We start from the raw sequence: 72,089 nt of genomic DNA on the forward strand, positions 1-72,089 counted from the left end.
GCTACCACAGAAACATCAGGGGGAAGATAGGGACTGAAATAGCCAGCTTCAGCATCCCAGTCTAAGCACCCCCAGCCTTCATCCTTGCGAAGCACGGTACACCTTGTCTTCCACCTGCTCGACCCTAGTGTCACTGATAAAATGAAGTAATAATACAGTTAAAATAGAGCGAGTGTCATCTCTATCATTTCATTTCCGATGTAGATAAAGAAAGCGCTTCTCTTTGTTAATGTATGTTTCATCAACTAGTCCCATTGTTAATGTTTAAGCATTTCTGCAAACTGGGGTGCTTAATTTTAGTTGATCTGCACAAAAATAGAGATTTGAATGTCTTAAGGACCCTCCTTGTACTGTCACTGTACACTGATGTTCATCACTAGCAGAAGGTGTAGCGGGGAGACTTGGGTCGATTTCCAGTATGATGTAATATTTTCTTCTGTTTATTAGTGTATGTTTCATCAACTAGTGCCACTATAATCTAATCACGCCTTTTCATTATCTGTGCAAACAGGGTTATTCAGCTGCATTTTGGTGGAACTGCACAAATGTACAGATGGAACTGGCATATATGCAGAGTGCGAGGTGCCAAGTAAAAATTACCGACACCAACCCTGCTCTATCTAAGCATTGGCATCCACCACCATTAGTGGGATGTGTGGCGCTCACTGTGGACGGATCTTTCTCGGCAGCAATTCCTCTAACCAAATACTAGTAGCTTAGACTTAAAAAAGACTAGTAGCTTATATAGGCAGTTTTCTAGGGGTGTACTCTTTTCTGAAAGAAGCACCAATCTATTTTTCTTTATTTGTACACAGTATCACAACTTTGACCCAAAGGTCCAGAGCTATTTTAGGGTGATTGGCGTAGTACTCAAAGACTGATTATAAGCATGATTTTTATTAGTTTTCACACTGATTGTAAGCATGAGCAGATGGAAGATTAGGTTAGTGCGAAGCTTACCTTAAACCCTACCGACACCGTTGAAATGAGGCGAGCGTCGAGGGAACCGTGGAGAACAGCGGGGAAGCGACGTCGCGCCATCCGGCCTCCTCTTGCGGTGGGAGAACGAATACTCCTGTGGCTCCGGCTGGCTCTGCACCCTGACGAACGGCACACCGTACTCGATCGATTCATTATCCTCTGGGTGCTCGACCTTCGACCTGTACGCCCACCACCTCCACCTAACTTTCGCCTCAGGCGAATCTGTCTGCTCCATCTCCCAGAGGAGATACTCGATGAACTCGAAGGACTGCGGCGTGACTACCACCGAGGAGTACATCACCACCCTCATCGCCATCGTCTCACTCTTTCGCATACATTGCCACATGGCCCTCACCGTTCTCGAAATCTCCCACTCATTGTAAAACCAAGTAAGGATCGCCTTCAACCTGGCTAACTTTGCCTGGTCGCCGCCGGCGATCTGCCAGATTCGCTGCTGGACCCCTCCATAGATGTCCTTCTGAGTGGTCCGGTGCTAGCTTTGGAAGATGGGAGGAGAGACGGTGGTCTTGCAATAGAGAAGAGGGAGAGGCGAGAAAGTGGTTTTAGAATGGAGATGATGGACAGGAGAGGTTCCCCTACCTTTCGGTCGCTGACAGGTGGGCCCCGCGCTTTGTGGGACCCATGTGTCAGTGTCTCAATGGCAGGATGGGCTACATCAGGGGATCCTCGTCCTAGGAGAGAAGAGGTGGTTTTGCAATGGAGAAGAGGGAGAGGCGAGACGGTGGTTTTGGAATGGAGATGATGAAGAGGAGAGGAGATGGTTTTGCAATGGAGAAGAGGGAGAGGAGCGTGCGGCAGCGATTTAGGATTGGACGAGAGGGTCGGCGCGTTGTGACTGGATCAAAATCAAAATCAATTTACCCTTCAATTAAGAAAGCGACCCCACATTAACTAGTCTCCCTTTTATTGGTCATAATTGACCATGATTTTCGCAAATAAAATATGTGTTATACGTTGCAAAAATAATATAATTTGAAAGTACATTCAGATACGAACCAAACGATACAATTTTTGGTGACATGCATTCATATTTTGCTTGTCAAATACAGTACATGGTCAAACTTTGACCCAAAATATGCAAAACAAAAAAATACTTCCAAGACCAGCGCCGCTCTTCCGCTCTTCTCCTCTTAAAGCACCGCCACTCCTCTCCTGTTCCAATCTAAATCCAGCGCTGCTCCTCTCCTCTTCCATTTCAAAACCACCGCCCCTCCTCTCCTGTTCCAATCCAAAACCAGTGTCGCTCCTCTCCCGTTCTAAACCAAAACCAGCGCTGCTCCTCCCCACTTCCATTCAAAAAACACCGCCGGCGAGTGAAGGTGCTGTGGAGAAGTAGATCGATGGAGGAGTACAACCGATACGTGAGGATCGCAGATGGCGACCCTGTGAAGCTAGCTAGGATGTTGGAGATACAGTCTTGGTTTGACAACAAGGACCAACTAGTGGCGACGGCGACATCCATGGCTAAATATCTGCAACAGAGTGAAAAGGCGGCGATACTCCCAGAGGGAGTCGCGTGGGAGTACATAGAGCTGCTCCTCTGGGCCATGGAGCAAACAGATTTACCGAATCCGATCGTGAGGGAGCGGTGGTGGGGGTATCGATCCCAGATGGAGCATCCACCAGAGATTGAAGGATCGAGCATCTACAGGGTGCCGTTTGTGAGGGTGACGTGCCAGAGTGAGCTGGTGGAGTCTTCGTCGATCGAACCCAACTGCAAGAGGAGAAAAATTGTTGGCCCGACGACGCTTCCCCGCCATCCTCTCCCTCGCCGTTCACATCGTCTCACGGGGCGGCTGTCTGTCGCCGAGGAATAGTCGGGCAGGTTGTGAATGGTCAGGAGGAGTTTAGGGTTTTTAGTATTTGCAGGTTGTGAATTGTGTTTTGTGTTGTGTATTTTAAGAGTACTTTCAGATATGAATGTCTTTTGAATTTCAGAGTTGCAGTATTGAGCATATGAAGTATTTTATGAATTCTAGAGATCTATTTTTAGCACTTAAAAAATGTAGTTTCATAGGAGTATAAAAATGCAGAGAATGTGATTCTCAGAGAAGAAACTACAAGTTTCAGTTTCAGATAAGAAACTCCAAATTCAGTTTCAGATAAGAAACTGCAACTTTCAGAGGCAGAGCATTTATATTAACACGGCCTTTTCAAACAGTGTTAACATCATGCTGAAAGTTTCATTCATGGTCGAAACTGGAACTACCAGTCAGTTAATATCATGTTGATCGACATTCATGCATAGCACATCTTCATATGATGCACAGTAAAAAAGATATGCTATCTTCAAAATGCCCACGAGTGTGCGAAAAACTGAGAAAATGAGGGACGAAGTTTTGGCAAGTGTAGGACGTGGTGTGCGTAGATGACAATTGGGACCCACATGTCAATAAAGGCAGAGGCGAAAAATTTGGAGATATTTTCTCTGCACAGGTGGAATCGAACCCGGGCGGAACAGCTGTCGGGTAGTGTCACTCGGCCACTGGGCTAGTTCAGTTGTTTCATTAGTAATAAGACACTTCCTCATGTTGTCGAATCTCCTCCTGCGACTTTGTGCGCTCGCCACGACGCCGCTGTCTGCCGTTGTGAACATGCTAAATAAATGAGAGGAATATGAAGAGGACTGTACGTGGAGAGGCGGACAGTCATGACCCACCAGGTCTATGGCCGTACGCAAGCAAGTGCCTCATCGAAAAAATACTTCCTCCTAATGATATACTGACGTTGGGGCCCACGGGTTTGTCAACATAGTTACATTTTTTAGGTGCTTCAACGTAGTTATTATAGAAGATAAATTCACAACGAAACCGGGAAGCTGGAAGGTATCATTTATTATCACTGGGGCAGCAAGTATCAGCTGGGTTTTGGGTTGCCCCGTCTAGGCTTTCTTTTTTAACATGCGCAGCCCACGACCTCGGATGGGAGGTCCATAAGGTTGTTTGTATTTTCTTGAGGGCCATCATGTATCAACCGGCCTATGGACCTCCCATCCGAGGTTTTATTTTTCTTGAAATATCGGCAGCCCAATTTATGTATTTTTTTGAAGAAAACGCAGAGGTTTGTTTTATTTTTCTATATAAGAATAGGAACGTCTGGTCCAACTTATGTTTCCCTTCTAAACTATATTATATATATTTAAATTATTTTATATGTTATTATATATTATTGTTATTTTCATCATATATTTAACAGATACGTACATATGAAAAAACAATATCCTACATCTTGTTAATTTATAAAAATAATTTCTTAACAATAAAATCATGGATTTTTTTGGCGATGAAAATCCTAGTGATTGTGTACAAAAGCTTGGTAAGATTTAAGGACCAATGTAATAATAAATCACTTATTATTTAAATATATATATATATAACAAAATGATCAGCCCTGTTTATTTTTTGATAACATTGTTGCGCCCACCCCAACATTATAATTAGAATCAGCCCAGCAAAATTGTGTATTTCGATAAAGTGCAAATGGCCTATAATTTTTTAGGAAAAACATAAATGGGCCGCATGGACGCTACATTATTTGTTCACCCAGCCCAGCTAATGGACTGTAATTCATAAAAAGAGATCAAATGGACTGTAAATTCTAACCCGCAAAAAAAAGACTGTAAATTCTGAAAAAATGGGTTGAATACGTGCCACATTTTTGGAGGTTGAAATGTGAGCCAATAGGCCGAAGCCAATGCAAGTTGTTGTCAACTTAGTCAACAAATGATTCTGACATCGTTAGCCGTTGGATTTACATCCAACGACCGGCATCCATCTTCAATCTCTCGTCTTCTTCCCCTAACGCCGTCGGGACCACCTGCTCCTGCCTCCTGCTGCTAGCAGCTCTGCTTAGCACGCTTCGCTGTGAAGCGCTACTCCACCGTTGGTCAGGCCATCCCTCCACCCTTCCACACCTCTTGTTCTTCTCCACCCACTGCCAAACCACACCGCACCAGAACCAGTTAACCCTCGTACACCTCTCCGTCTGCGACTCTACTCCCGCGTCTTCCCATCTACGGCTCGTTGCTGTCCGGAGCCTCGCCGTCGTCCACCACCTTGGATGCGCTCGGCGCGGAGTGGTCAATGTGGTCAACGAACGACACCATCGGAAGTAGACTGTGCGTGGAGACGCTGACAGCTGGGTCCATGGACGCACGCAAGAAAATGCCTCCTTATTATGCGCAAAACAATGATTCCTCCACCTGACAGCTGGGACCCACCGGAAGGGCCTCTGTATTTCGTGAAAAAAATGTTCCCACCGCTGACAGGCCGGACCCACCAGCTATATCTTCGCACGCAAGGAAGTGCCTCCTTATTACGCACAAAAAAATGAATACTCCCCCTGCTAGTTGGGACCCACCTTGGTGAGAGGCTGACTTGTGGGCCTACTAAGTTGACGGGGACGGAGTGCTTTGTCAACTTAGTCAATATGAACGATTCTAGCTCCAGTGACCGTACAATGTCCATCCAAAGGCCGTAGTGCTTTTTCAACCTCTGGTCTTGTTGCTCCAGCCGCTCAAAGTAGCGTCGGTCGTGCCGCATGCTCCTGCCTCCCATGGCCGGCTGTGCTGCTGCGGAGGCCTCACAGCCCCCTACTATTCCCACCGTTGGCCAGCCATCCCTCTACTCACCCACATCCCCTGTTATTCTGCAGCGACGGCAGCCTCACACCACAGCAAACCAGTGAACCCTCGTACTCCTCTACGTGTGGGCATCCATTACCGCATCTTCCCCGGCTCCGCATCATCCCCTTCCTAGGCGTCACCGTCGTCCACCGCCCTGGTGCTCTCAGCACAGCATGGTCAACATGGTCAAGGAACGGATTCCATCGGACGTGGACTGTACGTGGAGAGGTTGACATCTGGGTCCACGTCCGCAGCAAGGAAGTGCCTCCTTATTACGCGCAAAATAATTATTCCTCCACCTGACAACGGGGACCCACCGAACGGGCCACCGTATTTCGCGAAAAAAATGTTTCCCCCTGACTACTGGGACCCACCAGCTACATCTTCGCACGCAAGGAAGTGTGTCCGGGCAAAAAAACAATTCGCCCCCTAACTGCTGGGACCCACCAGCTACATCTTCGCACGCAAGGAAGTGCCTGACAGTCGGGACCCACCTGGTCGAAGCGTACGTAGCGTTGTCATTCTGGTCGCAAATGTGTACGTACATACTGGTTGATGTAGAGGCGCGCACATGTCATAGTAGAGGCGCACACGTAGCATGTACACGTACGTACAACGGCCAAGGTGCAAGAAAGTAAATACGGCCACGTACGTACATACGGGCGAGGTCTCGAACGCCTACTCGCGCGTACGTATGGCCAGGGCTCGTGTACATGGCTGGGTGGGAACCGAGAAACAGCATCGTCGTCCTGTTCATGGGGAGCCAACCGGCTGGGTCAGAACGGAATGCGTCGTCATGTTCATCGGGAGGGCTTGGATGGAATAGTCGATGGAAACGAGGCCTGGCGTACCGCGGAACGGAGGAAACGGCCTTGTGTTCGACCGGCCACGTTCGAAACAGGGTCCTGTTCATCGGGAGGGGTCTGGCATACCGCAAAACGGAGGAAACGAACCTCCTACGGTCGAAACGGGGTTCCTGTTGATCGGGAGGGGTGTGTTGTACCACAAAATGGAGGAAACGGACTTGTGTTGGAGCGCTACGGTCGAAATGGGGGTCCTGTTCATCGGAAGGGGTGTGGCGTACCGCAAAACGGGACTCCATGGGATACTGTTCATCTCCACCGTTGACCCCCTCCAGCCTCCACGGACTACTGTTCATCCACCGTCGACCTCCTCCAGCCTCCACCTGCGATTGTTCATCCACGGGGCTCCTGTTCATCCAGCCTCCACCACGTGCTACTCCACCGGCTACTGTTCAACCAGCCCTCTCCACGGGCTCCTGTTCAACCACCCATCCACTGGCTACTGTTCATCCTTCCCTCCACCGTCTACTGTTCATCCTGCCCTCCATGGGGTGGTCCTGTTCATCCTGCCCTCCACGGGGTCCAGTTCATCCATCCCCAACCGGCTCGATCGATCGGGGTACTGTTCATCCAGAGGCAACACCACGGGGTCCTGTTCATCCACCCCCATCGGGAACTGCTCAACCAACCCCCCCCCCCCCCGCAACGCTCACTGTTCATCCAGAGGCAGTATCGATCGGCTTCAGTTAGCAGCAGTAGCGAAGGAATCGCTCGATCAGGTTCAGTTAACAGCCATCGATCGATCGCTCGAGTTCAGTAACGCGTAGCCTGCAGTGCAATCGCTCGGGTTTAGTAACGCGTAGCCTGCAGTGCAATCGCTCGGGTTCAGTTAGAGCCCAACGCCTCGCTCGGGTTCAGTTAGAGCCCAACGCCTCGCACACACACGCGTACGTACGAGAGAAACGCGCATCGCTCGGCCCCCGACCACCCACCGTAACCGTGGAATCCCCGATATTTTTTGTGCCCTCGCTTCTACCACGATTTTTTCCGTCATGGACGGCCCAAAGAATGTCATGCAACTGCATCTCCGGCCCGCCCAGGACGAAAAGCCCATTTTCTGTCATGATTTTTTGTCGTAGAATTAGGACCCCACCACATCTATGATGATATCGTGTTTTGTCCTAATTATTGTCATAGAAGTGTCATAAGTATGACAGAAAAAATTTCGTTCGGCCCAAAATATCACGGATGTGTCTTTTTTTTAGTGTAACCTGAAGGTGGGGGCTTCCAACCCATCTGAACTTCCAAAGTAATTGGAGCACTTTGTAGACCACTCATGCTCATCAGGATTTTTCCTTTATTCTTTGAATCCTCCAATGGCCTTGAATGACTTGTGCCAAAGGACGCCCAATAATTTTCAATAAAATTGGTCTAATTTGTGACTGACTCCATGCCCTTGCCAAAAATCAAATCATTTCTCAAGTGCCAGGCTCTCCAGAAAATGAAAGTAATTTTGTCCTGCATAGACTATCCCACTTGACTTAGAAGAATAAGAAACCAATCCGACCTAGTATACCTGAATGCATCCTCAATCGGTAACTCCCAACTATCTCTCATGGCCATGCGCAACGCACGAGCCTTGGGGCACGTAACAAGCACATGAAACGTATTCTCGTCCTCCACTCCACATATTGAGCACGTACTGAGAGTCACTTGGTGGTGCGCCACTCTGTTTACTTGGACAGCCAAGCTATTGGTAGCGGCCCGCCACGCAAAAATCCGGATCTTCTGAGGAACATTGGCCTTCCAGATGATGTCCCAAATTTTCCTCTCCCCCAAAGTTGCATCGCTGTGTTGCCCTTCGTCTTCTTTTTGTTCCTTTAGCATGAGTGCAAGCTTGTACGTGCTTTTAACTAAGAACCTCCCCGTCTTCTCGAAGTGCCATGCAACAAAATCACCCTCCCCAGAAGATGGGATACGCAGCCAAAGGATCTCTTCTGCATCATGAGGGTAAAATAGGTGCCTAAGCAGATTCTCGTCCCATCTTTTTGGCCCAGTCAGAATCAATTCAGACACCCCTTTCATTCTCGTCCTACTCTTTCTTGCCGTAATTTTAAGTCCAGAGTACCTTGGGAGCCAGTTATCTCTCCAAATATTAATATTAGAGCCATCCCCCACCCTCCAAATAACTCTCGATTTCAGCAACTTCAATCCATGCATAGTACCTTGCCAAGGCAGTGAGGCCGACTGAGGAAATATAGTGTCAAGGATATGTCCCTGTGGATAATATTTTTCCTTGACCACTTTGGCGCACAAAGAATCAGGGTTGACCACCAACCTCCACGCCTGCTTCGCTAACAGCGCTTGATTAAAAAGTCTGAGATTTCGGAATCCCATCCCTCCCTCAGCTTTAGGCCTTGTCAATTTATCCCAAGCCAGCCAATGAGTCTTTCTCCTATCCACCTCATCACCCCACCAAAAATTCCTTATAATCTGTGATAATTCCTCACACAATGTAGCCGGAAACTTAAACATACCCATGGCATACACTGAGAGGGCCTGAAGCACATATTTAATCAAAGTTTCCTTTGCTCCACAAGAAGCATATTTTTCTAACCAATCTGATAAAATCTTGAGAGCTTTTTCTTTTGTTGATTGAAATTTACCAGCTTTCATTCTACCCTGAGGCACCGGAAGCCCAAGATATTTGTCCTCAAATCTCTCTGCAGTGATGCAAATGATTACCATAACGGCCACTTGAATTTCCACACTGCACTTTTTTCCAAACATGATAGAGCACTTATCTGGGCTCAGCACCTGACCAGTTCCCTTCTCATAAGTGGAAATAATATTCTTAATTGTCAAAGCTTGATTAATGGATCCCTTGAAGAAAAACAGATAGTCGTCAGCAAACAATAGATGTGATATACCCGGAGAATGCCTATTGATCTTAAAGTCCAGAAGCAATCCTCTAGTACAGGCATCCTGAAGCGTTCACATGATTTTTTTTACAAAAGTGGTCCGTATTTTTTAGATGCTAGTGTAAATAAAAATATGAGCACATACTATTTTAGAATGCACCATAAACTATTTGTAAAACACGATGATCGTTTGTGAAAAATTGATGAACATTTTGAAGTACACGACGGACACTCAAAAATACATGATAAACATTTTTAAGTACACAAGGAAAATTTTAATACACAAAGAACATTATTGAAAACACAATGAACATTTTTCAGAAAACATGATGACCATTTTTCAAATACACCCTGGGAATCTTTTGTGAAATACGCGGGTAACTACGTACATCAAATACACCCTAAGAGCAGTCCACGTCCACCTGGCCACGTACATCCTGGATTCGTACGTGTTGCCCTCGCACTTAACGCCAGAATCTCAGGGTATGAGGAGTATATGATGTGCACAAGGATGTTCCATTGCAAAAACAATAACGTCCATAAGAGCAATTCTAGCACACCCCGCATCCCGTCGGTCCACAAAACGCGTTTGCAGTTCGCGCAAAATGGCCTTTGCTGGCCAGCACGGACGGCCACAGATGCAGACCCCTCAAACGGACCCGCATAAAAATATATTCGTCGAATATGCTTTTTTTACGGGTCGGCTTTGCGGGGTTTGCTCTTTGCGCCGCTGCAACCCGCATCTCATCAGCCCGCAAATATCAAATCCAACATATTACAACAAAGGTAAGCAAAACTAAGTCATTTAAATCAAACATAATACAATAATCATCCACATTACAAATAATTATTCAAATCACCGTAGCAAACTTAAATAATGCAATACAAAACTTGTCATGAATACAAATACAAATGAATACAAAAATTAGTCACTGTCCAACCCTTTGCCAATGATGCTCAATGAGATCCTCCTAAAGTTGAAAGTGTGTGTTTGCATTTTCAATCTCCTTGTATGTCTGAAGAAAAGCTCTAATGCGATTAGGGTCTCTAGCTGGTTTGACACGGCTACCTAGATTGTCATAGAAGAATTCCAAATCCATTCCTCTCTCATCTTCAAGAATCATATTGTGCAGGATAACACAGCATGTCATGATATTTTTCAAGGTTTTCTTATCCCAAAAACGAGCAGGACCATGGACAATGGCAAACCTAGATTGCAAAACACCGAATGCTCTTTCAATGTCTTTTCGGGCTGCCTCTTGCACCCTTGCAAATTCACATTGTTTTTTAGTTTTGGTTTCTTGGATGCTCTTGACAAATGTGCACCAAGGAGCGTATATACCATCTGCAAGATAGTATCCCTTTGCGTATTCATGCCCATTGATAATGTAGTTGCAAGCAGGAGCACATCACCACTAACAAGCCTAGCAAACAAATGAGACCGTTGCAACACATTGATATCATTGAGAGTGCCCGGCATACCAAAAAAGCAATGCCAGCTCCATAAATCCTGGGATGCTACGACCTCTAGAACAATTGTTGCATCAGAGACTTGCCACAATACATTCCTTGCCATGCCTTGGGGCAATTTTTCCAAGTCCAATGCATATAATCAATGCTACCTAGCTTGCCAGGCCAACCTCTCCTCTGATTAGATGCCATCAATTTTTTTTTGTCATCTTCGTTGGGTGCCCGAAGATACTTAGGACCAAAGACACGGATGATCACTTTTGCAAATCTACGCACAGACTCAATTGTAGTATCTTCACCAATGCGAAGGTACTCATCAGCATAGTTAGCCGGGACGCCATATGCAATCACCCGCATAGCTGTGGAAATTTTTTGATATGCACTAAATCCCTTTAAGCCCGCACCATTTCTTCTTTGTGTGAAATACCGGCAATTTGCCTCGCAAGCTTGAACAGTTTTCAAAAAGAGGGATCGGCGCATTCGGTACCTTCTCCGGAAGAGGTGCGGTGGATATGTAGGATTCTCCGCAAAGTAGTCTTGCATCAACATCTCGTTCCCAAGATGAGATTTCGAGGAATGCAAAGACGCCCGACGGTCGATCCTTGTGTCCTCTTCCGGTTCTCGTCTTCGTGCTCCTTCATGGCAAGTGCCATGACTAATGTCTGCTGCCGAAAGTTCACAAGCATGGTCTCAACATCCGAGTCATCCGAATCGGACGAATCGGAGAGCAAGAACTTCTCGCACGGGCTCAACTCCATCTACATGCGTACCGGCGCGTCAATCAACTATACAGCTCGCAAAAATCACAAAAAATGGACTAACCGGTGGCGGGTGATCCCGGGCGGCGACGAGGGGGCGAGCTCGACGGCGGTCGATCCTCGACGGCGGCAGCGACGAGGGGCAGCTCTTCTCGCCGGATCCGGGGGGTCGGTGCAGCGGCTCGGTGCGGAAGGGTGCGGAGCGGCCCTGTGGTGCGATTCCGCCCATAGATATGGCCGGAATCGCCGACGGCGGTCGGGCGGAAGTAAGGACGGTCGGCGGCGGAAGGAGGGGGAAAGGCACACGGGCTGAAATGTCCCTCCCGCCAACTGCTTCTCCGTGATCCCGGGCACCGCAGCCGCGAGGGGGAAACCCGTGTTTCCCCGGGTTGGGTCGGGATTTTGCCATGCCCCTTAAAAAAATTTGCGGGCTGAGGCGGGATGCACGCTCTGATCGGGCAGGTTTTTCCGCCCCTGCCCGCATTTTGACGGTTATTATGCGGGTCGAAGGCGGGTGCGGGGTCTACTAGAGTTGCTCTAAGGCACTACCTGCATAACACCATGCATATGGCATTCCAAGGTGTTTGGCCGACAACCTTAGAGCATCTCCAGCCGTTGGCCCCCTAGGCGACGATTTTACATGGCCCCTGGGGGCGTGCCGGCGCTAAAATCAGCATGGGGGCGAGCGGGTTCCCAGCCGCTCGCACTAGGGTCGTCCCCAGACGCGTTTTATTTATTTTAAAAAATTTGATAAACTTGATATTTATATTAAACATGTTCGGCGTTTTACATAAATTATAAAAAAGCAATCTAAGGGGCAAAGAAGCCGATCAGCGTGGCGAAGTCGCCGACGTCGCCGCCGTCCTCGTCGGCGGCGGCGGCCTTCTCCTTCTTGATCGCGCGGCCTCCCGTGCTGGACCCCTCCCCGACGGCTCCATGGCGGACAGGCGGTGGCGGCGCGTCTTCATCGTCGTCGCTGTCGTCGAGGACTACGATGATTCCCTCGTCCCGACCACGGCGACGAGCTTTGAACCGCGCCAGGGCGACGCACTGGCGCTCCTTCTCCGCCTGCAGCCAGTCGTCGCGCGACCATTTGAGGACCGCCTCGTCGTCGAGCGCCTCCTCCTTGACGCCGCCGGCGAGCCTGGGCTCCGTCTTCACGACGGGGAGCCCTGGCTCTGTCTTCGGCTTGATGAGTCAGGGAGGGGCCGAGGACGAGGCGCGGCCGCCACCTTCGTTGATGACGATGCCGGCCGGGCAGGTGCGTCGGCCGAGCGAGGTCTCCGCTGCGGACTCGCCCTTTACGCCGAACACTGCCGGAGAACCGGAGGAGTGGGACGAGGAGTGGGAGGAGGAACGGGACGAGGACGACGAGCCGGAGATGAACCTCCTTGGCATCCATTGCCCGGCGCCGCGGCGGGGCACCGGAGCGGCAGCCAGGCCTCGAGGGTATGTGAGCGGCGGGTTGTTGCCGCCCTCGAGGTGCGCAAGAACCTCGCGGAGCGTCTGGCCGGGGACGGAGCACCACAGGCGTCGCCACTCGTTGTTCCACCGGCCGCCCGCCACCACCGGTGCCCCGTGGGTGGAGGCGAGGCGTTGCACCTGACGGCGCTGGAAGTACGCTGCCCACGCCTCGTGGTTGTCGGCGGCTTACTGCGGGGAGGCGCGCTGCTCCTCGGTCAGTGACGACCGAAGGCGGTCGACCTCGCCGACGAAGTGATCGGGCCGCGCGACGACGTCCGACAGGGGGGTGAGGACGCCTCCGGCGCTGAGCCTCCATCCTGTCGGCCCAGCGCGCATGTCTGGAGGCGCCGGAATGTTCGCCTCGAATAGCAGGTACGCCTCCCACGTCTGCGGCGAGCGGCGGCCGAAGCCGTTGGCCGCCGCTCCGTCGCCGGGGAACCGCTCGCACATTGTCGTGGATGGGGCTGGGAGAGAGGAGAGGTTCGTCGGTGGCGGAGAGAGAGAGACAGAAAGGTTCGGCGACGCTGGAGAGAGGCAGAGAGCACGACGTCTGTGACCAACAGCGGGGGTGGGGCGACGCTTTTTATAGCCGTCGGGGAGGCGTGTGTACGCGAGGCGGGGAGTAGGCGGCGGTGCGCCGCCCGTGAAGAGCCGTCCCATGAGGAATCAATGGAAGGCTGACCGGCGGCAGCCTTGGCATTGATTTCCCGCGGAAAACCAAGGCGTTCATGGGACGACGAGGCGAGTGTCGCTGACTCGGCGGGCCCGCGGCTCTTTCGCGTCAAAACCGTTTCGCCCGGCGCTCCCGAGCGCCCTCCAGCGCGCCGGGTTCGGCCTGGGTCTGCCGGCGCCAATTTCGACCCGAGCCGGTGAAAATTGGACTTTTGAGGACGCGACTGGGCCGATTTTTGTGCGTCGGCGTGAAAAAATCATCCTGAGGAGGGCGTGTTGGGGGCTCGGCTGGAGATGCTCTTACTCGCTGAAATTGCGTCAGCCATGCCGTCGTTCCCCATTCCATACGGCACTACCTGCTGCACAGCACCAACCGCCAATGGTGTAAGCTTATGTCCTCAAGAAGCTGAGTGTCAAAACTGAAGCACTAATGTTTGCTCAAATGAGTTGGCAGCAATGGCCCCTTCTATTGAACTGTAGATAATCAACAAGGAATTCATAACCAGATTTGTGTAGCACGATCTCCTTCTATTCGGAACCATAATTAGAGTTGGCCGGCCGTAGAGCATAAATCAAGCAGCTGCGCATTTGTTGAGGGAATCTCAAGCTCTTGGGTTGAGGGTAAGCATAGCTGAGTCCTTTCCAAAATCTGGCCTCCGTGTCCGTGATTAACCACAGGTTCCACCAAATGGCACCATCTGGCATTTCTTTTAGCAATAGTTGTTGCAGCTTGTCATCTTCTGATGACCTTGAATAGACATGCCAATTCAACTCTGCATACGCCATGATCGTGGGGCAAAGTAATTGGTGTTTTCAACACCTTTGAGGAGCTCCTGGCGACTACGCATGTCCAGCTCCAGGAGTAGTAACAAGCTGCCGAAATGAATTATCACATAATCAGCAAGCTCGTCAGTCCGCACCACGTCCATAGTCACTAAACAGCACATCAGCAGAATCCCCGGCCAGCTCTAAGAAAAATGGCAAGCCACAACCATAAGTGAGCACATCAACCGGGTTTTCGTTAATTAATTAGGCAACTATCATCCCCTTAATTCATTGATGAGTCGAATCTTTTATCTCCGTTTTAAAACAACCATAAGTGAACACATTACTAGCAATCTCATGTGTCACACCATCTTTCGGAGAAAGTTTAAACCAACACCATTTCTGTAGAATCTACACCCAACTCCAACAAAACTGATGATCCACTGAGGAGTGAGATCGGATTCCTCATTGCCATCCAATACACAAATGGTCTGGTGGGCACCACCACAACTTGTATCTGCGGCAGGCAATGTCTCTCCAGGATTCATAGGGGTTTGTATATACTGTTCCGTGTGGTGATACGATACAAAATTTTCTTTTTGTATATAAACTTAAAATGCATGGGGTGTGCCTCCTTTTCAAAAATAAAAAATATATAAACATAACAAATATATATATTTGGAGGGCGGGAGCTCTACTGCGCGAGGAGGGATCACTCTTGGTTAGGGTGGATAGATTGACGATTGGAGTAGTTGGCATGTCACGTGTTGGCTCCTAGAGCCGTGGGTAATATGTAACGAATGCTCTATGCCATCTTGCCTTTGTCCATCACTGATCTCGTATTCTCGATACTGCCTTCGTCTCGGTGAATAAGTCATTCACGTAATTCTAAATCATAAAAACACAACAATGTAACAAGAAGCATAATAAAGACATAAAAATAGATTCCCTTTACTGGGCCACGAGTCATGTAGCGCTGGTGTGAGCAGAGTGCTCCCTATACCTTACAATCGGCAAGGTATAAGGCCAATCCAAACGCATGATCCCAAATAATCCGGCCGCGCCCGTTTGGAACTAAACAGACATAAATTGCGGCCCAACAGGCAGGAGCAAACAGACAAGCACCCATTTTTTCTCCACAGCCAAACCATTTCCGGTCCAAATTTAAGCTATGTTTGCGTCGAAACAAACAGCATATGGACGGGTGGGACGCGCGCCCTTGTCCTCCCCTGGTCTGCCCGTCGGGGATACAACGCTCCCATTTCCCCCTCATTCCCCAAAACCCTCCCGCCCTCCCCTGAAGGAAATATGCCCTAAAAGCAATAATAAAGTTGTTATTTATATTTTCTTATATCATGATAAATGTTTATTATTCATGCTAGAATTGTATTAACCGGAAACTTGATACATGTGTGAATACATAGACAAAACAAAGTGTCCCTAGTATGCCTCTACTTGACTAGCTCGTTAATCAAAGATGGTTAAGTTTCCTGACCATAGACATATGTTGTCATTTGATGAACGCGGGATCACATCATTAGAAGAATGATGTGATGGACAAGACACATCCGTTAGATTAGCATAATGATCGTTAAGTTTTATTGCTATTGCTTTCGTCATGACTTATACATATTCCTTTGACTATGAGATTATGCAACTCCCGAATACCGGAGGAACACCTTGTGTGCTATCAAACGTCACAACGAAACTGAGTGATTATGAAGATGCTCTACAGGTGTCTCCGAAGGTGTTTGTTGGGTTGGCATAGACTGAGATTAGGATTTGTCACTCCGAGTAACGGAGAGGTGTCTCTGGGCCCTCTCGGTAATGCACATCACGATAAGCCTTCCAAACAATGTGACTAATGAGTTAATTGCGGGATGATGCATTACGGAACAAGTAAAGAGACTTGCCGGTAACGAGATTGAACTAGGTATGAAGATACCGACGATCGAATCTCGGGCAAGTAACATACCTATGACAAAGGGAATGACGTATGTTGTCATTGCGGTTTGTCCGATAAAAATCTTCGTAGAATATGTAGGAACCAATATGAGCATCCAGGTTCCGATGTTGGTTATTGATCAGAGATGTGCCTCGGTCATGTCTACATAGTTCTCGAACCCATAGGGTCCGCACGCTTAACGTTTGATGACGATTTATATTATGAGTTATGTGTTTTGGTGACCGAAGATTGTTCGGAGTCCCAGATGAGATCACAGACATGACGAGGAGTCTCAAAATGGTCAAGAGGTAAAGATTGATATTTGGACGATAGTATTCGGACGCCGGAATGGTTTCAGAGTGTTTCGAATATTTATCGAAGTACCGAGGGGTTACCGGAACCCCCCGGAGAAAGTAATGGGCCACCTGGGCCATAGGGGAGAGAGAGGGCAGCCCACAAGGGGTGGCGCCCCCCCCCCATGGGGAGTCTGAATTGGACAAGGGGAGGGGCGCGGCCCCCCTTTCCTTCTCCCTCTCCCTCTCCTTCCCCCTTTCCCCCTCCGAAAGAAGGAAGGGGGTGACTAGGACTAGGAGTCCTAGTGGGTTTCCCCCCACTTGGTGCGCCCCTAGTGCCGGCCTCCTCCCTTCTCCTCCTTTATATACGGTGGCAGGGGGCACCCCAAAGCACATCAATTGTTTTTTAGCCATGTGCGGTGCCCCCTCCACCATCTACTCCTCCGGTCGTATTGTCGTAGTGCTTAGGCAAAGCCTTGCGTAGATCACATCACCATCACCGTCACCACGCCGTCGTGCTGACGGAACACTCCCTCGACCCTTTGCTGGATCAAGAGTTCGAGGGACGTCATCGAGCTGAACGTGTGCAGAACTCGGAGGTGTCGTACGTTCGGTGCTTGATTGGTCGGAACGAGAAGAAGTTCGACTACATCAACTGCGTTGTTAAATGCTTCCGCTTTCGGTCTACAAGGGTGCGTGGACACACTCTCCCCTCTCGTTGCAATGCATCTCCTAGATAGATCTTGTGTGAGCGTGGGAAATTTTTTAAATTGCATGCTACGTTCCCCAACACCCCCACCCCTCCATAGCCGGCGCCTCGAAGAAACCCGCAGCCGCCGACCTGGCCGTCACCACCACCCATCCCGCGACGAAGAAGAAGAAGCTGCGGCCGGAGCTCACAGCGCCGGAGATCACATGGCTTGACATAGAATCGGCCATGAGAAGAGCCCGGTGGTCCGTTCAGGCGGAGAAATGCAATAAATGTGATGAAAGAGAGAGAAGATGAGAAAAAGTACTACTCTTATAGCCAACCTTATAGCTAACCTTATTGTATGAGTGACTATATGTGTTGACTATAGATGATATGCCAACATCTATAGCTAGTAGTTGACTGTATTATTAACCATTCTCTGAGCGAGGACCAAATATAGCCACTAGAGCAGATTTTGAGAAAGGCAAGGGGTAAAATTATAAACAAGGATATGATAGTTCACTGTTTTTGTCCCAAAACCTCAAATTGGTCTTCAAATATGAGTTATAGGGGATCGGCTAGCCCTAATGCATGTTAATCGGATTAGCATAGTAGCAACTACATGCACGCCTACCTTTTGATATGTTTTTTTGATCCTCTGTTTCCTTCCCTAACCCTAAGCGGTTAAGGCAAACCTTTTCCTCCGGACTTCACCGATGAGCCCGTGGATTCGCCTCTCCTCTGCCTGCCGCTTCGGCAGCTGGTGGCGGGGAGGAGAATCCATGTGCCTCTGCCCAGGTTAGTAGTTTAGGGTAGGGTTTTTTTATAGGTGCGACACTCGAGCAGATGGCGGCGCTTCTTCGAGTTTGTCTTTCGAACTTCGATCCTTCTCGAATTCTCCCGTTTGGACATAGTCGACGGAGCTCCAGCTATTCCTACCGTCTCCTTGGAGAGGTGAGGTTAGGGTTTCTCATCAAGTGGCGAGATTTGGTGTTAGGTGCTTCAGATCTGTGCAAGGATTCAACGACGACGACTATGGCTCCGGGGCATCGGTCCTTAGAGGTACGTGCACGAAGACTTTCCAACTATCATCGACAAGGTCAAGCCGGTTTCAGTAGGGAAGGGACAACAACGGCACGTCGACGGCTCGTTCTGGCGGTAGTAGTGATCGTTCGGTGGTCTTGAAATCTTGATGTAATTTTTATTATGTTTGAGATTTTTTTCGATAAAGGACATTTCATTGAATAAATATATCGAGGTGATACAATCGCATAGAAAGAAAGCCCGGCCTCTGCATAGCTAGATGCACACGGCCAAAAAAGTCCAGAGTACCCTAAAAGCACAAATAATTCAATACAATGCCAATCAAAAAAACATGTCCAGCCTAAGGAGTGGCAGATCCTATCCGTAGGTCACACCGCCATCCATGGGGATAGAAAACCTTCCTGGCCGTACGCTCCAGCCGTGTAGACACCATCATAAAAAGGTCACTATCCTCTGGCCTCTGCAGGATAGATCAAGTACGGAGCCATTGTGTACACACATGAATAACCTGCATAGGAGATGAGACACATTTGTTATTAAAAATCACATCATTCCTGGTAAGCCACAGTGCCCAGCATAAGGCCGCCGCTCCCACAAGAATATGTGCAGAAAATTGTTTATCAATACCCCGCAACCAGTTGCCGAACATGTTCCGTGCACTACGTGGTGGGTATAGATTCGAAACTACTTGAACTATGGCCCAAACTGCCCGAGCGAACTTGCACTCAAAAAATAAGTGTTTAATAGACTCGTCATGTCGGCAAAAGACACATGTCTTGGAACAGTGCCAGTTTCGTCGTGCCAGATTATCTCTAGTTAGAATGACTCCTCTGTGAAGAAACTAGAGGAAAATCTTCACTCTTAGAGGGATTTTGAGCTTCCACAATTTCCTGTTATCAACTGGAATATCACAATGAACCATTGCATCATACATGGATTTGATTGAAAATTTGCCATTTCGATGCAAGTTCCATCAAAAAATGTCCGGCTCACCTGACAGTTGAATGTCCTCCAGGCGAGTGAGTAATTCATTCCATGCTGTCAGGCGAGGGCCAAAAAGGTCCCTACGAAAAGAAATATCAGGGTTTTCTTGTTCTAAAACTTGTTTGATTGTGACGAATTTATGTCTAACAATCATGTACAAGCTCAGATATTGCACCATTAGTGGGTTATTCCCTAGCCAGCTATCTTCCCAGAATCGAACCTGAGAACCGTCCCTAGTTGAGAAGGTCCCAAATTGGAAAAAGAATTCCTTGGCCATCATCACACCACTCCAGAAATGTGAATCCCCATGTTTCCAATGAACTTGAGAAATGGCATTGGATCCCACATACTTGTTGTGAATGATTTCCTACCATACTCCATTCTCAGTGAGTAGTTTGTAAACCCACTTGCTGAGAAGAGCAATGTTTTTAATCTCAAGGTCTTGGATTCCCAGCCCCCCTTGACTTTTAGGTCTGCATAATACGCTCCACCTAACCAGTCGATATTTCTTGAATTCGTTATCGCATTGCCAAAAAAGTCTGGACCTAAAGTAGTCTAGTCGCTGGAGAACCCCTTTCGGTAGGTGGAAGAATGACAACATATATAAAACCATGTTTCTTAGAACTGAATTGATCAAGATCAGTCGTCCCCCGTAAGACAAGAGCTTGGCCTTCCAACTGGCTAAGCATTTCTCAAGTCTCTCTTCCACATACTTCCACTCAACGATAGTTAAGCGTCGATAGTGTATGGGAATATCCAGATATCGAATCAGAAATTGCCCGAGCCGACATCCAAAAATCTCAGCATACCCAGGTGCTAATTCTGCAGCATCGCCAAAGCAAAAAAAGTTCGCTCTTATGAAAATTAATTTTGAGACCAGAAAGTTCCTCGAAAGCACATAAAAGCAATTTGAGATTTCTTACCTTATCTAGATCATGATCCATGAATAGAATAGTGTCATCCGCATATTGTAGAATAGATAGGCCATCTTCTACCAAGTGTGGAATGACACCACTAATTTGACCGTCCAGCTTAGCCCGCTCAACAAGGGTACTAGCATGTCGGCCATAATGTTAAACAAAATAGGAGAAGCGGGGTCCCCTTGGCGAAGCCCCTTCCTTGTCTGAAAATAGTTGCCAATGTCATCATTAACTTTTATGGGCACACTTCCTCCAGAGACAAACTCTCTACCCAACGACACCATTTTTGTGAAAACCCCTTCATGCGCAAAATTTGCAACAGAAAGAGCCATTTAACCTTATCGTAGGCTTTTTCAAAATCTATTTTAAGAATGACACCATTCAACTTTTTTCGGTGAAGCTCATGTACAGTTTCGTGCAAGACGACCACTCCATCTAATATGTTGCGGCCTTGCATAAATGTTGTTTGAGTGGGTTTTACGACATGGTCAGCCACCCCGTTCAACCGATTAGTTGCGACCTTCGTAAAGATTTTAAAACTTACATTCAGAAGGCAAATCGGTCGATATTGTTGAATACAACTAGCCTCCTTAATCTTAGGAAATAGGATAATTTCCCCAAAGTTTAAACGAGAAATGTCAAGGTCTTCAGCATGCAGTTGGTTAAACAACTTAACCAAGTCTGCCTTAATGACGTCCCAAAAACATTGATAGAACTCTGCAGGAAAGCCATCCGAACCCAGAGCCTTGTTGTGTTCCATTTGAAATACCGCGGTTCGAATTTCCTCCTCAGAGAACGGGGAGGTTAGGAATTCATTTTCCACTTCCGTAACTTGAGGAATGTCATGAGTAATGGATTCATCCAGCTGAAAATTTGATTCAGCTGAAGGTCCAAAAAGCTCTTTGTAATACTTAGTAATAAAAGTTCTAAGTGGTACGTCCCCCTCAATTCGGCCTTCCTCATGATCAAGGGCGAATATGCGTTTCTTTCTAGGTCTTCCATTGACAAGCATTTGAAAGTATTTCGTATTATCATCACCTTGCACAAGTGAATCCGCCTTGCAACGTTGGTACCATTTAATCTCTTCCTCATGTAGTAGGTGGGCTATCTGCTCATTTAGATTGCTTTTTTGCTCAATCTCAACTGCAGACAGAGGCCTCACCTCCGCTATTTTATCAAGGGAATCAATTAAGGTAGATAGTCCCAGTTTTTATTTTTTGTAGATGCCAACAGTATGCTTGGCCCATCCATGAAGCAATCGATGCAATGCGCGAATTCAATTATTCCATCGTTGAATGGGTGTGTTACCGCGAGGCAGACGCGCCCACACTTTCTTAACCAGTTCATGAAATCCCTCTCTAGTGAGCCATCCCAATTCAAATTTAAATTGGTGACGGTTAGAACTTGGGATTGGTTGTCCAAAATCGGTGAGCAATGGAGCGTGATCCGATAAGGCCTCAATTCTTTCTAATGCCCGAACCGAGGCTAGGGAATATTTATATTTCAAGTCGGTGGTAACTAGCACCCGGTCAAGTTTTTCAAAGGTTGGCACCAACCGGTTATTGGCCCAGGTATACTGACGACCAGACATCGTGATCTCCCTCAGATCCAGACTGTCAATAACAACATTAAAGAGGAAAGGCCACCTTGTATCAAACCGGTCATTGTTTTTTTCCTGCTGATATCGAAGGATATTAAAAACCCCTTGATTAACATGGGGTGGGGATTGTCTCGACAGGTATTAACAAGTTCTTTTAGAAATGCAGACTTAAACTCCTCTTGAGCGGCGCCATATACAGCTACCAGGCTTCAAAGGAAATTTTCGGACTTGTTTTGAAGGTGGAATTTGATACCCCTTTGACGTGGACAATAGTTGCAAGTACGTAGAGTTAATACCTAGCAATATTCCGCCGGACCTCCCGATCGGCGGTAAGACGTGCCATTCGTAATCCAAACCACATGAGAAGTGGTCCAGATCACGTGTTGGAAAGTCACGTTTGCCCGCCTCAGTGATAGCCACGAAGTCCAACGCATGATCCTTTACACAATCGGCAATGTGTTTGTGTTTAGCCAAGTCACCTAGACCTCTGCTATTTCATAACATGTCTCTCATGCTGAACCAATTTTTTGTTTAGAGACCTTTGCCTTCTTAGAAGAGCGCCATCTTTTCTTTCCTGAGTTAGACTTATTCTTACGCACCGACGCGACAAGCTCACAAAGCGTAGTGTCGCGTACAGTATCATCAAGGTCTACTTCAGTCGTGTCTTTAACCAAATGAGAGAGAAGCTTGCCTTCATGATTGGCATCAGCATCCTCATCCTCCTCATATAACACGAGAGGGTCAACAAAGCTCGACAACTTAGGAGCTACCGTAAGCCGGTCGAACCCCACTTGTTTAAGGGCCCTAACCGAAAAGTCTACCTCTTTCTCATTACGTCCTAGTGACACTCCAAGTCTATTGATATTTGAAGATACTTTGGATTTATCAAAAGACATAAAAGATTTGCGAGAGGGTGTACCTTCGAAGTCGAGGTTGCGGGCAGCCGTCCTACGCATGGCCTTCACCATAGAGTCCTCGTTGGTGGCTGCTGAACCATCAGTCCCGACGTAATGACGCCCGCTGCGCCTCAGCGGCGAAGGAGTAATATCGTCTGCCGAGCCCGTCCCGTCTACTCCGAGAGGCGGAGTAGACTGTTGAGATACTTTGTACTTCGAATGAACATTTCTAATAGATATGATCCTTTTCACCAAAAAATATGATTCTTTTTCTGGTGTTGGTTTAGTGATCCTAAGAGCACCTTCAATATATGATGCATATGTCAAATTAGCTGAAATATACACCACGCCTAAAAGCGTTCCTTCAACAGATGACGTAGATGCAAAAAAATTACATCTGAGTTAACATCTGATGTAAAATGTAAAATGCATCACCAAGTGATGCAAATATATTTCACTTGGGTGCAGGCTTTACATCTATATGTGAAATGCAGCAGTGTCGTGCGAAGCCCAACTGCCACTGGAACCTTCCACTGCATGATCGCCCTTCCTTCCGCCGCACCCCGCCACCGGCCCGCCCGCCTGCCGGGCCCTACCACTCCACACCCCTGCCGCCGTCGGATCCACCGCTTTTCCGCCGCCCCATGCCTTGAAATCACCGGAATCAAAGCCGCTCAGCCGCTGCTGCGCCGTCCCTGATTTGAAGCATCTCCGTCCCTGTCGGCACCCGCACAACCTCCACCTCCATCTTCCGGTCGTCTCCATGCGACTCCGCTACTTCCCCGCCGCCGCACGCCTCAACTCCGGCCGACTCGAAGCCACTCAATTTGTAGAATATACGCCACCGCCGCCGCGCCGCACGGCCTCCGTGACTCCGCCGGTCGTCTCCTTGCGACTCCGACGCCCGATTCCAAGCCGCACCTGTGCCACTGGCATGCCACCGAAACACTAGTTTTACATCATCTATTGGAGCACTAGTTTTACATCATCTATTATACATCATCTGTTGGAATTGGCCCTTTTTCGGTGATATAACAATCATTTTTTGGTGATGTAAATTTTACGTCTACTACTTTTAGGTGATGTTAAATACATATATTGGAGATGCTCTAAATGTTGCAGATTTTTAACACTAAAAATATAACGATCAGAATTGCCCTGCGAAAACTGATAAAATCGCCATGCTTATGTATGCCACGTTCAAAACTGAAAAATTGTTATGTACTCCCTTCGTCCGGAGAAGCTTTTTCGGACGGAGGGAGTAGTGCAATTCTTTTTCAAAATAATTACCACGCTGCAGCGAGTAATTGCCATACGTTTGATGAGGATTCGATGTACCTGATGGTGTACTTTTGTGTACTGGCCTATTGTGTCATGGTCTAGACCGACTAACTCGACCGTATTTGTAGAGATACACGTGGCACGGCACCTACGTACGTACAGCACTGCTTTACCATATAGGAGCATATATGTGAGGTACTGTCTCGGCACCGAACCAATCAATCATCAACGTGCAACAACAAGCCCGTGACCAAAATTCGTAACAAAACCCGACAGTACATACAATGGAATCGATTGCATGAAATTAGCAAGCTGGATCCTTTTTCAACAGACTGGCCGCGTCGCGTTTTAATCCGTCCAGATGCGTGCGTGCGTGCATAGCAGCAGCTGGATTCCTGGAACCAGTAGTCTGGCCGCGTTTTAATCCGTCCAGATACGTAGCAAGCAGCAATGCTGATGTAAGTACAGTAATAGATGCCGGACTAATAACGAATTACCAGACAAACCAAATCCTGCATCGCAACGGCCAGCTACGAGCTGATTTGATTTCCATCTCTTTCCCTGCGAGAGATTTGATTTCCATCCAAACACAGCCGAAATCCGATATGGAAAACTTTCAATCTGCTGTCATATATATACGGATGCCTCGAGGAGGAATACCCGCAGAGCAGAGTACCACGTAGCAGTTCACAAGCGGCTTTGGTCGACCGATCTACGTACGTCGAGTAGCCGCCATGACGATGTCGAGGGCGGCGGCGGTCGTCCTCCTGCTGGCGGTCGCGCTCGTGTCCACGACGACGACCGTGGCGGCGGCGAGGCACCACAGCCACCACCACCACCACCACCACGGGTTTGCGGAGGTGTTCGACAGGCAGGAGGCGGACCTGGTGGAGGCGCTGCCGGGGCAGCCGGCGGGGCTGGGCGTCCGGCAGTTCGCCGGGTACGTGACGGTGAACGAGACGCACGGCCGCGCCCTCTTCTACTGGTTCTTCGAGGCCACCCACGACGTCGCCAAGAAGCCGCTCGTCCTCTGGCTCAACGGAGGTACGCACCACCATGAGCATCGACTCGACTCGACTGATCTGAGTCCTATCGTTGGTCGTTCTAGAGTCAAAAATGTTATTGCATGCATGCAGGGCCCGGATGCTCGTCGCTTGGGTACGGAGCGCTGGAGGAGATTGGCCCCTTGCTTATCCAGAAGGGCACCCCTGAGCTCCGGCTCAACCCCAACGCATGGAACAAAGGTACGTACTGCCAAACAGCTCGTTCACAAACTCACAGCGCCGTCAACTTTGGTAATTACAGTTAAATAGCTCATCTTTAGTTGTTAATTTTCTTGTATGTGTGCAACTGCAGAGGCAAATCTGCTCTTCTTGGAGCAGCCTGCCGGCGTCGGATTCTCCTACACGAACACCACCGCCGATCTCGAGAGATTCGGCGACGAGCTCGCTAGTACGTATCCATCCATGCATGACCCAAGTACCCAACCCATGCATACTTTTCTAGTTTCTCTCTGAGTGATTGACTTACTCGTTCGAGTGGATGCGTTTGTGAATGAATCAGCTCATGACGCGTACACGTTCCTCGTCAACTGGTTCGAGAGGTTCCCGCAGTTCAAGGGCCACGATTTCTACATCGCCGGAGAGAGCTATGCCGGTGAGTACTGCCACTACCCGTCGATCAATCTCGTGATTATGGTACCACATTAACTAGGTAATAGTAGGGAAAATCTAATCAATCTTCTATATTTGGTAGGGCACTACGTCCCCAATCTCGCCGAGAAGATCGTGGAGCAGAACAAGAAGGTGCACAAGAGCAGGCGCATCAATTTCAAGGGATTCATGGTGCGCAATCAATTCTGTTGATTTGCTGTTAGATGTTGCTATCTACCTTGTCGTCGATGATGTTAACCTCTAGTTGTCCCAGATCGGCAACGCGGCGATTGACGAGGCGTCGGACGACCGCGGCATGCTGGACTACGCGTGGGACCACGCCGTCATCTCCGACGAGCTCTACGACGACATCAACAAGCACTGCAGGTTCGACCAGGCCGGCAACAGCAGCGACTTCTCCTCGACGGGCCACAACCCCGCCAGCAACCCCGCCTGCGACCGCGCCTTGAACGGCTTCTACGGGGCCTTCGACCACATCGACCTCTACAGCCTCTACACCCCCGCCTGCACCGCCAACCCTGCCGGCACGGCGGGCCAGCTGCCGCGCCGCCTCCACCGGTCCGACAACGGCAGGCCCCTGCGGCCGCGCTACAACAGCTACGGCCCGTGCCTGGACAACTACGCCGCCGCGTACCTGAACCGCCGGGACGTGCAGCACGCGCTGCACGCCAACGCCACCGGGAGCATCCCCTACGCCTGGTCCGCGTGCAGCGACCCGCTGTTCCAGCACTGGCAGGACTCGCCGGCGTCCACGCTGCCGGTGATCAAGAGGATGGTCGACGCCGGCCTCCGCGTGTGGGTGTACAGCGGCGACACGGACGGCCGCGTGCCCGTTTCGTCCACCCGCCACGCGCTGCGCAAGCTCGGCCTCAGGACCCTCAAGCAGTGGAGGGCGTGGTTCACCAGCGACCAGGTCGGCGGCTTCCAGGTGGACTACGACGGCCTCACCTTCGTCACCGTCCGCGGCGCCGGCCACATGGTGCCCACCGTCACCCCCGTGCAGGCCAGCCAGCTCTTCGCGCACTTCCTCGCCGCCAAGGAGTTGCCGCCCAAACCCATCGTCGCTTAATTAAGCTTGGAAATAGTGCTTCGTTAAAGCCATTATATATGTTGGAGGTTGTTTGAATGAATTGTAGTCGATCGATCTAATAGGTTTGAACGAAAATCTAGTTTCATATGTCGTATGTAAATCAAAACTTTCGTACATTCAGGTGCAGACCTAATTCAGGCGCACTCTCAAAGCTTGGTACGGTCAGACCGAATTCAGCTGTTGCGGTCATGGTTTTCGGTACGATGCCCAGTTAAGAGCATCCCCAGCCGAAGAGTAAATTGCAAAAAAAGAAAAAGAAAAACATCACAATTGTGCAAAAGTCATCAAACACCCCAACCGAAATGCATGTTTTCTGGTGATTTTTTCATTAAGCATTGATAACTTCAGCCCAAATTGTGGTCTTTTCTGTAGTTTACTGCGAGACGGGTCGTTAGTCTTAACTCGAGCCACACCTAGTTGAACTCCTACTCGGTTTAGCTGCTCAAAATGTATGTAGCTCAATGATGACATTTCAGATTCTACGTATATATGATACCAAATGTCAACTACCTCTAGTACCACGTGACACATATGGTAAGCAATCGAGTAAATTGCAGGAAACCACCACTTTGAAAGCTAAGTTTGCAGAAAACACTATAATACATTTTTTTTTCAGAAAACACCATGTCTTCAGTAATGTTTTTGCAAAATTCACTGATCGGCGGATTTGGCTCTGTTGATCGCATTTATGACAGATGGGACCCATTTTTTGCCTACATGGCGTGATTTTTCATGCCTGTTCAATTTTAGTCTAAATTTACGAAGCAGTCCCCACTGTTTTACACATACACCCCTCCTGTTCTTTGTGTTCCTCTCTACCCCCCTTTTCGTCTTCTAGCTAATGACAGAGGGCAGCGGAGCGGCTGGCTGAGGTGAGCGCGTAGTCCGCACGAGGAGACGCAGCGGCCATGGGGGGCACGATGGTGGCGCGCTGCCGCATCTGAGGGAGGACGCGACGCTGCTCAAGAGAAGCTTCCGGCATCGTCACGGGCGGCCGAAGATGTCAGGGAGGCTTGCTCTGTTGCAGCGCCATGGGAGGATCCACCGGTCAACATTGGAAGGCGCGCTCGTAAATGGAGATGTGCTCGGCATCTCCTTCAGAGCGGCCCACTCGTGCAGGCAAGGCGGAGCTCCAGCAGCTACCAGGGCCGCCGATGCAGCGGGATGATGTGCACGGTGCAGGGGCTCACCTAGTCGTCGCTAAGATCTAGATCGGGCTCGGCCCAGTCGTCGTCCTCTCGCGTTGGTCCGACCACGGCTCTGACGGCCCCAGACGGATCCTACACCGGTGAGCATCAGAATGGCTGGATCTTGCTCACCGCAGAAGATGCCGGCGTTGAGCCGCCGTCGACCCTGCCTCGCCGATGCAAGGCACGTACCCGCATTCCGGCAGCAAGCACCACCAGTAGCAGCGAGCGGCGGCGTCCGGCGGTGGGATCCCGAGCGACGGCGGGCGGCCAAGTGCTTGAGGGCGGTTGGGAGTGCTGGGCGCTGGGGGAAGGCATGTGGCAGCGGGTGGCGGTGGGAGGCCAAGCTCTGTTCTGATTTTGCAGAGAGGGGAGAGAGTTGGAGAAGAAGTGAGGGAGGGCTGTATGTGTAAAATTGCATGGGCTACTTTATAAATTTAGATTAAATCAAACATGAACAAAAATTAACGCCACGTAGGCAAAAAAAAGCCCCATCTGTCATAATCGCACTTATCTGAGCCTAATCCGCCGATCAGTGCTTTCTGCAAAAAGATTACTGAAGACACGGTGTTTTCTGCAAAAAAAAAAATGTATTATGGTGGTTTTCACAAACCTTGCCCTCAAAGTGATGGTTTTGTGCAATTTACTCTAAGCAATCCAAACTATTCAAAAGAAAATTGTCAATTGCCTCTATGTAGGGCCGAGGGCAGTCAACATGTTCTTTCCTGTTAGCTGTTACATTCGCCCGGTCAAAATGCCCAATGGCGAAGTCAAGTAGCACCATCGAAATCAACCCAGATACTATAGTCTAGTCTCTCTGTCCCCCAATACCCGCTTGCTTCTTGGTGTTGTCCCAGTTGGTGAGACCATATGCCCGTGCCACAACTGCCAGTCTTAACACCTGCGCATCCTTCTTTCGGCAGGAAGGCGAGTTCACCGTCTCGCTCAACGATATCAACATGGACAGTCTCGGGCCAGTCGTGTAGTCTCGGAATGAAAATCTTGTTCTGCATGCACTTGAGGTCGGTCTTCTTCACCATCGTCGTGCGCGTGCCGGTGAACAAGGCTCTTCCCTCAAGGCTCTCAACCTTCTTCCACTCCATCGCGCGCTTGTCGAGCTTGACGACGTGGGCTGAACAGAACGGCCATTAGCTCGCCCCGGTCATCCTCGACGAGGTACTTTTCTTCGCGTTCGTCGGACCCGAAGCTCAGGGGCTTCTCGAGAACCTGGAAGCTTTGAACGTGCCCTTCCTCGTCGTACACGCCCAGCCGCCCGTCTTCTCCTAGGATGTACATGGCGCCGCCGTGGAGGACCGGGTTGCAGTCCGGGGAAGCCATGATCTGTGGCTCGTCGAGATAAAACTCCGTATTTGCCCAATCACCCCACCCGCCGACGTTGTTTTTGATTGCACGGGCGATCTGCACCTTGCCGTACTTGGGGTCAACGGCGTACATCGTCTGCTCGCCGTCGTAGACGAGGAAGTCGTACCTGGCATTGAACGCCTCGTCAATCGGCGGCAGCTCGTGGGCGGCGCCGCTCGTGAGTTGGAGGTCGAGGATTCGGTGGTCGTCCAGGAACAGCGCCAGGTGCTGCCCGGCGGCGCAGCCGATCTTGGCGCCCGGCAAGGCGTTGTCGGCAACCTCGAAATTCTTGTGATAATAGGGGCTGTAGTAGCGGACGTTGTTGGTTCCGACGTTGGAGGAGCTGAGCAGGAGCGGGGTTATCCACGCCGGGTAGAAGGGCGACACGGCGGAGCGCCATCGCTTGCACACCAGGGCGAAGCTGGGATGGCTCGACCACCGCAGACGTTTCAGAATCAGCACGAGCAGGTCCGCCGGGAGAGACGACCAGCAGTCCCCTTCTTGCGATGTCGCCGGCTCCATCTCGTACGTGGTTGATGATGATTGAGGTAAGCTGTGGACCAGAAAATCGCGCACCGTGGAACTAGCGGCGCGCTTGGCGCTTGCTACTTAATAATAGGTCTTTGTCGTGTCCTAGTCAAGATAGCGTCCGAGTAGTGTCCGATTTTTTTATCGTGACCTAGTCAAGATAGCGTCGGAGTAGGAGTACCAGTTTGAAATTAGATTAGCAAAGTAGAGTCCGTGTATGGCATGGTCTAGTTTGATCGGTTGGTTCGGCTGTGTATATATACAAAGATACGGCATCAGATTGTAACACGTACGAAGAGAAAAGAAAAAGGAGGGCACGACAAGGACCTTTTTTTGGCAACAAAAGCGCTTTTCGGAGCGACGCCGCGGCCATGGTGCGACGGGGTGCGGATGCGTTCACGGACCAGCTGGAGGACTCGCACTGCCACACGGCGAACAGCAGGGTACCCGGAGGTGACAACGATATGTCGCCGGTGCCGCTGGATCCAAGCCTTGCGCCGCTTCTGCTATTCGACCGCGGTGGTGGCCAGTCCGACGACGACGATGACACCATCTTCTTGTACAGCATACCCAAGAGGAAGCTGCTGAGCAGGTCCAGGAGAGCCGCCGGCCTCGCAGGCCACCGCTACTGGGTGACACCACAAGGCTGGCTGCTGATGCTGCATCTCGAATCGCGCGACACCTTCCTATGGAATCCGTCTAGCTTCAAGAGAATTCACCTCCACGTCGACCAAGACAGTCTCCTTGACGGCATAGGAGACGGCAGGTGCCTGCTCTCGCGGAGGCCGTCTGACGCAGACGCAGACTGCGTCGTGCTCCTACTAGACCGTGACAACAGCGTCTTCTACTACTGCCGTCCAGTACCAGGAGGCAGCCGATGGCTCAGGCACGCGCATGGTCACCATAGCTTGATGGACAATTGCCTTGCAACGGGCTGGTGAAAAATTCTGCTCATACAACGCCAACGGAATTGTGACGCTCGAGTTTTCTCCCAACCCAACGTTCACGACGCACGACCTGTTGGAACATAGTAGTAGAATAATAAAACCCACGGGGTATACCATGTGGTGTGATCTCGTCGTCGAGAGCAACGGCGAGCTCTTCAGCCTGATATTCTGCCACCCGGTACTGTCTGAACGAAGAGTGACGCAGATCGTGGTGCGCAAGCTGGATCTCTCGACGGGAGCTTGGCTGAGAGCGGACACGCTGGGCGGCGCCGTGTTCCTCGTCGATTGCACCCGCCGTTACGGGGCGTCGTTTGATGCCCGTCGGGTTGCTGGCCTGGGAAAGGGGAACCGCATATACTTTCTGACGTACGAGGACAAGGCGTTGTATGTGTATGACCTCGAGCGGGGAACTACTGCCATGCATGATCCTGGACTCGATCTACACGATTCTCATGTACCTGAATTTTTCATGCCTCTCGTTTAGGCTTACTGCTTTATACAGTAAGTTAGTACTCCCTCCGTCAAGAAATATAAAAGTACTTAGATCACTAAAGTACTGACATAAACGCTCTCAAATTTCTTTACAAAGGGAGTACAAAATATAGTCTCGCGAAATCGGAAGGGAAAAGTGAGGCGGGACGGCGTGCCCTCGTGAGATGTTTTGTTGTCTGCTAGTAAGCGACAAACAATAATGCCCAAACGTAAGGAAATGTAACGATGTAATTAATTCCCACAGTTCCATATTATTTGTGAAAAAATCTAAATAAATGTTTCACGCTAAGAGCAACAAATGAACAATGCCCAAACCAGTGGTGATTTTCCGGTAGCAAATGTGTACCCTCTAGAAGTTAGTCAAGAAATTTGTTCTATAGCCTGCTCATGTTTATGGTATAGTCCCGTTTGATTTTTTTTCGTGAATACGACAAAGCTTGCACATCATTTCATTGATAGGAGTTAGAGCGAGTACAAGGTGTGATACAACACATGACGCGGACGCAAGGGTATGAACATGGTGTCCAGAGCAGAGGGACATGGGATGCTCGATCTAAACAAGAGAAAACACAGCTAAACTCATCCCAAACCAATAAAACGACGACCAACATCTCCAGATCCAGAATCGATGTTGCCCGCTTGCCATGGAAGAGAGGGAGGCTCAGGAATGGAGCACGCAGAGCGCACGTCCGAGGAGGAAAGGGACGCCTAGGGATGTGCCATAGACGGCCAGGGTTAAAGTGGGACAAATCCGGAAGAGGACGCCGTAGATCTCTGCCCGTGGCAGCGCCGTCGATCAACTGCAGTAGTGCACATCGGCGGCGGCCTTGACTGGCGGTGGGCGACGGCACATGTTAGGATGGAGATGATAGGATAGTGCAGTGCGTGGAGCGGAGGAAGCACAGAAGACGGGTGGCAGTGCAATTCGACGAGAGGTGGGGTTGCCCTAGCGCAGTGCAAGGTTGGTCCAACTTGTAGGTGCGCGAGGGACAGACGAAGCGAAAGAAAGGAAAGAGGAACGTACAAACACCACCACGTACCATCACGATGGCAGGATACTGATAGATTTCATGTGTGGCACAAGTAGAATTTTCGTTGAAAAGCATTACATAGCCGATGGACATATGGTAGGATCAGAAATACCAGCAACCATTTTCCATATCTTGAATCTGAGAGCTTCTTTGGTCCGAAGCCAAGGACTCCAAATGCTGAGAGGTTCCATGTTGAGGTCTACTGTCGAAAAGCAGTACAACATGTCCAATTCAGTTCTATAATATCCTTTTTTTAATTAAAAGAAGCCTCTCAGAACAGGTTCAGCAAAATATCAAGTCCAGTTATTACAAAGCTGAGTTCAGCAAAAGGAGTACAATCCGCACTAGTTCTTCTGACCCAGGGGCGACGCAGGGAGACTGCCGGGCCCGTCGTTTTTGTGATTTCCTGAAGGGGCCCGGCCCGAGGCCCGCCGGGCTTTTATGTGTCCTGGCCGGGATTGGGCCTAAAAACCAGGCCTGATGGCTGGGCCGGGCTCGGGCCTGGGTTTTTTGCCTCGGGCTTGGCTAGGCCCGGCCCGGCCCGAGGTTTGGCCAGGTATACATTTTATGATCTTAAGACCGGAAAAACGAAACAAATGGTAAAGAAATAGTAAGTGCAAGCCCAGTGGTTAATTAATCAACAGGTGATCCCGTTGAAAAAGAAATATTTTATGATCATAAACCGGAAAAACGAAACAAATGGTAAAGAAACGTTGTGCCAGCATTACCTTTGCCAGATTAGTAAGTACTAATACATCATGAAATCTCGAACTTCAACTGAACACGGGTGAAAATTCTCTCATTCCTATAGAAAAGAAATGAGTGAAGTAGTTAGCCCAAGAAACATACATAAACCTAGATCCTAAGCGCTTCTTCACAGTTTACACTCCATAAAACGACCATTCATGGTCCAAACCAGTAAATCACAAGAATAAAAAATACAGTCAAGAAATAACATATCCTGAACAAAAAAGAGATAATGCAGGCCAATCTAAAATCTGCTCCAGCCCTAGAAGTTTAGCACTATAAAATATCTGAAGAGCACATATTCGTTAAGTGTGTTAATTAGACTCTAGGATCTAACACAGCAAATTTCCATGTACCAGATTATGTAAAGGCTCATATAATTAACATATGTCATTTCTGCACCTACGGCTTCAACCAAAACTACTCTGGAAAGAGATTTTCTCTCTGGACATTTTTTTTATCTAAACTCTGGAGAGGCAACTGGCTAAGTTTTTTATATTGGTGGTAAAATATTGCCACCGTAAGTTGGTGATTATGACATTTTCTTAACTTAACACTGTAAATGTTGTTATTTCTTTTGGTAGCCTGACTTACTTTTCCATCCATACTGGATGTGTATGCATATGACATTCGGAGGCCCAAAAATTCTACTTTAAATATTGTTGCACTTTAAATATCATGGTAAGGCGAACAATATAAATGCAAAATAAACCAATGCCAAAGAGGCAATCTAGCAAATTCTTGTCCTGAAACAATATACTTGCACTGATCAGACCTATATCCAAATTACAATACTATAAGAGAAAGGATCCATACTTCATCAATACTATGAGAGAATAAGCCTTGCACTGCACTAGGGTCAATAATGTGGCCATGGTAACAACTCTTATTATCTGAGCGCTTACCAATTCAGAGAAGCGGTTCAGATCAGGCATGGCTATTTTGGGAATCATGAACGGATGGCTGTCCAGAAAACTGGTAGGCAGCAGCAGCAGAAGGCCATGCGGTGACCGGTGAGTTTGGCAGAAGGCCAAGATGACCAGCCAGAGAGCAAAACAGGAGACCGGGTGACCACAATCGACCGGCAAGGTGGGAGGACAGGGGATGGAAGTTGACAGAATGAATATCAACGGTCCATCCTCTGAGAAAGACGAGAAAGGGGCACGAGCATGAGAAGGCAAAGGGAGGCACACTCGGACGGCCACAGTGACGAAGCAAGAAACAGGCAGACCCAAAACATGGAAGGGCAGACCGTCGCCGGCGCACCCACTCCAACTGCAGACACAAGAACCATCTGTGCGCATCAATCTGTACAAACCGTGACGGCCCGAGCCGATCCGGTTTCACCCTTAGACAAGCCAATCAAGTGGAATGATAGCCAAAACATTTCAGCACTCCCTCCTACCACGGCAACATACAGAACCACTATTCCAGGCTATAAGAAACTAAACATCTCTGAGTAGCATACGAACTTGAGCGTTTAATTTTCCATTCACCAGCGTGATGCTTCCAACAATTGAAAATTAGTGAACTGTTTTTGCAAGAAATCGCAACAATAACTGGTCATGGCCCTTCCTGCCTGCCTAAAGATGGTGAATGGAAAATGCCTTCTCCCCAGTAGATCACAGCGCCAAACACAAAGATTCCTTGACCTCAATGAGATAGTAGTGTCAGCACTCACCAGTTCTGAACTTCACTTAACCAACCAAAACAAAAATCCTTCACCCGAATTACGCACTGTCGATTTGAGAGACGTCATACAATGTTCAGACAGCACGGTATTCAACAAACAAGCTCAATTTCTGAACCAACACAGCACGTGATCGATACAAAGGTTTTCTTCAAAGAACAATACTGGAAGGACTACAATCTTATGGGAAAAGAGTGGAGGGACAAGTGCTCACTGTTGAACTCCACCTCAATCGGAGGTGCGGCAGAGGGAGAGGACCGGTGACGGCAGGTAGATCACGGTGGTGAGCGGGTGGAGGGATGGCGCTGCAGATCTAGCCGGCGACCGGAGCAGCTGCGACCGCTCGTTCCGTAAGATTGACGGCTCAGCAGATGAGAGATGGCGGGCGGGGGACGGGCGAGGCCGAGGCGTCGACGGCAGAGAGAGGCCGGAGAAGGAGGAGGCTCGCTGCCTCGCTGGGTGGGCAACTGTGGACAGCGGCCGGCGAAGTACGGACGTAGCGGGCGTGCCCCGCCGCGCTGTCGCCTGTGTGAGAGCTGAGTTGGGGATCGCTACAGTGGCTTTTTGAGGCGCTCCCACGGTGCCTAAAATCGCCGCCTGAGGACTAGCCGGCGAAAAAACGACCTGGGGTGAGTTGGTCCCCAGTCGCCGGTCTCAGGGCCGCTCCAGACATGTCTAAATTTTTTGGAAAAAATAACGATCGATGAAGTTCGGCTAAATACGTCCAAATTTCGGCAAACTTTGGCATATATTAGACATGTTTCGCGGTACATAGCAAAGAAAACTAAAAAAGAACTCGCTGAACGCGGAGTAGTCGCCGTCGTCGCCGCCATCCTCGTCGCCGTCGTCGGCGGCGGCCTTCTCCTCCTTAACACGACCGTCCCTGGTAGACCCCTGCCCGGCGTCGCCAAGGCGGATTGGTGGCGGCGGCGGCGCGTCGTCGTCGTCGCTGTCGTCGAGGACGACGACTCCTCCTTTGTCGCGGCCCCGACGGCGCTGCTCGAAGCGCCGCAGGGTGGCGCACTGGCGCTCCCCCTTCATCTTCAGGAATTTCTTGCGTGTCCATTCCAGGGCCGCCTCATCGTCGAGCTCCACGTCGTCGTGTTCCGTCTTCACGGCGGGGAGACCCGGCTCCGTTTTCACCGGCGCGAGCCCCGGCTCCGTCTTTGGCTTGACGAAGCGCGGAGGAGGCGCGCCGGCCGCCCTCGTTGATGATGATGCCGGCGCTGCGAGTGCGCCGGCCGAGCGGCGTCCCCTCCCCCCTCGCGGGCTCGGCCTTGATGCCAAGCAGCACCGGAGAGCCGGAGGAGTGGCAAGAAGGCCGTGAGGAGGAGTGCGAGGAGGAAGACGAGGAGGAGCCGGACCACCTGGGCATCCATTGCCCGGCGTGTCGGCGGTGGGCCGGGGCGGCCGCCGGGGGGTATGCCAGCGGCGGGTTGTTGCCGCCCTCAAGGTGCGTCAGCACGCCCTCGAGCGTGGGACCGGTGACGCCCCACCACACGCGGCGTCCCTTGCTGTTCTTCGTGTCGCCCACCACCGGCGCCCCGTTGGTGGACGCCAGCATCTGCTCTGACGGCGCTCGAAGTATGCCGCCCACGTCGCGTGGTTGTCGGCGGCGTACTGGCGGAGGGCGAGCTGCTCGTCGGTGAGGGAGGCGCGCACGAGCTCTACCTCGGCGGCGAAGTAGGGGGCGCGTGCCACGACGTCGGGCAACGGGGGAACGGGCACTCCCCCGTCGCTGAGCCCCCACCTCGTCGGCCCGACGCGCATGTCCGGTGGCGCCGGGATGTTGACCTTGAATAGGAGCCACGACTCCTGTTCGCGGAGCGAGCGGCGGCCGAAGCCGTTGGCCGCCGCCTCATCGCCGGGGAAACGTTCGGCCATCGGGGCTGTCAGAGTGAGGGAGGGCTCTGAAGGAAATATGCCCTAGAGGCAATAATAAAGTTATTATTTATTTTATTATTTCATGATAAATTTTTATTATTCATGCTAGAATTGTATTAACCGGAAACATAATACATGTGTGAATACATAGACAAACATAGTGTCACTAGTGTGCCTCTATTTGACTAGTTTATTGATCGAAGATGGTTAAGTTTCCTAACCATAGACATGAGTTGTTATTTTATCAATGGGATCACATCAGTAGGAGAATGATGTGATTGACTTGACCCATTCCGTTAGCTTAGCACTTGATCGTTTGTTTACTGCTATTGCTTTCTTCATGACTTATACATGTTCTTATGACTATGAGATTATGCAACTCCCGAATACCGGAGGAACACTTTGTGTGCTACCAAACGTCACAACGTAACTAGGTGATTATAAAGGTGATCTACAGGTGTCTCCGATGGTACTTGTTGAGTTGGCATAGATCAATATTATGATTTGTCACTCTGATTATCGGAGAGGTATCTCAAGGCCCTCTCGGTAAAGCACATCATTATAAGCCTTGCAAGCAATGCAACTCTAATGAGTTAGTTGCGGGATAGTGTGTTACAGAACGAGTAAAGAGACTTGCCGGTAACGAGATTGAACTAGGTATTGGGATACCCACGATCAAATCTCGGACAAAGAACATACCGATGACAAAAAGAACAACGTATAGTGTTATGCGGTTTGACCGATAAAGATCTTCGTAGAATATGTAGGAACCAATATGAGCATCCAGGTTCCGCTATTGGTTATTGACCGGAGACATGTCTCGGTCATGTCTACATAGTTCTCGAACCTGTAGGGTCCGCACACTTAAAGTTCTGTGACGATCGGTTTTATGAGTTTATATGTTTTGATGTACTGAAGGTAGTTCGGAGTCCCGGATATGATCACGGACATGATGAGGAGTCTCTAAATGATCGAGACATGAAGATTGATATATTGGAAGCCTACATTTGGACATCGAAAGTGTTACGGGTAGAATCAGGATTTTACCGGAGTACCGAAGGGGTTACCGAAACCCCCCCGAAGGCTATTGGGCCTTGTTGGGCCATAAGGGAAAGAGAGAGGGGCCGGACAAGGGCTGGCAGCGCGCCCCCTCTGGTCCAAATTGGACTAGGAGAGGGGGGCGCCCCCTTTCCTTCTCTTTCTCTCCCTGCCTTTCCCCCTCCTAGCACTACTAGGGAAAAGGCTACTAGTAGCGCGGGTAAAATGGCTACTAGCAGCGCGGGTACCCGTGCTACTAGTATCGCGCTACAGCTAATAGTTAGTAGTAGCGTGGGTTAAACCTACGCTACTACTAAATGATTAGTAGTAGCGCAGGTGCACCCGCGCTACTACTAAGCTAACACCCAGGCTACTACTAAGCTAACTAGTAGTAGCGCTCACTTTTACCCCACGCTACTACTAACAATTTATGAATTAAAAAAAAGTTAGATGTAGTATTCATGAATAGTAATACATCCACTGCAAACCAAAACAACGTCATAGAACCATCTCAAGATTCCATTTAACATCAGACACACAACCATCATCGAAGTACCTCCCGTAGTGGTCCACCACCAACCTAAACAGATCGCTTCTCTAGATGTATCTACCAAGGCTCAGAGTTTAGACGCCAATGTACCCGAATCCTCACTCCCTCGGACGGTGGAATCGAGGACCTCCACCTCGAAGACCTCCGGTGTCAAAATCACCTGGACGATCGTCTGTTCGACGTGGCCACCGTGCTTCACGGCAAAGTCCGCCTCCAAATGGTTGAAGAGCACAACGCCCACTGGGCCGCGCTAGTCAGCGTCGATCACCCTTGCACCCACATCAGGAAAGTGAAAACTTGTTAGTACGGAAATTGCATCAGTTAAACTAAATAGTATATTACAATTCACAAGACCCATTAAGTTAAGATTCCTTCTCATCTAGCAATTTAAAGGGGCTCATGCCGAAAATATATGCTTAATTCCTCACTGCCTATTCAAACTAAATATATAGATTTGGCAAATGCATAGAAAAACATAAAGTCAAAAGAAACACAGAAATGCATATGTGGACTAAATTACTTTGTGTGTTAGCAGATTTCTTGTTAGGTTATTCGCTATATATAGTACGACATCAGGCAGGGTGATGTGTTTACTTTGCACCGCAATGTTTGGCAACATGTTCAGTCTTCGCAGACAAATAGAATACAATGCTGGGCAGGACAAGGTAAAGAAAAATACAGAAATTTGTAGTTACTAAATCATTAGCATTAATCAGTGCCTTCTGCTGCGGGGGTCATGTGTCAACTGATTTCAAGTATGTTCTTGCAAGCTACAAAGATGTTCAGAATTACTTGCAATCTGGTTTTTGCAAGCTACAAAGATGTTCAGAATTACTGCTTATCTAGTAGTACAAATGGTGAAAACAGATTATGAAGTAGTCCAGACTCTACATACACATATGTGATGAGCATTGAAGCATTCACTCTCCCAGGCTGTTTAGGATCATCAACCTAGTGGATGTCATCCGGTAACAGAGGAAGTGCATCCTATATAAGGCACCCAACAAAAAGCTAAGTGACGGCTACTGTTTTCTCAGGCAGGGTGTACAAACTTAACAAAAAAGAAAGTGCACTAGCACTATAGAGTCTGGTATATCCAGTTTCTAGGGCAAGTACTAAGGTCTAAGAACGATATGCTACTAAATGATTGATTTTGCTGCTCATGGACATAGACATGAGCAAGCACATGGCAGGGCCATGAACCTATGCAAAGCATCAATTGTTTTCAGCTCCATGGCAGCATGTCCAGTGGAAATCAAGATACTACCCACTTGGACAACTGAATCTACCATGCGCATGCGGGATGCTACAGCTTCCTCAAAAAACAAGTAAAGAAGAGCATCATGGTTTCCTCACCCGAATACAGTGACCCACTCACCATCTGCCTTCCATTCGCTGGCCGGAGCCATCGACTCCGTCCTAGCAGCCTCCGTCGCCGGGGTCACAAAGAATAGAATGGTCCATGGCTCTGCATGAACATCCAACATATCTTTGATAGAATTACATATGAAGAAAGCATCACTCCTGACAATTTCATCAAGAAAAGGAAAGTTAGCTAACTTATAGGGAAACAAAACATCAAGATTCTAACTGAACAAAAAGAAACCTAGTCCAACTACGCATTTTTTTAGAATAGGAGGATGGCCCCCGTCCAATGGCGCATAGGCCTAGGAAATTTTATTCAAGGACCAGACAAGATCATCTTTCAGTTTACTACAATATGTAATTTAAATAGCATGAAGAAAACAACTATAGAATGAAGAGTGAACTATGATCCAATATTGTGAAGAATATTAAAATGAAGGTGGATTTTTCATATTCGAGTTTTTCTTCATAGTAAGTTAAAAAATAAATGAATATATGCATAAGGTGGATTTTCACATGCAACCTGTGGTAGTTTCGGTTTGTGACGGCTTCAATTGTCACTCCAAACCTCTATTTCTCTTGTGGGCAACTCAAAATTGTTTACAATCCGTTATCTGCAACAAATAAAATGGATTGAACCTAATGATTCATTCAAATCAACTCTGCTTTGAACAAGTTGGCCACATTTAAATAAGAAGAATTGGAGAAGTGTACTTTCAGATCTACAGTACGTACTTTGGGCCAAAAAGTCAAATTTACCTACTGGACGGCATGTATAATAATAGTAGTAATTCACCACTGAGATAGATGAGAAGATGAATTTATATGGGATGTGAGACTCGACAGTGGCGGGTACAGTATCAAATTTGTCCTTTCTTTGCAAGAGAGGAAGAGAAATTAGATTGGGGATCAGAAGAAGGTGGGTACCGGTGGACCTGTTCATTGTTGTGGAGGAAGGAGGGCTTGTAGGCGCTTGGGGTAGTCATCTCCTGCCTCACCTCACCTTGCCTGCTGCCTCACGCAACAAGTCAGCAACGCTGCTGTGTGTGTGCGTCTGCGTCTGTGCACTGTAGGGAAACCAAAGAGGCTACGCATGAGGGAAGGAAAAAAAGGAAAGGGAAGCAGATCGAGAGAGTACCCTGGCGGCCATGGCGTCGTCGGCCGAGCGGAGCAGAAGCAGACGGATGGATGGAGGTCCTGTCCAGGCACACGAGCTCGCAATTGGGGAGATGCAGCCAACGCCATGGAGGTGGAGCTCCAGGTCCTAGCCCTCGGCCATGGATGTGGATCTCCAGGTCCAGGCCCTCGGCCATGGACATGGAGTTCTAGGTCCAAGCCCTTGGCGGATCTGGGACTGAGAGCCGATGCCTGACCTATTCTCTTCTCGTCGTCTTCTGGTGAGGGGAGGGGCGAGGGTGGCGGTGGCGGTGGCGGCGGTCGTGCGGAGGCCTGGCTGGCCGGCTGCAGCGCTCGGGGCTGCACACACTCGTGGATTGGGAGAGGATAGGAGGCTGGCGGTGGAGGGGATCTGGATCGAGGTTTGGGTGGAACTTTTTTTTTGATAAACATGGCCGGGTGGACGGCGAGAACGTGGAGTACGGTTGGTGGCATAGCAGCAGCGTGGTGTGTCCCACCTGCGCTACAACTATCCATCTAGTAGTAGCGCAGATCTTATACCCACGCTATTACTATTTTCTGTTGAGGGGGTAGGGTGGAAATCATTTAGTAGCAGCGCAGGTTTTTTGTCCCCGTTCTACTACTATGTCATACCAGCAACGCGTTGTGTTTGTCGCGCTACTAATAAGTAGCAGTAGCGCCCTATTTTAGGCCGCGCTGCTGGTAAGATTCTGTGTATAAGGTTTTCCCTAGTAGTGTAGTAGGAGTAGGGAAGAGGGGAATCCTACTCCTACTAGGAGGAGGATTCCTCCTCCTGGTGCACCAACAAGGGTCGGTCAGCCTTCCCCTTGCTCCTTTATATACAGGGGCAGGGGGCACCTCTAGACACACAAGTTGATCACGAAGATCTCTCCCAGCCGTGTGCGGTGCCCCCCTTCCACCATAATCCACCTCGGTCATACTGTAGCGGTGCTTAGGCGAAGCCCTTTCACGGTAGCTTCATCAATATCGTCACCACGCCGTCGTGCTGACGAAACTCTTCCCCGAGCTCTACTGGATCGTGAGTTCGTGGGACGTCACCGAGCTGAACGTGTGCTGAACGCGGAGGTGTCGTACATTCGGTACTGAGGATCGATCGATCGTGAAGACGTACGACTACATCAACCACGTTGTCATAACGCTTCCGCTTAACGGTCTACGAGAGTAAGTGGACAACACTCTCCCCTCTCGTTGCTATGCATCACCATGATCCTGCGTGTGCGTAGGAATTTTTTTGAGATTACTACGTTCCCCAACAGTGGCATCTGAGACAGGTTTTATGCGTAGATGTTATATGCACGAGTAGAACACAAGTGAGTTGTGGGCGATACAAGTCATACTGCTTACCAGCATGTCATACTTTGGTTCGACGGTATTGTTGGATGAAGCGGCCCAGACCGACATTACGCGTACGCTTACGCGAGACTGGTTCTACTGACGTGCTTTGCACACAGGTGGCTGGCGACTGTCAGTTTCTCCAACTTTAGTTGAACCGAGTGTGGCCACGCCTGGTCCTTGAGAAGGTTAAAACAGCACTAACTTGACAAACTATCGTTGTGGTTTTGATGCGTAGGTAAGAACGGTTCTTGCTCAGCCCGTAGCAGCCACGTAAAACTTGCAACAACAAAGTACAGGACATCTAACTTGTTTTTGCAGGGCATGTTGTGATGTGATATGGTCAAGACATAATGCTATATTTATTGTATGAGATGATCATGTTTTGTAACGAAGTTATCGGCAACTGGCAGGAGCCATATGGTTGTCGCTTTATTGTATGCAATGCAATCGCCCTGTAATTGCTTTACTTTCTCACTAAGCGGCAGCGATAGTCGTAGAAGCAATAGTTGGTGAGACGACAAAGATGCTACGATGGAGATCAAGGTGTTGTGCCGGTGACGATGATGATCATGACGGTGCTTCGGAGATGGAGATCACAAGCACAGGATGATGATGGCCATATCATATCACTTATATTGATTGCATGTGATGTTTATCCTTTATGCATCTTATTTTGCTTTGTTTGACGGTAGCATTATAAGATGATCTCTCACTAAATTTCAAGATAAAAATGTTCTCCCTGAGTATGCACCGTTGCCAAAGTTCATCGTGCCGAGACACCACATGATGATCGGGTGTGATAAGCTCTACGTCCATCTACATCGGGTGCAAGCCAGTTTTGCACACGCAGAATACTCGGGTTAAACTTGACGAGCCTAGCATATGCAGATATGGCCTCGAAATACTGAGACTGAAAGGTCGAGCATGAATCATATAGTAGATATGATCAACATAGTGATGTTCACCATTGAAAACTACTCTATTTCACATGATGATCGGTTATGGTTTAGTTGATATGGATCACGTGATCACTTAGATGATTAGAGGGATGTCTATCGAAGTGGGAGTTCTTAAGTAATATGATTAATTGAACTTAAATTTATCATGAACTTAGTACCTGATAGTATTTTGCTTATCTATGTTGTTGTAGATAGATGGCCCGTGCTGTTGTTCCGTTGAATTTTAATGCGTTCCTTGAGAAAGCAAAGTTGAAAGATGATGGTAGCAATTACACAGACTCGGTCCGTAACTTGAGGATTATCCTCATTGCTGCATAGAAGAATTACGTCCTGGAAGCACCGCTGGGTGCCAGGCCTGCTACAGATGCTGCTGATGACGTTAAGAATGTCTGGCAGAGTAAAGTTGTGATACGTCTCCAACGTATCTATAATTTTTGATTGTTCCATGCTATTATATTATCTGTTTTGGATGTTTATGGGCTTTATTATACACTTTTATATTATTTTTGGGACTAACCTATTAACCCAGAGCCCAGTGCCAGTTTCTGTTTTTTTCCTTATTTTAGAGTATCGCAGAAAAGGAAAATCAAATGGAGTCCGGTTGACCTGAAACTTCACGGAACTTATTTTTGGACCAGAAGAAGCCCACGGAGTATCGGAGATGGACCAAGAGAGTCTCGGGCTGCCCACGGGGGTGGGGGGTGTGCCCACCCCCCTGGGCGCGCCCCCCTGCCTCGTGGACAATCCGGAGGTCCACCGACGTACTTCTTCCTCCTATATATACCCATATACCCTAAAAACTTCGGGGAGCACAATAGATCGGGAGTTCCGCCACCAGAAGCCTCCGTAGCCACCGAAAACCAATCTAGACCCGTTCCGGCACCCTACCGGAGGGGGGAATCCCGCTCCGATGGCCATCTTCATCATCCCGGCGTTCTCCATGACGAGGAGGGAGTAGTTCTCCCTCGGGGCTGAGGGTATGTACCAATAGCTATGTGTTTGATCTCTCTCTCTCTCTCTCTCTCTCGTGTTCTTGAGGTGGTACGATCTTGATGTATCGCGAGCTTTGCTATTATAGTTGGATCTTATGATGTTTCTCCCCCTCTACTCTCTTGTAATGGATTGAGTTTTCCCTTTGAAGTTATCTTATCGGATTGAGTCTTTAAGGATTTGAGAACACTTGATGTATGTCTTGCGTGGGATACCCGTGGTGACAATGGGGTATTCTATTGATCCACTTGATGTATGTTTTGGTGATCAACTTGCGGGTTCCGCCCATGAACCTATGCATAGGGGTTGGCACACGTTTTCGTCTTGACTCTCCGGTAGAAAATTTGGGGCACTCTTTGAAGTACTTTGTGTTGGTTTGAATAGATGAATCTGAGATTGTGTGATGCATATCGTATAATCATACCCACGGATACTTGAGGTGACAATGGAGTATCTAGGTGACATTAGGGTTTTGGTTGATTTGTGTCTTAAGGTGTTATTCTAGCTTCATGTTATTTTACTACGGACTCTTGAATAGATCGATCAGAAAGGATAACTTTGAGGTGGTTTCGTACCCTACCACAATCTCTTCGTTTATTCTCCGCTATTAGTGACTTTGGAGTGACTCTTTGTTGCATGTTGAGGTATAGTTATGTGATCCAATTATGTTATTATTGTTGAGGGAACTTGCACTAGTGAAAGTATGAACCCTAGGCCTTGTTTCAACGCATTGCAATACCGCTTGTGCTCACTTTTATCATTAGTTATGTTGCTATTTTTATATTTCCAGATTACAAAAACCACTATCTACTATCCATATTGCACTTGTCTCACCATCTCTTCGCCGAACTAGTGCACCTATACAATTTACCATTGTATTGGGTGTGTTGGGGACACAAGATACTCTTTGTTATTTGGTTGCAGGGTTGCTTGAGAGAGACCATCTTCATCCTACGCCTCCCACAGATTGATAAACCTTAGGTCATCCAATTGAGGGAAATTTGCTACTGTCCTACAAACCTCTGCACTTGGAGGCCCAACAACGTCTACAAGAAGAAGGTTGTGTAGTAGACATCAAGCTCTTTTCTGGCGCCGTTGCCGGGGAGGTTAGCGCTTGAAGGTATATCTTTAGATCTTGCAATCAAATCTTTTTGTTTCTTGTTTTAGCACTAGTTTAGTTTATAAAAAAACTAAAAATGGAATTGAGTTTGCCTCATACGCTTCATCTTTTTAATATCTTTCGTGAGTATGATGGAAAGGAAAATTGTGCCAAAGTATTAGAAGAAGAATGCATTAAAATGTTTGGCACTAAATCTTTGAATGATGAGCATGACTGCAATGTTGTTAGTATGAACTCCTTGATTATCCATAGTACTAATGATGATTGCACTAGTTATGATGAAAATGCCTCCTATAAACATGCCAATTTTTGTGGAGTGCATTGGGTTTGCAAGAACACACCAAATAGGGAAGATAGATATTGCAAGAGGCATAAGCATTTAGAAACTAGATGGTTGCAAGAAAGGCTAAATGTTATTGCTGAAAATTTAAAATTTCTTAGCCATACTTGTGAACTTTGCAATGAACATGGTCATTTAAATATCAAATGCAAATTATTTCATGATCGAATCCTGTCCAAAAATTGTGATGACTTGATTTCCCTTGCACATTATAATGAACTTAGTTTGCTTTTGGGTTATGAAGAAATGAAACGTCAAACTAAGATTATTCCAGAATATAACCTCGAGAAATTCCTCGATATTGATCTAAAAGAAATTTATATGTATTGTGCGGTGAATTGCATTGAAAATCCTTATATTGCCAATTATATAAAGAAAATAAAACAAATGGAAGATGAAGAGAATACTAACGAAAGGGAAGAGACTTCCCAATATCCTCCTATTATTTCTTATGATGAATCAGGTAACGAGGAGGAGCCTTCTATTCAACCAATATCATTAATAAGGAGCTCCAAAAGGAGGATTGAACCCACACATGATGTGGTGAAGAAGAATAAAAGAAAAAGGAAGAGAGGTAAAAAGATATCTCTCCCAAATAATGCTGCTCCTATTACTGTTGTGCCTCATGAAAATATAATTGTGGAAGATGATGCACTTGATGATGATCTCGCTATGCCTATTGCTTGTTGTGATGATTATGATTGGGAAGATAATGATACTTCTTATGATCTTGAAAATCTTTTTGGCACTTGCTTTTAAGAATATGATAATTGCTATACTATTGGTGCTATCCATACTATTGATGATGAGAGTGATTATGCTTATGATATGAAAAGGCCCAAGCTTGGGGATTCTATGTTTGGAGAAGATGATGTTTTTGAGAATATATTTGATGCAATTAATGTTAGTCCCAAGCTTGGGGAAGCTATATTTAATGAAGATGATATTTGTAGTCTCCCAAGTTTTGATATGCAAATTTATTATGATGATAGCATGCCTCCTACCTATGATGATTATATTGATGAAAGTGGGTTTGGAAGAGTGTAAACTTTAGGAAGTAATGATCCCGCTATTTTGGAGGATGTTGAATCTTATTGTGATAATTATGAAAGTGGATTTGGAGAGGTCATGACTTTATTTAGTAATGATTCCACTATCTTGGAAGAGGTTTCAATCGATTATGATGAGAACAAAGTTGCTACTTATGATAATTATTGTGAGGATACATATGTTGGGGAACGTAGTAATTTCCAAAATTTCCTACGCACACGCAAGATCATGGGGATGCATAGCAACAAGAGGGGAGAGTGTTGTCCACGTACCCTCGTAGACCGAAAGCGAAAGCGTTAGCACAACGTGGTTGATGTAGTCGTACGTCTTCACGATCCGACCGATCAAGTACCGAACGCACGGCACCTCCGAGTTCTGCACACGTTCAACTCGATGACGTCCCTCGAACTCCGATCCAGCCGAGTGTTGAGGGAGAGTTTCATCAGCACGACGGCGTGGTGACGATGATGATGTTCTACCGACGCAGGGCTTCGCCTAAGCACCGCTACGATATGATCGAGGTGGATTATGGTGGAGGGGGGCACCGCACACGGCTAAGAGATCAAGAGATCAATTGTTGTTGTGTCTTTGGGGTGCCCCCTGCCCTCGTATATAAAGGAGTGGAGGAGGGGGAGGGACGGCCCTCTCTATGGCGCGCCCTAGGGGAGTCCTACTCCCACCGGGAGTAGGATTCCCCCTTTCCTAGTAGAACTAGGAGCCCTTCCAAGTAGTAGGAGTAGGAGGGAAGGAAAGGGAAGGAAAAAGGAGAAGGAAGGAAGGGGGCACCCCCCTCCCTAGTCCAATTCGGACCAGCCCATGGGGAGGGGTGCAGCCACCCTTTGAGGCCTTTCTCTCCTTTCCCGTATGGCCCATTAAGGCCCAATACGAATTCCCGTAACTCCCCGGTACTCCCGGAAATACCCGAATCACTCGGAACCTTTCCGATATCCGAATATAGTTGTCCAATATATCGATCTTTACGTCTCGACCATTTCGAGACTCCTCGTCATGTCCCCGATCTCATCCGAGACTCTGAACTCCTTCGGTACATCAAAACACATAAACTCATAATATAACTGTTATCGAACTTTAAGCGTGCGGACCCTACGGGTTCGAGAACTATGTAGACATGACCGAGACACGTCTCCGGTCAATAACCAATAGCGGAACCTGGATGCTCATATTGGCTCCTACATATTCTACGAAGATCTTTATCGGTCAAAGCGCATAACAACATACGTTGCTCCCTTTGTCATCGGTATGTTACTTGCCCGAGATTCGATCGTCGGTACCTAGTTCAATCTCGTTACCGGCAAGTCTCTTTACTCGTTCCGTAATACATCATCCCACAACTAACTCATTAGTTGCAATGCTTGCAAGGCTTAAGTGATGTGCATTACCGAGAGGGCCTAGAGATACCTCTCCGACAATCGGAGTGACAAATCCTAATCTCGAAATACGCCAACCCAACAAGTACCTTCGGAGACACCTGTAGAGCACCTTTATAATCACCCAGTTACGTTGTGACGTTTGGTGGCACACAAAGTGTTCCTTCGGCAAACGGGAGTTGCATAATCTCATAGTCATAGGAACATGTATAAGTTATGAAGAAAGCAATAGCAACAAACTAAACGATCAAGTGCTAAGCTAACGGAATGGGTCATGTCAATCACATCATTCTCCTAATGATGTGACCCCGTTAATCAAATGACAACTCATGTCTATGGTTAGGAAACATAACCATCTTTGATTAACGAGCTAGTCAAGTAGAGGCATACTAGTGACAATCTGTTTGTCTATGTATTCACACATGTATTATGTTTCTGGTTAATACGATTCTAGCATGAATAATAAACATTTATCATGATACAAGGAAATAAATAATAACTTTATTATTGCCTCTAGGGCATATTTCCTTCAGTCCCCCACTTGCACTAGAGTCAATAATCTAGTTCACATCTCCATGTGATTTAACACCAATAGTTCACATCACCATGTGATTAACATCCAAAGGGTTTACTAGAGTCAATAATCTAGTTCACATCGCTATGTGATTAACACCCAAAGAGTACTAAGGTGTGATCATGTTTTGCTTGTGAGAGAAGTTTAGTCAACGGGCTGCCACATTCAGATTCGTAAGTATTTTGCAAAGTTCTATGTCTACAAAGCTTTGCACGGAGCTACTCTAGCTAATAGCTCCCGCTTTCAATATGTATCTAGATCGAGACTTAGAGTCATCCAGATCGATGTCAAAGCTTGCATCGACGTAACTCTTTACGACGAACTCTTTTATCACCTCCATAATCGAGAAATATTTCCTTAGTCCTCTAAGGATAATTTTGACCGCTGTCTAGTGATCTACTCCTAGATCACTATTGTACTCCCTTGCCAAAAAAAACAGTGTAGGGTATACAATAGATCTGGTACACAGCATGACACACTTTATAGAACCTATGGCTGAGGCATAGGGAATGACTTTCATTCTCTTTCTATCCTCTGCCGTGGTCGGGCTTTGAGTCTTACTCAACTTCACACCTTGTAACACAGGCAAGAACTCATTCTTTGACTGTTCCATTTTGAACTACTTCAAAATCTTGTCAAGGTATGTACTCATTGAAAAACTTATCAAGCGTCTTGATCTATCTTTATAGATCTTGATGCTCAATATGTAGGCAGCTTCACCGAGGTCTTTCTTTGAAAAACTCCTTTCAAACATTCCTTTATGCTTTGCAGAATAATTCTACATTATCTCCGATCAAGAATATGTCATTCACATATACTTATCAGAAATGATGTAGTGCTCCCACTCACTTTATTGTAAATACAGGCTTCACTGCAAGTCTGTATAAAACTATATGCTTTGATCAACTTATTAAAGCGTATATTCCAACTCTGAGATGCTTGCACCAGTCCATAGATGGATCGTTGGAGCTTGCATATTTTGTTAGTACCTTTAGGATTGACAAAACCTTCTGGTTGCATCATATAAAACTCTTCTTTAATAAATCCATTAAGGAATGCAGTTTTGTTTATCCATTTGCCAGATTTCATAAAATGCGGCAATTGCTAACATGATTCGGACAGACTTAAGCATAGATACGAGTGAGAAACTCTCATCGTAGTCAACACCTTGAACTTGTCGAAAACCTTTTGCGACAATTATAGCTTTGTAGATAGTAACACTACTATCAGCGCCCGTCTTCCTCTTGAAGATCCATTTAATCTCAATGGCTCACCAATCAACGGGCAAGTCAATCAAAGTCCATACTTTGTTCTTATACATGGATCCCATCTCAGATTTCATGGCCTTAAACCATTTTGCGGAATCTGGGCTCATCATCGCTTCCTCATAGTTCATAGGTTCGTCATGGTCAAGTAACATGACCTCCAGAACAGGATTACCGTACCACTCTGGTGCGGATCTCACTCTGATTGATCTACGAAGTTCTGTAGTAACTTGATCTGAAGTTTCATGATCATCATCATTAACTTCCTCTCTTGTTGGTGTAGACATCACTGGAACTGATTTCTGTGATGAACTATTTTCCAATTCGGGAGAAGGTACAATTACCTTATCAAGTTCCATTTTCCTCCCACTCACTTCTTTCGAGAGAAACTCCTTCTCTAGAAAGGATCCACTCTCAGCAACGAATGTCTTGCCTTCGGATCTGTGATAGAAGGTGTACCCAACAGTTTCTTTTGGGTATCCTACGAAGATTTACTTCTCCGATTTGGGTTCGAGCTTATCATGTTGAAACTTTTTCACATAAGCATCGCAGTCCCAAACTTTAAGAAACGACAAATGAGGTTTCTCGCCAAACCACAGTTCATACGGTGTCATCTCCACGGATTTAGATGGTGCCCTATTTAATGTGAATGTAGCCGTCTCTAATGCATAACCCCAAAACGATAGTGGTAGATCGGTAAGAGACATCATAGATCGCACTATATCTAATAAAGTACGGTTATGACGTTCAGACACACCATTACACTGTGGTGTTCCAGGTGGCTTGAGTAGTGAAACTATTTCACATTGTTTTAACTGAAGGCCAAACTCGTAACTCAAATATTTTACTTTTGCGATCATATCGTAGAAACTTTTATTTTTGTTACGATGATTCTCCACTTCACTCTAAAATTCTTTGAGCTTTTCAAATGTTTTAGACTTGTGTTTCATCAAGTAGATATACTCATATCTGCTCAAATCATCTGTGAAGGTCAGAAAATAATGATACCTGCCGTGTGCCTCAATATTCATTAGACCACATACATCAGTATGTATGATTTCCAACAAATCTGTTGCTCGCTCCAATGTTCCGGAGAATGGAGTCTTAGTCATCTTGCCCATGAGGCATGGTTCACAAGCATCAACTGATTCATAATCAAGTGATTCCAAAAGCCCATCAGCATGGATTTTCTTCATGCGCTTTACGCCGATATGACCTAAACGGCAGTGCCACAAATAAGTTGCACTATCATTATTAACTTTGCATCTTTTGGCTTCAATATTATGAAAATGTGTATTACCACGATCGAGATCCAACAACCATTTTTATTGGGTGTATGACCATAGAAGGTTTTATTCATGTAAACATAACAACAATTATTCTCTAACTTACATGAATAACCATATTGCAATAAACATGATCCAATCATATTCATGCTCAACGCAAACACTAAATAACATTTATTTTAGGTTTAACACTAATCCCGAAAGTATAGGGAGTGTGCGATGATGATCATATCAATCTTGGAACCATTTCCAATACACATCGTCACTTCACCCTTAACTAGTCTATGTTCATTCTGCAACTCCCGTTTCGAGTTACTATTCTTAGCAACTGAACTAGTATCAAATACTGAGGGGTTGCTATAAACACTAGTAAAGTACACATCAATAACATGTATATCAAATATACCTATGTTCACTTTGCCATCCTTCTTATCCGCCAATTACTTGGGGTAGTTCCGCTTCCAATGACCAGTCCCTTTTATGTAGAAGCACTCAGTTTCAGGCTTAGGTCCAGACTTGGGTTTTTTCACTTGAGCAGCAACTTGTTTGTTGTTCTTCTTGAAGTTCCCCTTTCTTCCCTTTGCCCCTTTACTTGAAACTAGTGGTTTTGTATACCATCAACACTTGATGCTTTTCTTGATTTCTACCTTCGTTGATTTCAGCATCACGAAGAGCTTGGGAATCGTTTCCGTTATCCCTTGCATATTATAGTTCATCACGAAGTTCTACTAACTTAGTGATGGTGACTAGAGAATTCTGTCAATCACTATTTTATCTGGAAGATTAACTCCCACTTGATTCAAGCGATTGTAGTACCCAGACAATCTGAGCACATGCTCACTGATTGAGCTATTCTCCTCCATCTTTTAGCTATAGAACTTGTTGGAGACTTCATATCTCTCAACTCGGGTATTTGCTTGAAATATTAACTTCAACTCCTGGAACATCTCATATGGTCCATGACGTTCGAAACGTCTTTGAAGTCCCGATTCTAAGCCGTTTAAGCATGGTGCACTAAACTATTGAGTAGTCATCATATTGAGCTAGCCAAACGTTCATAACAACTGATCTGCTCCTGCAATAGGTTTGTCACCTAGCGGTGCATCAAGGACATAATTCTTCTGTGCAGCAATGAGGATAAACCTCAGATCACGGATCCAATCTGCATCATTGCTACTAATATTTTTCAACTTAGTTTTCTCTAGGAACATATCAAAAATAAAACAGGGGAGCTAAACGCGAGCTATTGATCTACAACATAGATATGCTAATACTACCAGGACTAAGTTCATGATAAATTAAAGTTCAATTAATCATATTACTTAAGAACTCCCACTTAGATAGACATCCCTCTAATCATCTAAGTGATCACGTGATCCAAATCAACTAAACCATAACCGATCATCACGTGAAATAGAGTAGCTTTCAATGGTGAACATCATTATGTTGATCATATCTACTATATGATTTACGCTCGACCTTTTGGTCTCAGTGTTCCGAGGCCATATCTGCATATGCTAGGCTCGTCAAGTTTAACCTGAGTACTCTGCATGTGCAAAACTGGCTTGCCCCCTTGTAGATGGACGTAGAGCTTATCACACCGGATCATCACGTGGTGTCTGTGCACGACGAACTTTGGCAACGGTGCATACTCAGGGAGAACACTTTTATCTTGAAATTTAGTGAGAGATCATCTTATAATGCTACCGTCATAACTAAGCAACGTAAGATGTATATAAAATAAACATCACATGCAATCAAAATATGTGACATGATATGGCCATTATCATCTTGTGCCTTTGATCTCCATCTCCAAAGCATCGTCATAATTTCCATCGTCACCGGCATGACACCATGATCTCCATCATCTTGATCTATATCAATGTGTCATCACATGGTCGTCTCGCCAACTATTGCTATCGCATAGCGATAAAGTGAAGCAATTATTTGGCGCTTGCATCTTATGCAATAAAGAGACAACCATAAGGTTTCTGCCAGTTGCCGATAACTTCAAAAAAACATGATCATCTCATACAATAAAATTTAGCATCATGTCTTGACCATATCACATCACAACATGCCCTGCAAAAACAAGTTAGACGTCCTCTATTTTGTTGTTGCAAGTTTTACGTGGCTGCTACGGGCTTAGCAAGAACCGTTCTTACCTACGCATCAAAAACCACAACGATAGTTCGTCAAGTTAGTGTTGTTTTAACCTTCTCAAGGACCGGGCATAGCCACACTCGGTTCAACTAAAGTTGGAGAAACTGACACCCGCCAGCCACCTGTGTGCAAAGCACGTCGGTAGAACCAGTCTCGTGTAAGCGTACGCGTAATGTCGGTCCGGGCCGCTTCATCCAACAATACCGCCGAACCAAAGTATGACATGCTGGTAAGCAGTATGACTTATATCGCCCACAACTCACTTGTGTTCTACTCGTGCATATGACATCTACGCATAAAACCTGGCTCGGATGCCACTGTTGGGGAACGTAGTAATTTCAAAAATTTCCTACGCACACGCAAGATCATGGTGATGCATAGCAACGAGAGGGGAGAGTGTTGTCCACGTACCCTCGTAGAACGAAAGCGGAAGCGTTAGCACAACGTGGTTGATGTAGTCGTACGTCTTCACGATCCAACCGATCAAGTACCGAACGCACGGCACCTCCGAGTTCTGCACACGTTCAACTCGATGACGTCCCTCGAACTCCGATCCAGCCGAGTGTTGAGGGAGAGTTTCGTCAGCACGACGGCGTGGTGACGATGATGATGTTCTACCGACGCAGGGCTTTGCCTAAGCACCGCTACGATATGATCAAGGTGGATTATGGTGGAGGGGGCACCGCACACGGCTAAGAGATCAAGAGATCAATTGTTGTGTCTTTGGCGTGCCCCCTGCCCTCGTATATAAAGGAGTGGAGGAGGGGGAGGGCCGGCCCTCTCTATGGCGTGCCCTAGGGGAGTCCTACTACCACCGGGAGTAGGATTCCCCCTTTCCTAGTAGAACTAGGAGCCCTTCCAAGTAGTAGGAGTAGGAGGGAAGGAAAGGGAAGGGAAAAGGAGAAGGAAGGAAGGGGCGCCCCCCTCCCTAGTCCAATTCGGACCAGCCCATGGGGAGGGGTGCGGCCACCCTTTGAGGCCTTTCTCTCCTTTCCCATATGGCCCTTTCGTAACTCCCCGGTACTCCCGAAAATACCCGAATCACTCGAAACCTTTCCAATGTCCGAATATAGTCGTCCAATATATCGATCTTTACATCTCGACCATTTAGAGACTCCTCGTCTGTCCCCGATCTCATCCGGGACTCCGAACTCCTTCGGTACATCAAAACACATAAACTCATAATATAACCGTCATCGAACTTTAAGCGTGCAGACCCTACGGGTTCGAGAACTATGTAGACATGACTGAGACACGTCTTCGGTCAATAACCAATAGCGGAACCTGGATGCTCATATTGGCTCCTACATATTCTACGAAGATCTTTATTGGTCAAACCGCATAACAACATACGTTGTTCCCTTTGTCATCGGTATGTTACTTGCCCGAGATTCGATCGTCGGTATCTCAATACCTAGTTCAATCTCGTTACCAGAAAGTCTCTTTACTCGTTCCGTAATACATCATCCCACAACTAACTCATTAGTTGCAATGCTTGTAAGGCTTAAGTGATGTGCATTACCGAGAGGGCCTAGAGATACCTCTCCGACAATTGGAGTGACAAAACCTAATCTTGAAATACGCCAACCCAACAAGTACCTTCGGAGACACCTGTAGAGCACCTTTATAATCACCCAGTTACGTTGTGACGTTTGGTGGCACACAAAGTGTTCCTCCGGCAAACGGGAGTTGCATAATCTCATAGTCATAGGAACATGTATAAGTTATGAAGAAAGCAATAGCAACAAACTAAACGATCAAGTGCTAAGCTAACGGAATGGGTCATGTCAATCACATCATTCTCCTAATGATGTGACCCCGTTAATCAAATGACAACTCATGTCTATGGTTAGGAAACATAACCATCTTTGATTAACGAGCTAGTCAAGTAGAGGAATACTAGTGACAATCTGTTTGTCTATGTATTCACACATGTATTATGTTTCTGGTTAATACAATTCTAGCATGAATAATAAACATTTATCATGATATAAGGAAATAAATAATAACTTCATTATTGCCTCTAGGGCATATTTCCTTCAACATATGCTATAAAAAGTAGTGATGATTATATTTATAAAAATTGTCTTGATTATGATTACCCTTGTTCTAAACATTACTCTTTTAATGTGGAAACAATTTATAGTATTCGAGTTTCTTATGATACTCCCACTATTCCGAATGAGAAGAATTTTGCTTATGTGGAGAGTAATAAAATTTCTATGCTTGTAGAACATGAAAAGAATGCTTTATGTGATAGTTATATTGTTTAATTCATTCATGAGTCTACTGAAAATTATTATGAGGGAGGAATATATGCTTGTAGGAATTGCAATAATACCAAGTTTCCTCTCTATGTGCTTAAAGTTTTAAAGTTATGCTTGTTTTACCTTCCTATGCAAGTTGATTCTTGTTCCCACAAGTTGTTTGCTCACAAAATCCCTATGCATAGGAAGAGAGTTAGACTTATATGTGCTAGTCATATTCTTCATGATGCTCTCTTTATGTTTCAATTCTTATCCTTTATGTGAGCATCGTTGAAATCATCATGTCTAGCTAGGGGCGTTAAACGTTGGCGCTTGTTGGGAGGCAACCCAATTTTGTTTTTGTTATTTTCTTTTTGTTCCTGTTTAGTAATAAATAAATTATCTAGCCTCTGTCTTGGTTGTGTTTTTTGTGTCTAATTAGTGTTTGTGCCAAGTAGAACCGTTGGGAAGACTTGGGGAAAGTCGTTTTGATCTTGCTGCAAAAAACAGAAACTTTAGCGCTCACGAGAATTGCTGCCATTTTTATTTGGAAAGTGATATTAAGTTGATTCTTTTTGAAGAGGATTAATAGACAAATTACTCAGTTTCTACCAATTTATTTGAGAATTTTATGAGTTCCATAAGTATACGTTTGATCCAGATTACTACAGACTGTTCTGTTTTTGACAGATTCTGTTTTCTATGTGTTGTTTGCTTATTCTGATGAATCTATGAGTAGTATCGGAGGGTATGAACCATAGATAAGTTGGAATACAGTACATATTACACCAATATGAATTTAGAATGAGTTCACAACTGTACCTAAGTGGTGATTTATTTTCTTATACTAACGGAGCTTACGAGTTTTCTGTTAAGTTTTGTATTGTGAAGTTTTCAAGTTTTGGGTAAAGATTCGATGGACTATGGAATAAGGAGTGGAAAGAGCCTAAGCTTGGGGATGCCCAAGGCACCCCAAGGTAATATTCAAGGACAACCAAAAGCCTAAGCTTGGGGATGCCCCGGAAGGCATCCCCTCTTTTGTCTTCGTTCATCAGTAAATTTACTTGGAGCTATATTTTTATTTACCACATGATATGTGTTTTGCTTGGAGCGTCATTTTATTTTCTATTGTTTTTCTTGCTGTTTGAATAAAATACCAAGACCTGAAACTCTTAAATGTTAGATAGTCTTCACATAGTTGCATAATTATTCGACTACTCATTGATCTTCACTTATATCTTTCAGAGTAGTTTGTCATTTGCTCTACTACTTCACTTATATCCTTTTAGAGCACGGTGGTGGTTTTATTTTATAGAAATAGATGAACTCTCATGCGTCACTTATATTATTTTGAGAGTCCTAAACAGCATGGTAATTTTCTTTGGTTATGAATTTAGTCCTAATATGATGGGCATCCAAGATGGGTATAATAAAAACTTTCATATAAAGTGCATTGAATACTATGAGAAGTTTGATACTTGATAATTGTTTTGAGATATGGAGATGGTGATATTAGAGTCAGGCTAGTTGATTAGTTGTGAATTTAAGAAATACTTGTGTTGAAGTTTGTGATTCCCATAGCATACACGTATGGTGAACCGTTATGTGACGAAGTCGGAGCATTATTTATTTATTGATTGTCTTCCTTATGAGTGGTGGTCGGGGACGAGCGATGGTCTTTTCCTACCAATCTATCCCCCTAGGAGCATGAGCGTAGTACTTTGTTTAGATAACTAATAGATTTTTGCAATAAGTATGTGAGTTCTTTATGACTAATGTTGAGTCCATGGATTATACGCACTCTCACCCTTCCACCATTGCTAGCCTCTCTAATACCGTGCACCTTTCACCGGTATCATAAACCCACCATATACCTTCCTCAAAACAGCCACCATACCTACTTATTATGGCATTTCCATAGCCATTCCGAGATATATTGACATGCAAATTTCCACCGTTCCGTTATTATGACACGTTTCATCATTGTCATATTGCTTGGCATGATCATGTAGTTGACATCGTATTTGTGGTAAAGCCACCGTTCATAATTCTTCCATACATGTCACTCATGAGTCATTGCACATCCCGGTACACCGCCGGAGGCATTCATATAGAGTCATACTTTGTTCTACTATCGAGTTGTAAATAAATAGAAGTGTGATGATCATCATTAATAGAGCATTATCCCAAAAAAGAGAAAGGCCAAAAAAAGAAAGGCCAAATAAAAAAAGGAAGGCCAAAAAAAGAAAGGACAAATAAAAAATAAAAATAAAAGGGACAATGCTACTGTCCTTTTTTCCACACTTGTGCTTCAAAGTAGCACCATGATCTTCATGATAGAGAGTCTCTTGTTTTGTCACCTTCATATACTAGTGGGAAATTTTCATTATAGAACTTGGCTTGTATATTCCAACAATGGGCTTCCTCAAATGCCCTAGGTCTTCGTGAGCAAGCAAGTTGGATGCACACCCACTTAGTTCCTTTTGTTGAGCTCTCATACTTATAGCTCTAGTGCATCCGTTGCATGGAAATCCCTGCTCACTCACATTGATATCTATTAATGGGCATCTCCATAGCCCGTTGATACGCCTAGTTGATGTGAGACTATCTTCTCCTTTTTGTCTTCTCCACAACCACCATTCTATTCCACATATAGTGCTATATCCATGGCTCACGCTCATGTATTTCATGAAGATTGAAAAAGTTTGAGAACACCAAAAGTATGAAACAATTGCTTGTATTGTCATCGGGGTTGTGCATGATTTAAATATTTTGTGTGGTGAAAATGGAGCATAGCCAGACTATATGATTTTGTAGGGATAGCTTTCTTTGGCCATGTTATTTTGAGAAGACATGATTACTTTGTTACTATGCTTGAAGTATTAGTACTTTTATGTCAATATTAAACTTTTGTCTTGAATCTTATGGATCTGAATATTCTTGCCACAATAAAGAGAATTACATGGATAAATATGTTAGGTAGCATTCCACATCAAAAATTCTGTTTTTATCATTTACCTACTCGAGGACGAGCAGGAATTAAGCTTGGGGATGCTGATACGTCTCCAATGTATCTATAATTTTTGATTGTTCCATGCTATTATATTATCTGTTTTGGATGTTTATGGGCTTTATTATACACTTTTATATTATTTTTGGGACTAAGCTATTAACCCAGAGCCTAGTGTCACTTTCTGTTTTTTCCTTGTTTTGGAGTATCATAGAAAAGGAAAATCAAACGGAGTCCAATTGACCTGAAACTTCACAGAACTTATTTTTGGACCAGAAGAAGCCCATGGAGTATCGGAGATGGACCGGGAGAGTCTCGGGCTGCCCATGAGGGTGGGGGGCGCGCCCACCCCCCTGGGCGCCCCCCTGCCTCGTGGACAGCCCGAGGTCCACCGACGTACTTCTTCCTCCTATATATACCCATATACCCTAAAAACTTCGGGGAGCATAATAGATCAGGAGTTTCGCCGCCAGAAGCCTCTGTAGCCACCGAAAACAAATGTAGACCCGTTCTGGCACCCTGCCAGAGGGGGGAATCCCTGTCCGGTGGCCATCTTCATCATCCCTGCGTTCTCCATGACAAGGAGGGAGTAGTTCTCCCTCGGGGCTGAGGGTATGTACCAGTAGCTATGTGTTTGATCTCTCTCTCTCTCTCTCGTGTTCTTGAGGTGGTATGATCTTGATGTATCGCGAGCTTTGCTATTATAGTTGGATCTTATGATGTTTCTCCCCCTCTACTCTCTTGTAATGGATTGAGTTTTCCCTTTGAAGTTATCTTATCGGATTGAGTCTTTAAGGATTTGAGAAAACTTGATGTATGCCTTGCGTGGGATACCCGTGGTGACAATGGGGTATTCTTTTGATCCACTTGATGTATGTTTTGGTGGTCAACTTGCGGGTTCCGCCCATGAACCTATGCATAGGGGTTGGCACACGTTTTTGTCTTGACTCTCCGGTAGAAACTTTGGGGCACTCTTTGAAGTACTTTGTGTTGGTTTGAATAGATGAATCTGAGATTGTGTGATGCATATCGTATAATCATACCCACGGATACTTGAGGTGACAATGGAGTATCTAGGTGACGTTAGGGTTTTGGTTGATTTGTGTCTTAAGGTGTTATTCTAGTACGAACTCTATGATAGATTGAACGGAAAGAATAACTTCATGTTATTTTACTACGGACTCTTGAATAGATCGATCAGAAAGGATAACTTTGAGGTGGTTTCGTACCCTACCATAATCTCTTCGTTTGTTCTCCGCTATTAGTGAGTTTGGAGTGACTCTTTGTTGCTGATACGTCTCTGTTGTATCTATAATTTTTGATTGTTCCATGCCAATATTCTACAACTTTCATATACTTTTGGCAACTTTTTATACTATTTTTGGGACTAACATATTGATCCAGTGCCCAGTGCCAGTTCCTATTTGTTGCATGTTTTTTGTTTCACAGAAAATCCATATCAAACGGAATAAAAACTAACAGAGATTTTTTTTGAATATATGTGATTTTTGGGAAGAAAAACCAACGCGAGACGATGCCCGAGGGGGCCACGAGGCAGGGGGCGTGCCCCAGGGGGGCAGGCACGCCCCTGACCCTCGTGGCCACCCCATAAGGCGGTTGATGCCCTTGTTTCGCCGCAAGAAATCTAATATCTGGATAGAGATTATGTTAAAATTTCATCCCAATTGGAGTTAAGGATCTCCGGGAATATAAGAAACGGTGAAAGGGTAGAATCAGGGAACGCAGAAACAGAGAGAGACAGATAGACAGATCCAATCTCGGAGGGGCTCTCACCCCTCCCATGCCATGGAGACCAAGGACCAGAGGGGAAACCCTTCTCCCATCTAGGGAGGTCAAGGAAGAAGAAGAAGGAGGGGGGCTCTCTCCCCCTCGCTTCCGGTGGCACCGGAGTGCCACCGGGGGCCATCATCATCACCGCAATCTTCACCAACAACTTCACCGCCATCATCACCAACTCTTCCCCCCTCTATGCAGCGGTGTAACCCCTCTTTTACCCGCTGTAATATCTACTTAAACATGGTGCTCAACGCTATATATTATTTCCCAATGATGTATGACTATCCTATGATGTTTGAGTAGATCCGTTTTGTCCTATGGGTTATTTGATGATCAAGATTGGTTTGAGTTGCATGTTTTATTATTGGTGATGTCCTATGGTGCTCTTCGTGTCGCACAAGCGTGAGGGATTCTCGCTGTAGGGTTTGCAATATGTTCATGATTTGCTTATGGTGGGTGGCGTGAGTGACAGAAGCACATACCCGAGTAAGTAGGTTGTTTGGGTATGGGATAAAGAGGACTTGATGCTTTAATGCTATGGTTGGGTTTTACCTTAATGATCTTTAGTAGTTGCAGACGCTTGCTAGAGTTCCAATCATAAGTGCATATGATCCAAGTAGTGAAAGTATGTTAGCTTATGCCTCTCCCTCATATAAAATTGCAATAATGATTACCGGTCTAGTTATCGATTGCCTAGGGACAAATAACTTTCTCGTCACAACAAGCTCTCTACTAAAACTAATTTAGTTGTGTCTTTATCTAAACAACCCCTACTTTTTATTTACATGCTCTTTATTACCTTGCAACCTATCCAACAACACCTACAAAGTACTTCTAGTTTCATACTTGTTCTAGGTAAAGCGAACGTTAAGCGTGCGTAGAGTTGTATCGGTGGTTGATAGAACTTGAGGGAATATTTGTTCTACCTTTAGCTCCTCGTTGGGTTCGACACTCTTACTTATCGAAAAATGTTGCGATCCCCTATACTTGTGGGTTATCAAGACCTTTTTCTAGCGCCGTTGCCGGGGAGCAATAGCGTGGGGTGAATATTCTCGTGTGTGCTTGTTTGCTTTATCACTAAGTAATTTTTATTTGCAGTTCTTAGTTGTTCTTTATCTTTAGTTATGGATATGGAACACGAAATACCAAAAAAATAGGTGTACTTGCTGCTCATGGAGATGAGGAACCTCCTAAAACCCTCGATGCTCATCATGTGACAGATATTATGTACTACTTTGATAATCCAGAGAAAACCCCATTCAATTTGGTAATTGGAGACACGTTGGATCAACGTGAATACTTTAGGGATTATTGCTTGACTCAAAAAGGGAAACTATTATGGGATCAAATTTATATGTTGTATTGGTATGCTAGGCAACTATGCTTGAGATATGATTATACTTGTTGCTCTAGGATGAAGGCTCCACACCTTCCCTTTTCATGTGAATTTAATGATAATGAAACTTTGGCTTCTTATGCTAGAGGTATATATGACTACTATGGTGTGGAACAAATAGAATAATTTGTTGCTTTTATGGGTGCTTATGAAATTGAATCTATGTTCAAAGAATATGAAAATCTTTATGATGCTGTCTACGGACCTGAAAATTTAGCTATCCTTAAATATTGTTATGAGAATTATGAATACAATTCCGATATTGATGTGTTTATTGAGAAAGTCTCCGCTGTCCCAGAAGAGACTAATATTTTGCAGGAATCTATGGAAGAAGAAATTGATGAAATTGTGATCTCATTGGATGAAAAAGATGAGGAGGAGAGCGAAGAACAAAAGGAGGAAGAGCGGATCGATCACCCATGCCCACCTTCTAATGAGAGTAACTCTTCAACTCATACATTGTTTAATTTCCCTTCGTGCTTACCGAAGGATGAATGCTATGACAATTGCTATGACCCCGTTGATTCTTTTGAAATATCCCTTTTTTGATGATGCTTGCTATGCTTGTGGCCAAGATGCCAATATGAATTATGCTTATGGAGATGAACTTGCTATAGTTCCTTATGTTAAACATGAAATTGTTGCTATTGCACCCACACATGATAGTCCTATTATCTTTTTGAATTCTCCAAACTACACTATATCGGAGAAGTTGGTGCTTATTAAGGATTATATTGATGGGTTGCCTTTTACTACTACACATGATGATTTTGATGAGTATAATATATGTGCTTGCTGCTCCTACTTGCAATTATTATGAGAGAGGAACTATATATCCACCTCTCTATGTTTCCAACACGATAAAATTGCAAGAAACTGATTATACTATGCATTGGCCTTTATTATGTGTGCATGAATTGTTCTTTTATGACATGCCGATGCATAGGAAGAGAGTTAGACTTCGTTGTTGCATGATATATGTTACGTTGTGCTCACTACTAAATTACAAATCATTGTTAATTAAAATTGGCTTTGATATACCTAGGGATCCGGGTGGATTCATTACTTGAGCACTATATGTCTAGCTTAATGGCTTTAAAGAAAGCGCTGCCAGGGAGACAACCCGGAAGTTTTAGAGAGTCATTTACTTCTGTTGAGTGCTTTTATATAGTTTAAAAAACAAAAATAAAGAGGGGATCCCAAAACTTTTTCAAAAAGGAAAGCGAAAGTGAGAAAGATGAGCATTGTTGAAGTGGGAGCTAGCCTTGAACTTTGTTCATGCTCACAGAAACTTTGTGAAACTTGATTACAGAAACTTTTCAATAAAAATAATTATCCCCTTGTACAATTCCATTGTATTATAAAAATAATGTGCCAAGGTTTGCCTTTAGGATGTTTACAATGCTTGTAGGTTTGTACGGTGTAGGACAGAAACTTTGGATGTAGTGCGCAATTTTACATTTTTTACTAGAACGTCAAATGGTTATGATTCCTTTTGAACTGTCTTTCTATGTAAATTGTTTATTTTTCCTAATTTTGGCAGAAATTTTCAAGTATCAGAGGTATGGTGAATGTTCAGATTATTACAGACTGTTCTGTTTTATACAGATTGTAATTTTGATTCATAGTTTGCTCGTTTTGATGAAACTATCGATTTATATCAGTGGATTAAGCCATGAAAAAGTTATACTACAGTAGACACAATGCCAAAACAAAATATGAATTGGTTTGCAACAGTACTTAGTGTAGTGATTTGCTTTATTATACTAACGGATCTTACTGAGTTTTCTGTTGAAGTTTTGTGTGGATGAAATGTTCGATGATCGAGAAGGTCTCGATGTAAGAAGAAGGAAGAGAGGCAAGAGCTCAAGCTTGGGGATGCCCGAGGAACCCCAAGTAAATATTCAAGGAGACTCAAGCGTCTAAGCTTGGGGATGCCCCGGAAGGCATCCCCTCTTTCTTCAACAAGTATCGGTATGTTTTCGGATTCGTTTCGTTCACGCGATATGTGCAATCTTGGAGCGTCTTTTGCATTTAGTTTTCATTTTTCTTTTATGAACCATGCTGGTATGAGATAGTCCTTGGTTGATTTATAGAATGCTCTATGCACTTCACTTATATCTTTTGAGTATGGCTTTATAGAATGCTTCATGTGCTTCACTTATATCATTTGAAGTTTGGATTGCCTGTTTCTCTTTACATAGAAAACCACCATTTGTAGAATGCTCTTTTGCTTCACTTATATTTGTTAGAGCACGGGCATATCTTTTGTAGAAAGAATTAAACTCTCTTGCTTCACTTATATCTATTTCGAGAGATGACAGGAACTGGTCATTCACATGGTTAGTCATAAAATCCTACATAAAACTTGTAGATCACTGAATATGATATGTTTGATCCCTTGCAACGATATAAAGATGGTGATATTAGAGTCATGCTAGTGGGTAGTTGTGGATTAGTATAAATACTTGTGTTGAGGTTTGTTATTCCCGTAGCATGCACGTATGGTGAACCGTTATGTGATGAAGTCGGAGCATGATTTATTTATTGATTGTCTTCCTTATGAGTGGCGGTCGGGGACGAGCGATGGTCTTTTCCTACAAATCTATCCCCCTAGGAGCATGTGCGTAGTACTTTGTTTCGATAGCTAATAGACTTTTTCAATAAGTATGTGAGTTCTTTATGACTAATGTTGAGTCCATGGATTATACGCACTCTCACCCTTCCACCATTGCTAGCCCCTCTAGTACCGCGCAACTTTCGCCAGTACCATAAACCCACCATATACCTTCCTCAAAACAGCCACGATACCTACCTATTATGGCATTTCCATAGCCATTCTGAGATATATTGCCATGCAACTTCCATCATCATCATATACATGACTTGAGCATTCATTGTCATATTGCTTTGCATGATCGTAAGATAGCTAGCATGATGTTTTCATGGCTTGTCCGTTTTTTGATGTCATTGCTACGCTAGATCATTGCACATCCCGGTACACCGCCGAAGGCATTCATATAGAGTCATATCTTTATTCTAGATATCGAGTTGTAATATTGAGTTGTAAGTAAATAAAAGTGTGATGATCATCATTATTAGAGCATTGTCCCAGTGAGGAAAGGATGATGGAGACTATGATTCCCTCACAAGTCGGGATGAGACTCCGGATGAAAAAAATAAAAAAAGAAAAAAAGAAAAAAAGAGAGAAAGGCCAAAAAAAGAGAAGGCCCCAAAAAATAAAAAAATAAGAGAAAAAGAGAGAAGGGACAATGTTACTATCCTTTTACCACACTTGTGCTTCAGAGTAGCACCATGTTCTTCATATAGAGAGTCTCTTGAGTTATCACTTTCATATACTAGTGGGAATTTTCATTATAGAACTTGGCTTGTATATTCCGATGATGGGCTTCCTCAAATGCCCGAGGTCTTCATGAGCAAGCAAGTTGGATGCACACCCACTTAGTTTCCAGTTTGAGCTTTCATACACTTATAGCTCGTAGTGCATCCGTTGCATGGCAATCCCTACTCACTCACATTGATATCTATTGATGGGCATCTCCATAGCCCGTGGATACGCCTAGTTGATGTGAGACTATCTTCTCCGTTTTGTCTTCTCCACAACCACCATTCTATTCCACCTATAGTGCTATGTCCATGGCTTACGCTCATGTATTGCGTGAAAGTTGAAAAGGTTTGAGAACGTCAAAAGTATGAACCAATTGCTCGGCTTGTCATCGGGGTTGTGCATGATGTGAATATTTTGTGTGGTGAAGATGGAGCATAGCCAGACTATATGATTTTGTAGGGATAACTTTCTTTGGCCATGTTATTTTGAAAATACATGATTGCTTTATTAGTAGGCTTGAAGTATTATTGTTTTTAAGTCAAATGATAGACTATTGCTTTGAATAACTCGTGTCTTAATATTCATGCCATGATTAGTGAGGGAGTCCTGGATTAGGGGGTCTCCGGACAGCTGGACTATATCCTTTGGTCGGACTGTTAGACTATGAAGATACAAGATTGAAGACTTCGTCTCGTGTCCGGATGATACTCTACTTGGCGTGGAAGGCAAGCTAGGCAGTACGGATATGGATATCTCCTCCTTTGTAACTGACCTTGTGTAACCCTGGCCCTTTCCGGTGTCTATATAAACCGGAGGGTTTTAGTCCGTAGGACAACATACAATCATACCATAGGCTAGCTTCTAGGGTTTAGCCTCTTTGATCTTGTGGTAGATCAACTCTTGTAATACCCATATCATCAAGAATATATCAAGCAGGACGTAGGGTTTTACCTCCATCAAGAGGGCCCAAACCTGGGTAAAACTTCGTGTCCCCTGCCTCCTGTTACCATCCGCCTTAGACGCACAGTTCGGGACCCCCTACCCGAGATCCGCCGGTTTTGACACTGACATTGGTGCTTTCATTGAGAGTTCCTCTGTGTCGTCGCCGTTAGGCTTGATGGCTCCTACGATCATCGATAGTGATGCAGTCCAGGGTGAGACTTTTCTCCCCGGACAGATCTTTGTGTTTGGCGGCTTCGCACTGCGGGCCAACTCGCTTGGCCATCTGGAGCAGATCGAAAGTTACGCCCCTGGCCACCAGGTCAGGTATGGAAGCTTAAACTACACGGCCGATAACCGTGGAGACTTGATCTTTGACGGATTCGAGCCTCTGCCTTGTGCGTCACGCGGTCACGATGAGTACGATTTAGGTCTACCATCAGACAGTGTTCAGGAGATCGCACCGGCAACCGCTCCGAGCCTCGATTCGGAGCCAGTTGCACCATCCGTGGACGGGTGGATAGACCCCGTCACGGGGGCTGTATCCTCAGCGGCGATCGAGCTGAATATCGACCTTACCCTTCACGAGAGCCGTGTTGCTAAACTGCCGGATTCTTCTCCGGCCACGGGTTCTGAACCGCCTGTGCCTGTTCCTATTGAATCCAATTGGGCGCCAATCATGGAGTTTACCTCCGCGGATATTTTTCGGCACTCGCCCTTCGGCGACGTACTGAACTCATTAAGGTCTCTCTCCTTGTCAGGAGGATCCTAGCCGAACTATGTCCGGCAGGATTGGGATGCGGATGACGAAGAAATTCGCCGCCCACCCACCACCCACTTAGTAGCCACTGCCGATGACTTAACCGAAATGCTCGACCTCGACTCCGAAGACATCGACGGTATGGACGACGATGCAGGAGACGAACAGGAACCACTGCCCACAGGGCACTGGACGCCCACTTCATCACATGACGTATACATGGTGGACACACCAAAAGGAAACGACGACGAGGAACGGAAGGATGCAACGAAGGGTTGTCCCCTCGAGAAGCAGTCAAAGCGGCGGTGTAAGCGCCGCTCCAAATCCCGCCTCGGCAGAAACAACGATCATATAGACCCAGCGTTAGATCAAGCTGAACCATCCCGGATCACGGCAACACGGAGAATCAAACCGAACAACCCGACTCTGTCAAAGATAATAGTCCGGACGACATCACACCGGACAGACACCCGGAGCAACAGAATGCCCATCAAAGGCTTGTTGCTACCGCGAGGAGTCTAAAAAAAGCAGAAGCAAAGGCTCAAAGCTGCGCAAGACATACTCAGAATCAGATGGAGTAAAGTACTTAACACAGCAGCGAAGTACGGCGGTAATCGCCACTCCAAGAGCTACCCGAAGCGGAAGTTGCTACCTGAATTCGATGAGGAGGCCTTTGATCCCCCGCAACCAAAAATTAGAACGGCCATTTGGCCGGATAGACGACCTCACGGCCAACATAGAGCGGCAAACAACGCTGCACATGAGCCAATATGCGATCCACGCGAAGGCTCACATCAAAAGGACGGCGCAACCAGATCCATCTATGGACCACGCAAGCGCGCTCTGGCATACGATGCAACACAACAAACATCCGAACAACACGGTACACCCAGATACAGGGGTGCCGCACACCCCCTATGTTTCACCGACGAGGTGCTGGACCATGAATTTCTGGAGGGATTTAAACCCGTAAACATAGAGTCATACGACGGAACAATAGACCCCGGGGTCTGGATTGAGGACCATATCCTCCATATACATATGGCTCGAGGAGATGATCTCCACGCCATTAAGTATTTACCCCTCAAACTCAAAGGGCCAGATCGGCACTGGCTTAAAAGCCTCCCCGAAAGCTCCATTGGAAGCTGGGAAGAGCTCGAAGACTCTTTTCGGGCGAATTTTCAAGGGACTTATGTCCGACCTCCGGATGCGGACGATTTGAGTCATATAACTCAACAGCCCGGAGAGTCAGCCCGAAAGCTTTGGAATAGGTTTCTTACTAAAAAGAACCAAATAGTCGACTGTCCGGACGCCGAAGCCTTGGCAGCCTTTAAGCACAGCGTTCGAGACGAATGGCTCGCCAGACACCGCGGCCAAGAAAAGCCGAGAACAATGGCAGCATTAACAAGCCTCATGACCCGCTTTTGCATGGGCGAGGACAGCTGGCTAGCCCGGTGCAGCACCAGCGACCCAAGTACATCCGAAGATAGAGATGGAAATGGGAAATCACGACGCAGCAAAAATAACAAGCGCCAGAATAAAGAAGACAGCCCGAAGAGCACGGCGGTAAACGCCGGATTCACAAGCTCTCGGCCAGGTCAGCAAAAGCCGCCCTCTAAAGGCAGCAGAGATGAACTGTCCAGCCTAAACAAAATTTTGGACCAAATATGTCAGATCCATAGCACCCCTGGTAAACCCGCTAATCATACCCACAGAGAATGTTGGGTCTTCAAGCAGTCCGGCAAGCTCAATGCCGTACACAAGGGGGAGGATACACCAAGCGAAGACGAGGATGAGTCTCTCAAGCAAGACACTGGGGAACAAAAGAAATTTCCACCAGAAGCCAAAACAGTAAACGTGTTACACGTTATCAAGGGGAGAAACAAAGCGGAACTCCTAGATAAATATTCCCAAGAGCCTATCACCGCGGAGTTCTGCCATTGGTCGTCTCAACCGATCACTTTTGACCATCGGGATTACCCAGCAAGTATCCAGCGTGCAGGATGGGCTGCCTTGGTATTAGACCCAATAATTGATGGATACTACTTCACACGAGTCCTAATGGACGGTGGCAGCAGTCTAAACCTGATATATCAGGACACAATTCGCAAAATGGCGATAGACCCAACGAAAGTTTGCCACAGCAACACTACCTTTAAAGGAGTAACACTAGGCCCAGGGGCTCATTGCACGGGCTCCCTGCTACTAGTGGTTATATTCGGCTTCCCCGATAACTTCCGTAGTGGAAATTTAACTTTCCACATTGCTCCGTTCCAAAGTGGGAATCAAGCACTACTCGGACGCGACGCTTTCGCTCGCTCCAACGCAATACCGCATTACGCTTCCCTCATGCTTAAGATGCCCGGTCCACGTGGCATCATTACAGTAAGTGGAAATATTGAGCGATCCTTGCGCGCCGAAGAGAGTGCGGCTGCCTTGGCAGCCGCACACTAAAACGGCCTCACCAGCTAAAGCATTCGATAGGTCGTCAAGACCACGGACACGGTTAGACGAGTCCGGCGCAGCTATATGTAATTCATACAGGTTTGATGGCCACACCCCTGTTACAAATACAAGGGGCTCAACGCACGCAGACAAGTGGCAATTTTTTGAATTGTACATGGTTTCTTTAAACCTATCTTTTTGCACGATAACTTTTCACCTGAGTTCCTCTCTTTTACAGATGACCATCGTGCTACACCCGTCTAGGATACGACACAACGGAGACACAGGCGTAGACGTGCAGCAGGGACCCGTTCCAAGGATTCTTTTTAGATTAAGACCCTGCGTAAACCTTTCTTACTGTCTCTTGTTGATACACATCCCTCAAATTCTTAGTACTATTGAGAAGGATGATGACGTCTTGGCATGTGGCCACGTCAGAATAATGCACGTACCTGGACACCAGGGGCTTCTTACAAAGGGCACTAATTAGGCCCGGTTTATACCATAAAGACCGAATACCTTAGGGAGTATTCGGCGTCGCGAGTTTGGCCTTATATGCATCAGCTCCGAATCATGTCTTTGGTCAAATGTTGGGTTTGCCTGGCTCCTGTGTTTTGCTGCCTTACGTTCCGCTCTATCGGCTAACGCAGCACCAGGAGAACTACTGTGATTGTGCCCCGGTTCATCCGGACGAGCACCTCAGTAGAGAAAGCCGAAAACTGGCTGTCATGATATAGCGTGAGACTGGTCAACCACTCGATGACCTATCGGAATGATAGAATTCCTCCGCCTTAACAAAGGGCCGTTTCTCGGCCAGGCATGTACGCACCCCGAATTCGGATGAGTGCGGAGCCACCAGGGGCTATATAGTAGCCCCACTGTCAAACTCCTATGGCTAAGTGAAAGTGTTAAAGCATTATAGTCCGGTTGCCTAGTTCGCTGCGCTATCACCTCCTTATTAGGACCAAGACGTTGGATTAAGTGTGAACACGCGTCATTTGCGAACACCCCGGCATTATACGCGTGGGGGCTGAAGCTGACGACAGCAATCTTTCAGGTTATACACATGTATACATAAACGGCCGCACATGAGGCATCATAGTACTTTCAGGCAAAAGTATAAATACAGCCTTAATAAATTTCATAAACATTGTTTTTACAATGGGAATACATGTCACTCAAACATAATATTCTTCAAGGCCTCTATCAAACGAGCACCCTCAAGAACTTCTTCAAAATAGTGCTCGGCAGCCACTCGGCCTATGGCCGAACCCTGCGCCGCAATAGTGGCAGCATCCATCTCTGCCCAGTATGCTTTGGCACGGGCAAAGGCCATTCGTGAGCCTTCTATGCACGCCAACCTTTTCATCGCACTGATGTGCGGCACCGCACCAAGGAACTGCTACACTAAGCTGAAATAGCTGTTCGGCTTCGGCTTTTTCGGCCACAGCTGATCCATGACAGACCTCATGGCGAGTCCGGACAACCTATTGAGTTCGGCCCATTCGACTAGCTGATCAATCAATGGAAGCGGACGCTCTGGAACGTTAAATTGCGACTAGAACAGCTTGTCCACTTCACGATCTATTTGATCTCGGAAGTATTTGGCCGCATCGACAACGCTCGCCGCCAAGTCCATATATGCGTCTGCCGAACTCCATAGCCGATCCAGAGGGGCATACCGCGGATCTCCGAACTTCCTCCGCAGCATAAAGGGCTTCCCAGCCGCAATATCCCCGGCTTCACGCAGTTCCTCCTTCTTCGCTCTCATGGCAGAGCGGGTGTCCTTGGTTGCCATTGTGGCCTTCTCGAGGTCCGTCGCCCTCGCCCAGTTTTCTTCTTCAAGGAAGTGGCAACGATCGGTAGTGTCTTTTAACTTTACAGCCATCTTGGCCATTTTATCTTTGCTCTCGCAATGCGTAGCCTTTTCGGCTCGTAACTCTTCGGCCACCTTTAAAGCGGCCGCATTACTGATTCTTGCTTGTTCCTTGGCTCGGGCAAGTTCCGCCCGAAGGGTCTCCACGGTGGCAGCTCCATCTGTAGTCACAGCATATTAAAGATACTGGCATTACGCTGCTCTTACTATGTGACATTCACCAGAAAACATCACTTACCCTGCGCCTCGTCGAGCCGCTTATTAACAAGCTCGATGTCGGCATCCGCCGCATCTAGTTACCGCTTTAGTTTGGCAAACTCATGAGTCCGGCTAGCCACTGGAGCTCCAGCCACCTGCACATAAAGGCGGTTTGGTTATTACCTGGGACTACGATCCTCTGTTCGCCGCCGTTATCGACAACAACCAAAGTCTCAGGGGCTACTATCTACACATGGCACACCTAAAAATGTGTGGTACTATCAAAAAGTATATCATTTCACATACCTAAAGCCCGTCAGTAGACTCATAAAGGCCTCGTGCAATCCGCTTTCGGCGGACGAATTTTTTTCCATCACCGTACCGATCAACATACGGTGTTCTTCTGAGATGGCCGCTCACTCCAACAGCTCCCTCAGTATGTCCGACCGCATACCAGACGGTGTCGGACTCTTCTGTTTGCTCTCTTCAAGAACCAGATACCGGGGACTTCGGATGACCATAGGATTATCTTCTGGCCTCACCGGATCTGGGGAGGCCCTCCGAGACGACACTTCACGGTCGCTCGCTTCTTGAGCGGTGGAGTCCGGGGGAGGAGTTTCGCTCTCCATCATCTCTGGAAGAAGATCCCCCGAAGAGGAGCTTTGCTGAGAAGGGCTGAGATCCGAACTGCAAGATAAATACTTCGATTATTTTCCTCAGAAGTAAGG

The 72,089-nt window shown here is 46.5% G+C and overlaps 2 protein-coding genes and 1 long non-coding RNA gene across 4 annotated transcripts; 1 reads left to right on the forward strand and 2 right to left on the reverse strand.

Annotated features, from left to right (window-relative positions):
* The first annotated feature begins 24,803 nt into the window (after nucleotides 1–24,803).
* LOC125522760 (serine carboxypeptidase-like 34) lies at nucleotides 24,804–27,047 on the forward strand. 2 transcript variants are annotated; one of them, XM_048687792.2, is made up of 6 exons: nucleotides 24,804–25,177; nucleotides 25,270–25,377; nucleotides 25,490–25,585; nucleotides 25,697–25,789; nucleotides 25,889–25,977; nucleotides 26,060–27,047. In XM_048687792.2, exons 1-6 carry the CDS (start codon nucleotides 24,868–24,870, stop codon nucleotides 26,873–26,875), a joined length of 1,512 nt encoding a protein of 503 aa, XP_048543749.1. In that variant the 5' UTR covers nucleotides 24,804–24,867; the 3' UTR covers nucleotides 26,876–27,047. The 2 variants fall into 2 exon arrangements, with proteins under 2 accessions (XP_048543749.1, XP_087391664.1); XM_087535538.1 differs by having other exon boundaries at nucleotides 25,492–25,582; nucleotides 25,725–25,789.
* A 1,809-nt stretch (nucleotides 27,048–28,856) lies between these two features.
* On the reverse strand, nucleotides 28,857–29,967 carry LOC147960560 (uncharacterized). Its single transcript, XM_087533411.1, has one exon. The coding sequence runs from the start codon at nucleotides 29,965–29,967 to the stop codon at nucleotides 29,167–29,169; it is 801 nt and encodes a 266-aa protein (XP_087389537.1). The 3' UTR covers nucleotides 28,857–29,166.
* Nucleotides 29,968–32,673: 2,706 nt separating this feature from the next.
* On the reverse strand, nucleotides 32,674–35,470 carry LOC125521088 (uncharacterized). The gene is made up of 3 exons (XR_007289006.2): nucleotides 35,095–35,470; nucleotides 33,172–33,248; nucleotides 32,674–33,015 (listed from the first exon to the last, which is right to left on the reverse strand). It is a non-coding gene; the product is annotated as an uncharacterized LOC125521088 (long non-coding RNA).
* Between the last annotated feature and the right edge of the window lie 36,619 nt (nucleotides 35,471–72,089).

Source organism: Triticum urartu, chromosome 7A (genome assembly GCF_056163025.1).
Source record: "Triticum urartu cultivar PI428250 chromosome 7A, HENAU_Tu73, whole genome shotgun sequence".
NCBI lineage: Eukaryota > Viridiplantae > Streptophyta > Magnoliopsida > Poales > Poaceae > Triticum > Triticum urartu.

Bases quoted from the DNA above. Each gene is read 5' to 3' on its own strand.
- LOC147960560 (XM_087533411.1), bottom strand. From the start codon at position 29,967: ATGGAGCCGGCGACATCGCAAGAAGGGGACTGCTGGTCGTCTCTCCCG.
- LOC125522760 (XM_048687792.2), top strand. From the start codon at position 24,868: ATGACGATGTCGAGGGCGGCGGCGGTCGTCCTCCTGCTGGCGGTCGCG. The intron at 25,378-25,489 runs GTACGTACTGCC...GTGCAACTGCAG, and splicing joins CCCCAACGCATGGAACAAAG to AGGCAAATCTGCTCTTCTTG. The intron at 25,586-25,696 runs GTACGTATCCAT...TGAATGAATCAG, and splicing joins ATTCGGCGACGAGCTCGCTA to CTCATGACGCGTACACGTTC.